Genomic DNA, 72,089 nt, shown 5'->3' on the forward strand with positions numbered 1-72,089 from the left:
ATAAATTCTTTTATATTCTTTCAGAAAACACAATAAAAATGGTTGGAAAATATAAAAAAAGGTCGTCTAAGGGTACATATGTGTTTAACCCATGGTACCCCGGGCATGGATTATTTCTAAAAATTTCTTTTTCAATTTTTATTTAAAAAAATAAATCAATATTTATGAAAAATACTCAATAAATCTTAAAGTATACATTATCTCTTAATTATATAAAAAAAATTGAGATTAAAAATCTTACATTTTAATGTATTTTTTACCATTTGAATTTTTGTGACTCATGGTGCTTCGGTCTCTTCTACACACATGCTAGATTTCAAAGGAATAATGGTAACCCAATTCCTTAAATAACATTATACTATTTTTAACTGTTATATGTGTTAAAATTTCATTTTTGGTTAATGTTAAAATAAACAACGTATGCACTTAGTAAATAGTCAACTAAATTTGATTCAAATTTAATTCATTTTTTGTTAAATTATTTAACTGTATATTACTTTAGTTAAATTAATGATATTGAGTAGGAATAATGATGACTTATATAGAAATGAATAAAAATACACATTATTATTATCTTATCTCATCTCTGATTGGAAAGACAGTTTGAAGAATCCATTTACCCAAATTCTGAAAAAGAATTAAATTTTCATTTAAATTTTTAACATTGATGTAAAGATTTAAATAAGTTAGTCTTTATATATCTTTAATTATTGATATTTTGGGGCGCTGTGCGTCTTTAAAATTGAATATATTGAGCAAATGAACAGCAAATAAGCAGCGAACATACAAAGTTATTTAAAACTCTTTCTTATGTATTCCGAATAACAACTGATTGTGAGTAACATCGAACGTAAACCGAATACTAAAAATCTATTTGCACTTGTTACGATTTTTAACTCTTTCAAAATTTATCGAAGAAGATCTGCGTTCGTTTATTGTTCATTTTCTCGAAAAAGACAGGGTGCGTCGATCGTTCTTCTCGTATATACATATATACATAAATCTTCGCAATGGGTATAGGGTAAATCATGAATTTATCGTAAATTGAGCTCAATTTGTAAGGTTGCGACATCACTAAAAGCAATATGTATAATTCGAAATACATTTTAGATGTGTAGCGCAAAAGAATGACTAATCGCGTCGCGACGGTTCAGTGTTAAAACTTTACTGTCGCGTATGTCACTTCCAAGTAAAATTCGTGAATCACCAGGTGAAATTACAGTAAACGTATATTGAAAAAAAATATCAAAGAGAATAGAATTCTGGCTTTTAGTGTATCGCGTGATATGGAGACGATCGGACATGGAATCCTTGGTTTCGTCCGTGTCAATTCGATTTTAATTAAGTACGATTTCTTTTATAGATCACTAGTTTAATCTACAAAGAATGGAAGACGGAGAGATTAGACAATAAAATTCAACGTAGTGGAATGGTTAGATCAACATAGCCGATTTGTTTATTGCTTTCTATATGATCCCGGTGTAATGTGTACTTTCGATTCCTCCGAGGTTCTACCTTACGCATGTCATGGCAGTCCAGAATTGATCGATCTTGCTTCCAAAAATATTCTATAAAGAATAGATATCAGATACTAAACGAATTAATTGTTTTCATTAATTTCCTACTTTTAGAAGATAAGAGAGAGATAATATGTTAATCTATATTTATATTGTATTATAAGCCTATTTATGAGTGTTATGATATATGCTTAAGTTTAAACAAAATAAACCTTTTATACGTATGTACAATAATATAATATATTATAGTATATTATATATTAATATATTATAATGTATATTTTATAAAAATATATATTATGTACATATTTTTCTCACATAATTGATTTTAAAAATTGATTACTTTAGTATCTCATAATAAGAAATAAAAAGGAAATACGGTCGATCAAATCTGCATTATCTACAATGATACGTTCGGTATTTAGTTCGATTTAATTTGCATAAATTATCTTTTTAATTGGTAAATGTTAAAACTATGTTATTCAAAGAGGTAATTACTGTAATTCCAAAATTGTTGTTAAAATTATTTTTTTATGTCTACACACAAATATGTGTCATTATAGTTAATTATATAAATGTGAGAAACAACAGCGATTAAATTTTTGTACTGCTAATTTCGATAAGATTATTGGTGCAGGATATTATATAGGTAGGTTATATGACTTGGCATTGTGCGTGTTGCATCAGATACATTATATCTCGCGCTCATTAAAAATGCACACGGAAGCCTATAGCTATTGCAAGATCGACAGATTTTTTTTCGGGAAGTAGCTCCTCGCGCGCGCTGGGCGCTTAGCATCGTTTGGCTGGTCCAGCTATTTTGGGTACGAAAATATATGTCGATTCCATGCTTTGACGGATGATCAACGTGTGGTCGTATATGCCAAGCTCCATCCCTTAAGTTCTTGCCCGTGAGACATAATAATTATATATTGATGTGAAAACGTCAGTCGAATACCGTAATGTCAATAATAAGGAAAAAAATTACGATCTGGAAAATCACGTTCGCCGTGCGAAAGTATTTTTTAACCTAATGCATAATTGAAAAACGCAGATAATAGATACAAGGAATAACAAACTTCGACTTATTAGAAATCGCGTATATCTAAATACTGTTTTTGATAAGTTCAAATGTTTTGTTGCTATTACCTGTACTTTCCAGTTGTATTTTAGGCTTTTCGTTCGCGCAAAGATGCAATCTGAGCATCATATCTCATTTATATTGTATATATTTCAAACTGCGATTGACTAATCGCACGCATCAACGAGAACGTACGTTGCAGTATTGGAATTAATCTAACAGAAGGTCGAATTAGTGATCGGTACCGTACAAGTAGGCGCGTCAAGCTCGCGCTGAGATTGTAACGGAGTTGATATACTACGGAGTTGAATATAAAATAATCGGGAGATCATTATATTAATGACATTACGAATTCAATGAAACGAATGCGTAACGCGTGTGTGCCATTGTAAATAATAATTCGTGGCGTTACGTCACAAATAGCATCTAAATTGATACTTCGTGAGATACCTATTTTTTGAATCGCTTAGAATAGTGACGACATACATCTGCGTATCTATTTAATTTTTTTTTCTCTATTTTCTATGAAAAATCGTATCGTTCTTTTACTTCAAAAGTGATACAACTAAAAAAGCTTGTTTTAAAAACAAGGAAAATTATATATAATTAAAAAAATTACTGATTAATTATATAATATCAGCAAAAAGAATTAAAAACTTATTTTAGAAACATGATCAAATGTCATTTTTGTTATTTTTATTTCGTAATCCTTAAAAAAATCACCTTTTTTGAATTGTAATCATTTTGATTAATTATAAAATTATAACAAGTCCGGAATAATGCATAAAAAAATTATATATAACTCGAAAATTTATATTTAGTTTTATCAGCTGAAATGGCTAAATTCAAAATATAATATACATTTTCTTAAAATTTCGATCATCAAAACTGTCTTAACTTTAAATGATTTCTATAAAAGACTCTTCTATTTATTTAAAACGATGTAAATTAAAACGTATCTCACACACACACACACACACACACACACACACACACACACTCTTGTAGAAGGTATTATAATTTCTTTGAAAACCTTGAGGAAATGACACATTAGCGGACGGACTGTGAAATTAATTTAATTTACTTTCGATTGATAGAGTAAACTTTATCTTATTCGGCAATAACTCGAAAATCATATTTTTTATGTTGTGTTACGTTTGAAGTAAGGAAACAATACTGTCCTTCTTATCATATACGAGGAACGTAAATTTAGAAATTATGTTAGACCATAACTAAGACCGTTGCGCAAATTATTCTTTTTCTATAAATATGAGTTGTACGATAAGCGATAGTTAGTCATTGTTTCAGAACAAGATAACATTGATAAAATGTAAAACACAGAACAAATAGTAAAAACCGGTTTTCTCTAAACGCCATTATTTACACTTGTTTAAATTTTAAGGTCATACCGTCCGAGGTCGTCCTGCATCCCAAATGTAAAAAGATTGTATTGTTTATGTATATTATTAATTTAATTTTAATCATAACTTTATACAGAGCGCCTTACATAGTAATAATATATTTATAGTAACAATGTATTTATTATTCCGAAGATTGAATCAAATTTACTTTTTTTAATGTACTCCGTTTCTTTAGTATTATTAGACAGATAAGTAATTGATACCAGTAAAATGACAATGATTAATGACGTGATTAATTACTATTTAAATTTATCTAAGTTGTAATTAATTATCGGAAGTGCGATAATTAACTTTATGACTCATCGTAATCATGATATTACAAGAAAATTAGCAAATGCAGAAAAGGCGTTACTTTTCCTCATTATGAAAGAATACATTAACCTATTTTCATTTCGTTAAATTTAGTTACAAGTTTTCGTTTAGGAGTAGAGATAATATATTTGTTTTTGTTGCTTGTAAAAATTCACAGAATATAAAGACGTCAATAGAATATATAGGGCACTTTTCAAATTCCATAACTTAAATTATTTAACTCTTAGCCCTCGTTTATATTATTCAGTATAATACATATATTGAATGCATAACTAAATACAAATGAAATTAACGTCAATACTATTTTAGCTCATACAGTTTTATGTTCCTAAATGTCTCAGAAAACTATAAAAATAATTAAACTTAACATTAAATCCAAAAGAGAATCACTCGAAAAAGTTGTAATAAAAAAATAAGAAATCTGTACATATAGTGAGTGCAAAAAGTACAGGGGAAACATCTTTAAAAAAATTGTTACTTTTATGAAGTGGACATTAATTAACAAAGAATAGAACTATACTTTTCAAAACTATTTTATCTAAAAAGATATATGTATAATTAAATAATATTTAACAAAAACATTTATTGGATCATACGTGTGAACACACAACCAATAGAAAATAAAGGTCTTTAATGATTGGATCTTAAGTGCTTAAATAATTCGATACTTATGTTATCATGAAAATTGTGCGCCGAATTAAGTTTTTGAATTTTGAAATGCAATCCCGATAGAATTATAATAGTCATATAATAATTTTGATGTTTATAAGCATTTGGAAAGATTTTAATAATACTGATAAATCTATTATAAAATCTGTGATTAATTTTATTGCAAAAAATATTACCTTGATCAGGAATCTCCCGCTTGTCGGGCGAGTGTTTTCACAAGCTAAAAATAATTTTGCTAATATATATCCACACTGTAAAAAATAAAATGTTAATTTTAACTCAAAGAGTGAATTTTCTGAAACATGCAAAAATGTTAAAATTAACACTTAACGTCTTTGAGTTAAAATTAATATTTTATTGTTTACAGTACAAATATGATGGTACAATAAAATTTTTGTGCCGGATACAGACCTTTAAGAATTTTATTGAGCTTTCATATATACATATAGATTTATAATAAGCGAATATATTAATAAGAAAGTCGAAAAATTCCTTTGCAGTTGTGGATTACTACATTTTTAATTCTGAAATCATAAAGTATCGTAAATTTAATGCGCTTCGTTTATGATTTTAGGTTAAAAATTCTTCCTAACAGAGTTAGGCAAATATTTTAGCGATTCACAGTTGTAAGACACTCTTCGACTTCCTTATCGATATATTTGTTCACCATGAATCACTGTGACACTTCAACAAAACTCTCTATGCGATTAAATATGTGTGAACACGTTCAAGAAAGAAGATTAGCGTGACTAGAGTATTGCTGCATCAACAGTTACAGAAAGAATTTTAACAGTATTTTAAATGTTTCATTGAAGAATTAAAATTAAAATAATACTGATAATATGTGTATAATTTTTTAAACGATTTGTTGCGATCAATTCGTTTTGTTTCAAATAATTTTTGATAACATTTAAACACAATTTATATATGAGAAATGTCCTGAAGCATCTTTAGGGTTTGAGAACGTCCTTTGGATGTCTCTTGGAGATACGCTATATGAGTTATCTTATTTGATTGAAGGGATAATTATTAAGCTAGCAAAATTTCTTTGTGGTCATCTAGCAAAAGTGTTTTTCCATACAAATAAGATATTTTTTTTTATATAAAAATGTCCCCTATACGAATATTTTTTGCATTCACTCTGTGTGTGCGTATGTATGCGAGAGAGAGAGAGAGAGAGAGAGAGAGAGAGAGAGAGAGAGGGATGGGGGGGAGTGTGTGTGTGTATGAGAGAGAGAGAAATTCTTCATTACTATTGGTCAACTATTTCCATGTCATTTGTTAAGGATTAAAAAGTCTCTACAACCGTCATACGTAACATTCCTTCTTCTTGAATCAAACTTTTCATATATACGTTTGTAAACAAATTCGTCCTCAACGATTGAACATTTCATGAATACAACGTTTTTTGGCCTACATTCTTATCGGGCAAAAAATTATAATGGCACCGTGAATACAGAGAAACACGCTTGTCCTGTACATTTCAGTATTCGTTTGACTTTCGCTTGAACCGTTTGTATCTGACGCGCTCGGTAATTCCTCGCAGTAATATGTACATATAGTTATAAATGACATAATTAGTGTTGAATAGTTCTGTCTTGGGCTGTTAAAGTTCAGTTACAAGCACTTCTCATCACAGAAAAAGAAAATTCCCTCTAACCTGCGAAATTTTCTTAAGTTATGTAAGTATTAATAAGAGAACGCGCGAGTATTTATATACTTTCGTTCGTTTAGATCATTCATTAGATTTATACGTATTGATAACTACTTTAGTGCGATGAGATCGATTTTAACAGTAAACGAGTACTTCCGTATTATATTTAATTGCTCGACACACTATGTACGTTTTTGATAGCGCGGACGCTCAAACTGTAATTTGTCCTCGAACTTGAGCATTGTCGTAATATTTTTAGCAATTAATACTTTAGACGTTTTACTAGGACACAGTGTACACAAGATTCAAAGCGTTTAAATAAAAGCTTATTTATTGCCGAAAAAATGCGTTCTCTTTTATTATCTTTAATATTTCTCTAGAAATGTATACTGTAGGAGTGTTATATAAAATTCATGATAAAGTTTTAATATGTATTTCTCAAAGAATTTGCAATTCTATAAAGATCTCCTTTGAGAAGCAATTATAAATTTATAACAGAACGATTACTCAAAATTATGAACTTTTTAAAGATTTATTAGACTAACAACATAATTTATATATATATATATATATATATATATATATAACAAAACTTAACGTTCCTTTTTTGATCTTGAAATTTCTATGCTTAATTCATCACTATATGTAAACGTATACGTTTATACTTTATCGCCCATATTATCAGTTAAAAAATGGATTAGATATATTGGTTTCAATGTCGATAGACGTACAGATATTTCGTATACTTTTATTATATACATACGTGAAAATAATCTTGATTATCACTGCGATACCACATTCGGTATGATAGCTGTTTATGAGGAATAATGCGATCATCGAGCCCTCCCACGTAAAGTACAGTAAAATCTTATCTGTTCTAGTGAATTACCGAGTCACATAACGTCAGCTCTTTAGTAGAATGCACTGAAGTGTACAGTGCGCACTGAGTCTTACATCACGCGCGTAACTCGCTTTTTTTATACCTTCTGATATGGCTGCTCATCGAGGTAAAAAATTCGATACTGCACGTCATTTAGAGAACATAAATGAGAATGTTTTGACAATGAAAAACTCTGACATGGTTTGTGTAAACGAAACGAAAAATCATAACATTGACGACACGCCGCGAGAAGAAATGACTGAGTTTCTCGTTAAATATCGCGATCGTATTTATAATATTTACAATTTCTTGAATAATCATCCTGGAGGAAAAAACACGCTTATGCGTCTCAAGGATCGAGACTTGGATAAAGAATTAGCAAAAAATCCTCACTCGAAGTCTGCTTACTATCTTCTCGAAGAATTCGCTGTACAACATCAAGTGAGATACAATGAATACGAAGTAAGTGATTTATAAATGAGAAATAACAAATGACATTTATATTATAGAAAAAAAAATGAGCCATCAGATTAATCATTTATATTTCCCGTAAGATTTCAATAGATACTTTATTTTTAATTTTATGTGTGCCATGTGATTTTTAAATGTGTATATATAATATATAATATATGTGTGTGTGTTTGACACATGTATATTTCAATCCTTTAAATATACTTTTGCTATATATATATATCAAATTATAAATCAAATTCTATCTAAAAATCATCAGTTACAATGAAAAATATCAAGTTATGACGAAAATATATTTCTAATTATAAAAAATAAAACTATAATGTTATATACAAGTAACATATCAAATTTTAACATGTCATATTGCACGTAACATATCAAATTTATCTAGTAGGATTGGTTTATCTCCAAGTTTATCTCAATTCTATGAAACATTCACTACATACAGATAAAAAAAGTGTTAAGATAATAAGTCTGTATAAAATCGCAGTATGGTTTTGCGATATTATGCAGTTGCTTTTAAATCAATGAAAAAATGTACGCATAGATGCTCAAAAGGCAAAGCTGGTTGCGTGCTAAAGTAAATTAGTAATGTGCTTTTAGTAAATTATCGCTCAAGAAAATTATGCTTTATTTTAGAATTTAATAAACTGGGACAAGCCTATGTTATGGCAAGTAGGTTTTATGGGTGAACAATATTGGGAATGGGTAAATCTGCCAGTAAACCGGCCTATTCGATTTTTCCAATCCGACATTTTAGAGAAATTATCGATTTCACCATGGTATATTCTACCAATTATCTGGCTACCCATAATTACATATTTCTTTTACATGGGCTGTGCCTCGAATGATTTGACAAATATTGGTAATTCATATGGCGTTTACAATAAAAAAAATTAGTAAAAATAGTAAATAATAAAAAAATAATAAATATATGTATGAAAATCATTATACGCATATTCCACCATATAAAATGTGTATATTTTCTCTGTATAGTACAAAATATTCTACCATCTCTCGTTCTGGGGCTATTCATATGGACCATTTTAGAATATTTCTTTCATCGAAAAATATTTCACTTTAGGCCACCACATAACTCGAAAGTACTGATTACTCTACATTTCTTGTTACATGGAAATCATCACAAGGTAAGACCCACAAATTTTTGATATATTTTAAACTAAATATTAATTTTCGATTATATATAAGTTGTGCCAATAGGCACCATTGGATAATCGAAGACAAGTATTCCCACCGACATTCGCTTTATTTTTGGCAGCAATTGCTTGGGAAATTTATAAGGCTATATTTCCCGTGACAATAGTTTATTTTATCGCTGCTGGTAGTACTATAGGTAAAAATACTTTATATATTTAAATATCCATATAAACTTTGTTAGAAAATACAAGTTATTTAAAACATCCGTAACCAAATGTATCTACTTTTACAGGCTACTTGAGTTATGATTTAATGCACTATTATTTGCATAATGGAGCACCATTGGCAGAATCATATCTATATACAATGAAAAGAAAACATAACTATCATCATTTTGTACATCATGACCAAGGTAATTAATTACTGCAAATTACAATTAGTATACAGAGAATTAATCGTTATTATATCATCTCTTACAGGATTTGGAATCACTAATGGATTGTGGGATCAAATACTTAATACAGATTTAACTTTGAGAGAATTAAAGGAACCTTTAAAATGGTGAAATAGCTCAAAGAAAAAATACGATATTTCCATTTATTAATAATATTAATTTTTTAATATTTTTTCATTGTACAAATAATCATTTATTATTGATACAATCACAACTATAATTATAAGTATAGTATATTATTTTTGTAATATTTAAACTTAACCACAGAGTTAATTTAAGTACATATATTCTCTTGAGATTCATTAATCTTTTATAAATATATTTACGTGATCAAAGTCTTTCAAATAACAATGTATAACGTCACAAAATAATGACAAATTTGTATTTTAATAGCTTTGCATTTATTTGATTAAGTAAATGTAATATTAAATAAGACTTTGAACTAGAAAAGTTGTTGGTATCTTAAGTACATAATTCATGATATCTTAAGTACAAAACTTTATTACAAGTCCATTTATCCCGTTTCAAGCCTAATATCACAAAATATCCAAAATTAACAGAAAAGTATATATTAATATTGAGATCCAAAGCATCTTCGCATTGTGGTTTTTAGCCACGTATTAAATACATTATACCTGAGTACAAAATTCACAAGGGACTCATATTGCCACTATCTAGATCGACGCTAATTAAATTTCTAAGCAAGCGCGTCACTGTGTTTCGGCCTTGACAGTCTTTCTACCCATACTTAATTGCGGAAATGTACTTTTATTAGTGGGAGGATTTAGCTTGGATGACAAATGCACAAATGCCTCAAATAGAGTAGATCTATCCATGACGTTTATCTCATAATGTTTAACCTTTTCTCTGGTGCACCAGTTAGTTGCCTTGCTCACGGTATTCTCTAAGTTATTCAATACAACATTAGTTTTAGTTGTTCGATTACCAATTACGATCACAGTTATCTCTTTCTTGTCCTTATTCTTGTCAATGTCTTTCTTTAAAGGAAAGAGCACATCTAGAGATTCAGGTTTGCCAGTATCATATACTAAGACATAACCATCGGCGAAACCAAGGTAATGTCGTGGAAGCTGCTGATTATTTACATTACTTTGTAAAGATTCAAGCCCGGCCGTATCATAGAACCTGACCTTCTCTTTTGTGCCCCGATCAGTCTCAATGTTGGCGACATAAATGTCTTCGATTGTAGGATGAATTTCCTGCAATTAATTATTACTTCAGTGTTAGGGTATAAACACATTTATAACTACATTTATATACATTATAGACAATAGGTACAGGAAATAACATACACGCAATAGACTTAAATCTATCAGAAATTTCTATGTATTGAAGGGTATAAACACATTTATAACTACATTTATATACATTATAGGCAATAGGTACAGGAAATAACATACACGCAATAGACTTAAATCTATCAGAAATTTCTATGTATTGATATACTGATATTGCTGTGTATTATTTCTGGTTCCTATTGCCTATACTTTCTATCTGTTATAGACTGATTCAGATCCTTCCATAAAGTCCCATAAGCACAAAAGCCCTCAGGATGATATAACCTAAAATAAATACCGTCTTTGTGTCGATATTTCCATATACGAGCTGCTCTAACAGAGCGGTTTTGCCAACTCCTTTCATCCCGCAAACAACTACCCTCGTAGTTTTTCCCATATCTCAATTTTCGTTAAGTACCAACTACTTCGCGTAGCGATGACATTACATAGAATGTAATGAAATGACAGCAGACAGAATCGTTTGACACATACAGTGCAACTCATTAATTCGCTGGGTCATAGTAGCGGCTTGACTTATCGACGCTGACAAAATTTTATTGTGAGTCGGTAACGCTCAACGCTTCACTCGAATAGGCGTTTTTTCGTTATCCAACCAAAAGGGATCAGAAGACAAAGATAGCCTAGTCGCGATTGCTTCTGGTTGCATAACGAAAAAACGCCTCAGAATGACAAACTGTGTTACATCCCTAGTTATAGGAGTCAGTTTATTTTATGTATTTACGAGTTGCAATAGATACAAGATTCAAGAGAATAAGAATATATTTTATTTTTTTTTTATTTTATATAATTATAATTAATGTATTTTGTATTTTATTTGATTATTTAATTTAAAATAAATAAGTCGTTCATATGCATGTTACACATTTGCATTCATCTCTTTCAATCCATCATTCAATAATTTGAATAGGAATTAGCAATATTTTTTAAATATTAGATATATATTATTTTTCGTGACTGTAAGTAATTGTGGCTGATTTAATCATTCAGCAGAAAAAAAAGATCATTTGCATTCGCAAAAAATTTTTTTTCTTTCGTTTTCGCATTCGCTTTCGCTATAACTTGCACTTTCGTTACATCCCTAGAAAATAGTAAAATGTGGTGTATATTATACGAGTATATTACAACATTGGGAAATAATTTGTTACTCTTGTAGCAAAGTTTTAGTTACAGTTACTTTTTTCAGTAATTGTAATTTAATTATATTTTTTTTGTTACAAATAACTAATTTTATAGTTACTTTTATGATTACTTTACATATATGTCAACTTAATTATTATATATCTATTATTTATAAATGTAAAAGTCGAATGATCAACAGAATAAACAATATTCAGTCAACAGTAATTATTTCTTGTGATTGGAATATGCCTTTATTTTTGACAATCACCATATTTCGTAAAAAATATGTTTATATTAAGTTTTAATCTAAGATCTCCGATTGTGAGAGTATGTTTTAATCAATACTTATCTCATTATTTTTGATTGGTTATATATTATTATAATTTAATTAATATATATATAGGATTTATTTTTGATTTTTAAAAATAGAATAAAAATAATATATAGTACTTATTACGTTATAAATATATTGTTACAAATATATTTATATATATTTGTAATATTGTTAAATGGTTATTTATTTGGTTTGTAAAAGAACTTCTGAAATACTCAAAGTATCTGTCAATTTCATACTTTATTCTTTTCATATTAACGTACAAATTTGATTCTAAAAAAAATTTTTTTCAACGAAATCGCTCATATAAAATAGTTAATAATGATATTTAATTGTATAACAATAGTTATATACATATACACCATATATAACATAAATAAATATAATTGTACATATAATATTATTATTATAAATATTAATTCTGTTTTATATCTTTAAAACTTTCTGGAAGTATCCAATGTGATTCTCTATTTGTAACGATCGTAATTTTATTTTTTTCTCGATGTACGAATGAACAAGAGTAGAATTTACTTTTTTTAAGAGTTTATCTTTCACCTGAAATAGAAAATATCGATCATTCATTAATACCATGGTTTATTCTTTTTAAGGCATTATATGCTTCACAGCACATCAGATACATTATTTGATATCATTCAAGAGTCAAAAGAAAAATCATAGATAGAAGATCGATAATAATAATTGTTAAAAAAAAACTAGCTAGAGTTTACCAATAAAAAATAGACAAAATTATTTATAGTCGCAATTGTTTGTACCAGCAATAATTTTGAAAAAAACTTTAAATCAATTAAATTGGGACACCCAGTATATACGTATAAATTTACCTTGTCAATTTGTTCAGTAGAATATATATAATTAATAATGTTTGTTAACGCTACAATCATCTTAACCTTGCTGTAAAAATAAAAGTCAGATATAATTAATTAGTACATCTAACAAACTTTCATAATTTTAATTAATATGTACTTATAAAAAATATTGTTACCTGGGTATTATGCTTGTCAAATTGTCTAATATGTAATTGAGTATTAAATTATTCTTCGCATGTCTTGCAATAATAGAATGAAAAATTGTAATGGGATATTGTAATTTAGTAAAATATATCGACTTTAATTGTTTGATATAAAAAATGATGTTATCACTATTTTCAGAGCATGCTAGATATTCTAAGCGTTTATTGTCAAAATCTAATGTATATTCAGTTAACATTTCCTTCCAAGTAATATTGTGCGCTACCATCATTCCTTTACAATATGTCCATTTCTTCCATTCCGGCCAAATTCTAGAATGTTTGTTAAGTTGTTCTTTATAGAATCTAGATGATTATGAATCATTTTTGCTAACGCTATAATTGAATTGGTCTTGTTATAAAATAAAATTAATCATCTGTTACATCAATTAATTTCTTGTAATTTTATATTTTAATAAACAATAACAAATTCAAAGGTCCTTGATTTAAAAAAGAACGAAATTAAGCGGACGAGTGACAGATTAATTGTCACGCACTGCAGTTATTGAAGTGCAAGTAACAAATACATATTAAGTAATTACATCTTTATATGACCAACATTTCGGTTCTATTTGGACTATCAGCAGTGTGACGTTAAAAAATTTTTAAGTATTCTGAACTCTCCCCAAGTCGGAATACTTCATTTTTATATGTCGCAATTTTTAAATGTGATCAATTTGGCCAATAAGAAACAATATTTACTTTAACAGTCTAGCTGGATCTTAGATAGTATAATAACTTAGGTTGTATAATTCCATATGAATAAGTAAATTTATATATTATGTATGTAGTCTTGTAAACTGCGCGCCAAACAATTTTTCGGTCTTGAAACACAAACTCTATTAAACTACTATAGTAATATTACGAGTTAAACGACTAGCAATTTAACAATTTTTGATGTTTTTTTACGCATCTTAGATCTTAATAATGCTGAAGACATTGTTTCTTAGACTAGAAATAGATTACTCATTGAAAATTAAGATTGAAGATTGAAATTTAACCAATAAGGACAAAGGAATATCAGCTCCTATGATTTGATCAAATTCGAATCTTTCAATTTTCAATCTGAATCTTTAATGCGTAGTCTGATTCCAACCTTGATTGTGTTTCTCACATGTAAGATTCTATAAGATTTAGTAATTAAATCAATTAAATTAAAATCGGCTCAAATCTGTTAATGGTTAATGCAAACCCTGTCCGCTTAATTTCTGTTTTTTTAATATGTTGATAACTTGTTCCACATTGAGATTTATTTTAAAAAAACTGAATTAAAAAGAAGTATCATTCATACAGATTTGGTTTTTTATAAAGCTGTATTAATTCAGATGAGGCAGTCGTAGTACATTTCTGAGAACCTAGAGTGCATGCCCATTTAGCGGCTTCTAATCTTAAACACTTAGTAAAATTATTCTCCTCCATAATGTCTGTATATCCAATTTTTTCCAAAACGTTATCTAAGATTTTCCGGAAGTGTTCCTAAACATTGATAAATAACTTAAGTTTTATATTGATTTTTTAATTACAGTTACATATACAGTTACATTACATATACAGAAAATTTTTACTTATATTTCTCTATAATTTAAATATAACATTTTAATCTCATGAGAGAGAAATGGGTAAAAAAGTTTTTTAAATATAAAACTGATATTTCTTTTTATATGTATCAATAAAATTAAGATCTTTTGTTGATAAAATTTATTATTATACTATTTACCTTAACTTCGGAACTTTGTAGAAATGGGAAAAAACCCGATATCTGTTCTAAAATTTTGAACATAGGATACCACGCTATATAATTTGTCTCTTTTGATAAATAATATGTGAGTGCTTTGAAGATATTGAAATTGAGTTTGTTATTTGTTGACATAAAATAATATGCATCATCTATGATTTGAGCACGATTGAGAACATGTATATTAGTATATTCCCGTGAATTTAGATAGTTTCCAAGTTTTTCCCAATTATTGTTGTTGTAATTAACACGATAATATCCTGTTGTATGATGAACAACTTTTATTATTGAATATGCAATAGTATGTAAAATCCTATTTACATGTGATAGACATAAAAACATAACATATTTATTAATTTATATTCACCAGCTTGTTCTACATTGATAATGATCCAGTCGCTATTGTTAACAGGCAAATATAAATCTGTATGTGGCTCTTTTAGCCATACTTTATGGCCAATATTGGGATTCTTTTGTGTAATATAAGTTACATATATCGACCACTTTTTAGGGTATGGTTCAGCTATATATACTTTAACCTCGTTTGGGGAAGACATTCGCTGCGACACCTGCAGCACAGGATAGCGTTCTTGTTTCGCCCACTGAGTGAATATCTCTATTATGTTCGTATATTCCTTATATTCTTCAGGTACTTCGGTAATTATGTTATTTTGTATGACATTCAAAAAGTATTCGAGAGTTGAAGTCGAAGTATTGACAGATTTAAATTTGCTAAATTTATAAAATTTGATATTAAAGGCTATAACAGATGGCATTACAAATATGTATATATACGAATACTATTTAATTTATTTATATATTATTTATATGCAACTTTTAATTATAATATCTATTATAACATTCGACTTTTGTAGGTAATAAATACTAATAATATATTATGTTATAGTTATTATACTTACTTATTCTCTTGAATATTATACTTACTATTTTGATATATAATCGTTGATACTTATGTCAAGTATTTCTTCAGGTAGCGCTTTATCCAATGAGCGTATAAAAATAGGTGCTACAACAATTATAATCTCTATTACAAAATGAGTTAAAGTATATTTAAAATAGTTTAAATACGGCTTTAAATTCTGATATGCAATTAATTTGATAGAAATGTATAAAATTTAAATTTTTAACACACATATGTATTTAATACACATTTTTTAATACACATATGTATTTTTTGTCTTACTAAAATATGTACCATAGTAAAACTGATGAAGATTTCTAATAGATTTACATAAAAACATACATTGAAAACATAGAATAACATTTTTTCACATAAAATATGTATTTCCTATGGACAATTTTTTAACTATATTTTCTTTTTCTTACCTCTAACATAATAAGTTAAAGGAAAAAGTGAAGCAATGTCAGATGATGTATCAACTTCGTCTATGAGAGACATATTATAGTAATCATTCAAACGGAGAGACTCATGTTGAAATTTTACAACAAATAAATCCATCAATTGGGGATGTTCGTGCTAGAAATGAAAAATTGAATGTAATTAAATTGTTGTTCAACCGCAGCATATAGTAATGCACATTATTCACAATTATTAAGTAAAAATGTTTACTATTGTTAATACTAATTTAAAAATTTATTAATAATTTTAAAAATAAGTTCCAGTTTATAATAAAAATTATATATGCATTCAAATTATTTGTCGCAAATTTTTATATCTCAGCCACAAATTACGTCAATTTAAGAATGCGTTTTATTTTATATAGCAATATATTTTTATATTTTAGATTATAATATTAATCAGTATTTGTAATTATATAGAATTTTTAATGATATATAGGATATTTATAGAACAACCTGTTTAACTATTTTCATTGCCAAAAATGTAGCAATACCCTCGTTTAACCAAAGATAAGACCATGAAGATTGAGCCAAGAGATTACCAATGTATTGATGTGCCATTTTACGTGCTATCATGAATGCCATTTCAAATTTCTTGGCAATAAAATCTAATTTTTTGTCGTAGAGAACATCTGTCTCTCTAAAAAATAATAAAACGACTTAGTTAAAAGTCTTGTTATTATATTATGTATAAGTAGCAAATTTAATTTTTATCTAATATATAAATGATATCTTTTTAATATATAATACAAGTAATATGAGTTGTAAATATACATTTACAGATTTATTATAAAACGTTGTATCAAGTTATGTTTTTCCGTTATTTAATATTTAATATTAGAACCAATTTGAGTTGTAAGTTATCAATAACATTAAACGCATTTCTTTAAATAAAGATTTAAATTTCTTTTCTTTATATGAAAGCATTACCTATGAAGGACAATTCCCCAACTTGACATGCCAGTGTCTTGGAAACCAGGAATTATAACATGAGTCACTGTTAATGGATATATTATGTCGTCATATTTGAGTTTTAAATGAAGTGTGGCAATTTTAGCGATTGTGTGTATCCATTTTACTTGTTGTTCTACGTTTTTTCTACACCACACGTTTGAATCATTAAGGCGTTTAAATTTGTGTAATATAATCATTATATGGTAAGGAGATATTTTAACGGTTGTTTCGAAACGTGACCAATTTTTTCCCAACCTAACTTTAAAATTGTCAATAGCTTCTGTATTCGATAAAACACTGTAATATTGATCATGCTTTACGGAAATAGTAAAATTGGTTCTAATATTCGGCTCATCCCAGCACGGAAATAGTTGTCGAGCCCCAGCTCCTTGCAAGTCAGCTGCAAATAACCACCTTTAACACATTAACAATAAATATTTTTTAATTTTTAATTATTATCGGCATGTAAGTATTAAGAAATTAATTACTTGGAGCGAGATAGAGTAACGATGAGTAATTAAATGCGCAATAAGATTTTCAGTAAAAATTGTATTTATTTTATACCATTTGATTTTCAGAGTATGAAGTAAATAAATTTTTACTGAAAATTTTATTGCTCATTTAATTACCACGTGCAGTTACTCTCATTAGTTTACATATTTGTTACTTTAGATTTGTTTTTCAAATATCGAGAGACCATTGATTAAATCATGGTATTATTAAGAAAATGTTAAAATACGATAAGAAACATTTTGAAAATAATATGTGTTACCATTTTTCACTAAGCTTACTCATTATATTCTCTATGTGCAATCTATTTATATAATATAAATCAAATAGATATGTTCTATTATGTAATATTTATATTACAAAATGTTAATGATATAGATTTATATTGTATTATTTAAATTTTAAATATATATATATATATAATATTTATACAAATTTAAAAGTAGAACTACTAGCGTTTTTAAAATAACTTTTAGTAGATGTACTTAAATTTACTAGATTTATGCTACTCACGTCTTTTTATTATTAAAGTCTTTGTCATTTTTTCCAGTAATCCCTCCTGTATTGTCAGGTATACTCCCAAGAAATTTCACGATTACTCGGTAAGTATCTATGCCTTGCAGGAAAGGATAATCAAAAATAATATCGATAGTTTGCTGTTTTTTGTGCACTATGTGCTCCTTAGGAGCAATCTCATTATTCATGCCATTAGCAAAATAACGAATTTTTGTTGCCACTGTATTTATTACCAGATTGCGTGCATGTAAACGTAATACACGTTTTTTATTAATATCTTGAAATAATAGAATAGATTCACCATAGAAAACAAATTCGTTTTCTTTTCGTCGCTTAGAAATAAATTTTATAAACGTTCTATGAACTGGTCTCCTACGAAACAGTGTTTCACGAATATATTCTTGTTGGTAGTCAACTTCGTCCTTAAATAATATTAAAGTGACGTTGTAGGCTATTGGTTTTATTGATAATTGATGTTTATCTGACTCAATATTGTCAGTAGCAGACGTTGAGATAAATATTAGATTAATGCTTAACAATATTTTTAATAATTCCATCATTGTCATTTCTGGTACCTGTGTAACAACATTTTTTTGTCATAAAGAAGGAAAGCAAGAATAGCAAAACAAAGTTTCCGGAATTACAAGTTATACATATATCGATACAATGGAAAGTAATGAAAAATACAAAACCAATTCCCATAATTTTGTTAAAAATAATCTGGATGAAGTAACTAATTATTTGTTTATACATATACTCGTGTGTGTATACAAACTGTATTGTTTTATTTTTACTAACATAATATGATGGAATTTTACCACATCAACACTAATTTGTTCAAGATTTATAATTTATAATGTAGCTGTAATATTACGACATTCTTTCAATTACTTATACATTATTGATTTATATCTTATTAATCTGTATTGATTTTAATTAATAATTCGTAGAAAAGTTTTTAATCAACAAAGTATAATTCTTGTTTAAATTATATCAACTTATTAGATAAATCTTTGATAAATAATTTTTATTAATAAAACATTTGTATTTTTAATAAATATAATAAAATATTTTCAGAATTTTATAATTAAAAGTTTATGGTACTTATCATAATATATGATATTTTAATAATAATTTATTAATATTGTATTATATAATATTCTATTATAAATAATGAAAATTTAAATACATTCTTTTAAAATTATTACAATATTATTTTCTTAAATAACATTACATATTTTTTGTATTTTATGAACTGTAACCATTGTATTAGATCTGTTTTTTGTTTCTGCACTGTCTGAACTAGTGCACACAGTGAATTTCTATTTTATTTAAAAAAAAAGTATATAATTTCTTTTCAAGATAATTAATAATCTTGAATTAATTCTTCCAGAATTGAAAAAAGTTTTAGAAATTGAAAGAAATAGTGCTGCATTCATATTTTTGCATTATTTAAAATATATATTTTGTTATACATTTATCTCTTTATAAAAAAGAGTTAAAATATTTCTTATCAATTACCTTTTATTTAAAAATTGTATAACTAACTGGTTGAAATTTACCATTAATAGTTGGTCGCTATTAATAAAAGGCACATGTTTCTATAATCACCTTGTTGTTATGAGAGTTTTCCGAATACTGACGGTGACATCAATAACTCATAATAAATATATGATGTCGTAAGAACAAACTACAAGGTTATATGTATTTTCAATAACATAATAACTAAAATTGTATATGTCGGGTAATAGATATTTTAGTTATTAGTACAGTCAAATTAATATTGGTTTTATATTTTTAATTTATGTTATTATTTTTTCTAAAAAATATGTATATACTCGATTAAAAAATCGAAGTTGTAGATTTAACACTAATATTCTTTATATCTTATAATAAATAATTTCCTTGTAAAATATATGTATATATCTACATAATAAATGTATTAAGCTTTTTTTCTCTTTTTTTTAATGTGATGTGACAGAAAATGCTTGTTGAAAAAGGAAACTGTAAGCTGTTCGACGAAGTACTATAGTAATAAAATTCTATACATTTTATATGATAAATAATATTCAGTTTACATAGTACAACGATACATAAGATAATGATGAAATATGTATTACAGAAAGTATTTATAAAATCACTGTATATCATTGTATAAATAATATGTATAAGTTTGACATCTGTTATAATGGATTTCCGTCAATAAATGTGCATAAGATCAACATATTTATTATTGATAAAAAGCTAATTAAAATCAATCGATAAACTGCAAGTGCTATTAGATTTATATTAGAAATTTAAAACGTATATTTTCAAATTTCACATACACACACACACGCACGGACACACAAAACGTATGTACATACGAGATCATAATCGATTGATATCGATGAAAACAAAAGAACAGACTTTTAAATCATTTTTATCTTGACGGACGTAAGAGTCGCCCATCCTTTTTTGACAAACTGCTAACAGCAATAATGGATCGTAAGGAGGTACGAAAAAGTTATTTTACGCAGGATACACGTTCACTATTCAAAAGCGAGGAAGGTATATGTACATGTAATAAATTAAATTCTCACAACAAAATATTTCTGGTTATGTGAATTGTATATTTTTTCCGCGTAATATTTACAATAATATTTATTAATTAATTTGACAATAATGAGATAATATATTCTAAGAAGTATTACTTTTTTGTCAAAGTGTATATATGTGTATATGTAAATATATGTATATGTACATATATACATATATATATTTGTTAAAGATAATAAAAGAACTTCTTGACTCTAATATATTCAGTTATTATACATGACAGGTATACTTATTAAGTTATTACATAAAATTTAATATTTATGAAAATATAAATTCTCAATTAATTAATATAGAAGTGTACAGTCGTATTAAAATTTAATGTCACTTTTAAGTAACATTAATTTTATTAGTATATAATTTTGTTGTTTTAGAATATCAAATTTCGTAATAAGGCTTATCTTTTTATTGTTACATTTTACTCATTTACCTAGCATCTTAAATAACTCAACAACATCACCGTAATCAAAATTTATTGAAAACTTTAGTGATTGTGAATTTGTCTGAAAACATTCTAATATATATTTTGTTTCAGAAATGTGATTTTCTATCTCGCGTTTGACATCCAAAAATATATATCCGTGTCTACTTTTCACATAATCGTTTATCTAAAACAAATTATATTAACTAATAATTTTACATTCTATACGATAAAATAAAGTAACGTGCATTTACAGTTTTTATATATTATCACTTAGAATAAGGAAGCATATAAAAGATGTATAAGTAGAGATAAAGATAAATTAATAGTAAAAAGCTAAAAAATGAACGTAATGCATAAATTATTTTACCATTTTAAATTGTCTTTCGGTGTACATATATTTAATAATACGCTTTATTATATCCAAGAAGTTGAGATTTCTAGAAGAAATTTATAATCAATATCGTATGTAATGGATTTTTATTTTGTACACTGTAGTATACGTTTATATAAGTAATATTATTACCTAGGTTTTACTGCTTCAACATTCATAAGTATGGTAGAAAGCATTATGTCATCGTTTGCATGATATGCAATAGCAGAAAAAAATATATTATTGTAATCATTGTCTAATATTTTGACATTTGATCTTATTATTTTCAAATATTCGATGATTACATTTGGTTCCTTAACGCACGGCAAATATTCTAGCAATACATTATCAGTTTCTTTAGTATACAAATTGTATATTTGATACCAAGTATTAGTACTGTTTGTTATCATTAAAGCTCCACAGGCTACCCATTTTTGCAATGGAATTCTGCAATATAATAAAAAGAATAAATATTTGTTATAAAAATTTTATTTTGTTTAATTTAGTGTCTTGTATCTTGACTGAATAACAAATAGAGCGTCATGTAAAGTACAAAATGTAACAATCAAAATCATGTTTAAAAAATAAATTACTTGTGCATAACAGCAAGCTTCATGTAGGTTTGTAATTCTTTGTAAGCCGTTTCTCTACAAATTTTATCACCAAAGAAACATGCCCATTCCGCAGCTTCTTCCCTTATAGATATAGCATGAATATGATCGTAAACTTGATTGTAGTATCCAATCTCTTCAAAAAGATTGTGTACAATACTTAGCATATGTGCCTAAAAATATTTAAATAACAATGAATTTATTGTATCAATTGTTTGTTGTTTATATTAAGATGATCAATTCCTAAAGAAAGTACAGAGGAACATATAAAAACAATTTAATATTAATTATTGTAATTAAATTTTAATAAACTAACATTTTTTAAATAATTATTAATGAAATATATAAAAAATATAATATTGTTATATTTTTAAACATACTAATATACTTGATGTATTATATAATATCACATGATGAACTCACTACAAAAATTACGTCAAGTTACGAGATCACATTTTATTTTTTTAAATTGTAATTTTTTAAAATTGTTTTTTAAATTTTCTACTGAATGTACTATTTTATGATTAACATATATTTGAGTTTTTTAATATAAAAAATTATAAAATTTTTTATATAATAGTTGAAAATTATTTATATACAGGGTGTCACGTAATTTTTTTTCATCGCTTGTGATAGAAAAGAACTTACGTGACACCCTGTATATATCTTAGTTACGCTCGTAAACAATATTAATATGAAAAGAGTAAATGTGTCAATATATGTACAAATTTTGTTTTACAAAATATAAAATTAAAAATTTTTTCTCATCTGCTATTAAATTTCTAGTTTTTATCCAAATAGGATTTAAAAAAATGTAATAAAATTTTTCCAATTGTAATATTTTATATTTTTGAAGTGTGTAATTTACCTCACAGAATATCATTAATGTATAAGCTCTATAGTAGAGCCTATATGTTTCTTGTGTGTAACAATTTAATATTTGATATATTTTTATAAAAATCTGTTACCTTCATAGGTTCAGCTTCTGGATGAGAGAATATATTTGAATGAATAAACATGTGTCTAAGAATTTTAAACATAGGATACCATGCTACATAATTTTTTTCTCGCCATAGGTATGATGTAAGATTTTTAAACATCTCAAAATCAAGTTGTTTCATCATAAAAAAGTGATATGCATCATCAATGATTTGCGCACGATTTAAAACATGTATCTTGTAATATCTATACGAGTTTAGATGTTTTGCAAGTCTTAGCCAATTTTCCTTATCATACATGACACGATAATATCCTATAAAATAAATAAATACATTCTAATGATTATTTAATTTTTTTGATTTATTTAAAAATGTGTATTTAAAAATTATGAATTTCTTTCTTTATCTACAAATATATGTAAATATAATAATACAAAAATTGCATATTTTATTATTTAAAAAATGCAAAGTACATATTCATATAATATTTTATTAATGAGTGCAGTTTTTAGAAAGTAAATGTATACATTAACTGTGTAAGTTTATATGGAGCTAAAAAATGATTGAATTGTATATAAAATTTAACGTATTTCAACTTTGCTTACAACTAAAATTATACATCAATTTCATATGTTACCTATATATAATATTTCGAGCATTAAGAAATAAAAAATACAAATGGAAGGAAGGAATAATTTAACTTAAATTTTTAGTTAAACTTAAATGTAACATAAGAGCGAAATAAATTCATCAAATATTCACCAAGTTGTTGTAAATTGACTATTATCCAATCATTCATATTAAGTGATAAATTTATAAAAAACTTTTCAGAGGTTATCCATTCTTGAAAGAAAGGCCAAGTAATGCTAAAATTAAGATTCGTTTGTGTAGTGTAAGTTACAGGTATCCACCATTCGTGTTGTTCAGACGTATTACGCATTTCTGACCATATTATTGTGCGACCATTATTATAATTTCGTATCACTTTTAATACAGGATATTGATTTTTCGTGATCCAAAAGTTCATTACTTCCTTTATATCAAACATGTTTTCGTGATCAGATTTATCTAAAGCAGTTTGCATAACGTCCCACAAATTGTTGACGGATGCTATTTTAACAGGCTTATTACCCATACAGCATAGTAAGTTGCAGCAACATTGATGTAATGTTTCCAATGTTACCTCAATATTGTTGGAATGTTGCGGTTCGTCGAAAGTATCAACATGATCTGTCCTATATATGGATTAAATTTATAAAATTTAACACTGTTGATAATAAACACATTTTTCGCAATGGATTTTATTACATCAAACAACTTATACTTATGTAATAATTTGAAATAAATTTTAAATATAACGGACAGACAAAACGCTACCTCGATAAATTTAAGATACTGTACGTATTTTACTGTATTTATGATACTGTACGTAACTCGAATAACACAAAATCTTGTACAGATAAAATATAATATCTCAAAAATAAGACATTTGAGAAAAAAATTTTTATTAGTTAAAGTTTCATTAGTAAAAGTTAAAGTGTTACAAAAATAGGATTTTAACAAATGCATATTAAATGACGATACTTAATTGATCTTGAGTGCAAGTATGAAGAAACTTTCGAAGTCAAATTTAAAATTTACATATGTGAAGTTGGCACCTAACTTAAAAAAAATTTTTATTATTCAATAGAGCTAGATTTGTATTCGTTTGTACCTTCTTTTTCGTTTGTATCTATGGGATTGAAAGAAAAACGAAACAAACTGCGGTACAAACGTCTACAAGCGATCCCGAAACAGCACCTGCATTCAGATTTAAAATACCTTCAAAAACGGCGAAGTTAGCTCTCTCCTATTTTGAAAATTCAATACAATCTTCGCCTGAGAAATACAAACGAAACGATTGCAGTACAAACGGGTACAAATGATGCTGACTCAGATGGTACTCTGAAAATTACTGTATCTTAAAGTGGGGTGTTAACATTTTTTTAAATTTTATATTTCTTTCAATTTCTTAAGGTACAAACGAAAAGGAAAATGGTACAAACGGATACAAACCTAGCTCTATTGAATGTGTATAATAAAAAAATTCTTTCTTCAAGTCGGGTGCCAATTTCATATAGGTAGATTCAAAATTTACGGAAATTCTCACTTTTTATTCAACGCTTTTAAAACATAGACGTACGCTACAAGAATTTGTTTTTTTAATGTTTTCTTACACTTTATTACATTTTATGATATAAAATTGCGAAATATTTTAATGTAAAAGTAAAAATAAGAGAAACAACCAATGATCTTAAAATTTGACAAATATTATCAAGGTGATCATATAATAACTCTGACCAACATTCAAAAGATTTTAGCCGTCAGTCGGACATTTCGAATAATGCTAATGCAAATGCTCTGAAAGAATCTTATTAATGCTACAATAATATTAAAAAGTGAGAATTTCTATTAAAAATTTGAAGTTTAAGAGAACTCTTCCATTATTACATATACATACGCTTAAATTAGTATCATCGTGTGTTTGATACATTTGTTGAAACTCTACAACTTTCATTTCACTATGAATCTTTTATTCAAATGTCTTATTTCGAAATATTTTACCGAAAAGAGTCTTTTTTAGCATCTAGTATACTTTTAAATAATACTTACTGATTTTTTAAATAATTGTAGATACCCTTTTTAAATACCTTATCGGAAAGTAGATGATATAACATGCGTATGATAAGAAACGCTACAATGATTAAAATATATAATAAATTATTTAAATGTTTATAATAAATTTGTTTTATTGTCCATATGTTTTCGTGAACGTGCGTAATTAGATTTTAAGGACGTTCTCCGAAAAATACATTTTCTTTAGATTTTTCTAAAACTTACAGAAAAAGCTTATTTCAATGTCTTGAACATGTGCTTTAAAACTTAATATTCGGAACGGGATTAAAAAAATCAAGATATTCCACTTGAAAGTTAAAGCGTTTAACATAGGATTCCTATCTAAAGTTTATTCAAAAGTGTTCTTTTTATTCACTATTAAAAAATTTTTCTTGACAATTTTTTGAAACAATGAGACAAATTTGATATCACAAGGAATAATATGAAATTTATCTGAATATGGCTTCCGGGGTAAATGATTAGGGAACCTCCCCAATGACCTTGACCTTGACATATGTTGTCAAGGAAGTGACCCTGAAACCTCCAATAGGTTTTAGCCGTCGCTCGCCCTTCGTTAAAAAGTTATGAACAAAAGAAAAGTTTCAAAAATAACTTAATTATTTCTGCTGTATATACAATATTAACTATTTTGCACATGTTTTGATTTTCTACGCGAAGCGATTCTAACTCCCTCCTCTAGTCTCCATTGTCCGTTTATATAGAGACAGTTTTTAGAGATACACGTTTTTAGAGAACGTGCAAATATTTGCAAAGTAATGGTTCTATTCTGCCTTCTATGTCAGTATATATATTATAAATTCTAAATTTATATACTGTGACTATTTTTTATTTCAACCCCATTTCTATCTTACGAAGGAGCTCACACTGCCATATCGTTTTATGTTGTAAACTATATGCATGAACGCTATTATCCAAAACTTTTCCTTTAAAAATTATGAAAATATATTTTAACTTTTTTTAGTGAAAAAACTTATCAATTTGATGACAAGATTTGACTTGAATTAGGACATTACCATCACGTTATTTCGTACTTTATCTTTACATGTTTGATTTTTATATTTAATTTATTTTCATTTGTACTGAAGAGGACCCGAATGAGGGTCGAAATGTATACGTTTTTATTGTTCATTATTGAATAAAATTTTATATATAAAGAATACACACTGACAAGTGGTGTCGGCTCACATTGGCATTTTATCGTTTTTTTAAAATTTATTTATATGAGCCTTGTAATAATTTTATTATTTAATTTCTATTGTATAAATGTGGACAGTTATTTTTATTTGTTTATGACATTGACATTCAGGTCGTTATAATTATTTAATTATTTATTTTTACCTTTATTATAACGGAAAGAAGAATATGATTTGATCCCATAGGGTTCCTCAATTTGTAATACAATAGGTGGCGTATTAATGATAGATTCCAAATGAAGAGTTTCAAATCGATTTCGAACTATAATTAAATTCATCATTTGAAGATCTGTGAAATTCTAGAGATAAATATTTTAATGTAATGAAATGAATGTTGGATTGAAAGAAATTCGATATTTATATTAGCAATATACATTAGAGCGTTGCTAAAAAGTTTCGAAATTTTAACTCCCTTAAACAAGATATTTACTAAAAGTTTTTAGCGTTTAAAGAACGCTTCGAAAATTAAACACGAACATGATGTATTTATCTAAATTTCAATATATTCGTTTAATTTTCGTAATGTACCCCAAACAAATTTTTTAATAACTTTTTATATCCAGAAAATTAAAATTATAAAAAATACTATTCTTTTACTTATATTTATTTAAAGGAAAAGTCAACTCTTTTTTAACATTCTTTTTAATAAAATACAATAGAAAATATTTTTAATTATTATAAATTTTAGAATTTATAATAATTAAAAATAATAATATTTTATATAATATTTTATTTAGAAAGATATTGAGAAGCAGACGATTTATAAAATAATATGCTACATAATATTGATATTTGGTTAAAGCAATTTGGAAAAACTTATTTTAAACTTTTATACCATTATTTTATATTATTATAATTTGTTAAAACATCGAGATTCAGTGTGTGTTGGCTGATTATTTATTTATAATTTAAATTCTATAATATAAGAATAGTTGCACAATATGTTCAATTTTTAATAATAAATAAGCATAAACATGTAAAAGTTTTCCATATTGTGATTAAGATATCAAAAAGAATTTTTCTTTAACTGTGTAAACAAAGCTAATGTTTGATAACGCGAATAATATACATATATAAAGAAGATAACCTTGTCTAGAACATGCATTCCCAAAAACATAGCAATACCCTCATTTAACCATATGTCAGTCCAACTAGATAAAGTGATTTTATTTAAAAATTGATGCGTCACTTTACGTGCTACTAAAGATGCAATTTCTGTCTTGCGCTCAATAGAATTCCATTCTTCATTATAGACAACATCTTTTTCACTAAAAAAATTAATATAGTGAATATATTTTGCTTATATTAATATTTATATATAAAAATCTCTTCTTTAACATATTATTTTTTCTTAAAGCAAAAAACAAATTATAAAAAAATACAATAATGCTTATAAGATTTTCGCAGGTATTTACTTCAAAGATACCAAAGAATTTGCGGATTATTACCGTGTCGTAATCTGTATTATGGTGTTACACCCATGACGAGCGGGTTCACAAATTCTCACTCGCGCCTTTATCAGTATGGATATACTGATAAAGTGATTATCAGTGCGCTCCTCACCCTGATGAAGTGAAGAGCAAGGTTTGCGAAACGTTGACATTAGCAATAGATCACTACACGGAGATAACCAAATCCTCTGGTATTTTAAAAAAGTACAATTCATTCTTGTATATGTAAAATATATTACCTATAAAATATGATTCCCCAGTTTGGCAAGCCATCATCTCGATGATATGGAATTACGACATGATTCGTTGTTGATATATCATTCAACTTATCATCCTGGAAATATTTGTCTCTCAAGTATGTCGTAGAAGCTACAATAACTTGTAAAGTAAAATGCATCAGTTCTACTACTGATATGTCTCTGACCCATAGTGCAATGTTTCCATTATCAGAATAAAGCGCGTCCAATTCGCTTACTGCAATTGCGACAAGATGAGGATGCATTGCAGGAGTAGTTTGAAAATTTACTCTCACCGTATTCATATTAATATTCTTTCTTGTTGCTGCTGGCATATTTGATATAGCAACGAAATGTTTAGGATGAAAAACGGTGATATTAAATGTGGCCTTAAACATTAATTCATTTAGAGACGGAAATACATATTGCCCTCCGATAGTATTCTGAAAGCCACCTGCTGAGTAGATCCACCTATCACATTTTTTAACAACATATATTAGATAATAATAAATTTGACATAAAAATATTTAAACAAAGTAATAATATTAAAACGACTATACAGCCAAGCTAGATTTTAGTACTATGTATAACTGTGCGTATTAATTGTTCTAAAATAAAATAAAATACAAACGTTTTGATCTCTATCAGATTATCCTCAGTGTATGCATTAGGTACATATGAAAGTAATTTCGAATTATTAAACGTATAACAGAAATCGGATTATTACATATCGGTTATATTAAATTTCAAAAATGCTCGCAAATTTTACGATAGCTATGTATACATGCAACTATATACATAATATGTTTCTGCTTATTATTCAAAAATAATGCAGCTCAAATTATCGTATGCAAATCAAGAGTAATATATAACCTAATTATTAAGAATATAATATCTGATAAAAAAAACTAGTAAAATATATTCCCAATTTTTTACATTATACTGTGTAGATAAATTTACAGGAAAGTAATTGTAAAATTGGTTACATAAAGTATAATGAAAAAATTATGGATTATGCTAGTCATTCTTCAGTTTTTGTACTCTTGACATATACTTGGATTATAGATTACTTATATGGTTTGCATAGCATAGAATAATTTAACTACGTTAAATTTTTAAATAGAAAAACTGAATCTACACTGACATAAGTAAGTTGAATGCATACATAGCTGTATCGTTGCTATATATGATTTGCGAGCATTTTAAAAAATGTAATGTAATAATTGATGTATAATAATATAATGCAAATTTTCTGTTTAATCATTTGAAATTATTTTTGTGTGTATTAAGAATAAAGTTTGAAATGTTTATATTTTATTTTATTTTGAACGGTTGGTGCACAATTATATATACCACTAAAACCTAACTTGGCGTAACCTTTTATTGTTACAATCTTAACTATATATATAATGTGTATTATTGCATCATAAATATAAATAACGTTTACAATATTAGAACAAGAAATAATGGAAAATAAATGGAATAATTACATCATATAATATTTCAAATTTATATGTAATTTATTTAAAATAAAAAAATTTTCTGGTAAGAAAGATATAAACAAATTTTCTTTAAATTTTGTATTAGCTAAAAATCTTTAGGTACTATTTTTTATATAGTAATATTTGTTATATAATATTTATCGTAAAAGAATTTATATTGAATATTATATATTAAATTAAACAATATGTTTTGAATCTCTGATATAAAAAATATTTTAATGGTATAATTTTATTGAACGATGTTTAATTATACACATAACGTGTATACTCACTTAAGTTTCCTTTCATCATCTAAATATGAAGTTATGACAAAGCCATCCGCATTTTCGCGATCAGTTATAGTACCATGGTATTTCATTTTGAAAATGTAGGACCCAATCGTTATCAAATCATGAAAATGAAAGGTACAAACAAACAATTTATATTGACAAGTATAATTCGATGCTTTATAGACCCTCCTCGATATTTCATGAAATAATGAAGCCGATTTATCCATGTCTACAAACACTGAATGCAAATTTATTCGTTGCGTAGGGTGACGTACGATAATGTTAACGTTGGATTCGCCATAGAAAGTATAATTTGTAACAGAGTGAGGAAGTGATATTTTGATATCATAATGCAATGCTATTATATATGATGGATGTAAAAAAATCAGATTATTTTCTGAATTTTTTCCGGCAACAATAGTTATTGTAACAAAGAATATTAAATTGATATTTAATAACAGCTTTAAGAATGTCATGCCGTTTATCATTGTAGATATCTGTAAGTACAAATTCTTTCTGTTAAAAAAAAAACGAAATACTCAATACAAGGTTACTTTAATGTGATCTTAATTTTGATGATTAAAAAAGAGGAAAAGAAAATAATTCAAATAAATTTTGTTTTAAATGCATTTTCATTTTATCAATTTAAATCATAAATAACGCGATATTAAGGGTTATATATGAAATGTCTAATGAAAATCATATATATTCTCTCTTTATATATATTTCTTCTATGTAAAATTCTTTCTATATTCAAAAAGATTTATTTAAATATTATTTTTCGATAACTCTCTCACCTTATATATTAAACTTACATACGATAAGAATCAATTCTAAATATCAAGACAAACGAGTTTTATCCAATGTGGCTGATCTTGAAATATGTCAACCTAACTATTCTTACTGTTTTGAAAGAATACAAAACATTAAACAATATATGTCATCACCTGATATCATAAGGAGTTATATGTGATGATATGTATTCTTTAACCTAAGGGTAACCAAGTTTTTATGTAAAAATTGTCTGCGTTGTTTTTACTGTACTTTAATTAAATTAAATCATTATTATATAACAATATATTGTATATTGCTCATTGTTCCCCGATTATTGGTATTTGAGAATGTCATGAATATAGATTTAGACATTTTCTAAAAAAAATAACAGAAACTAAACAAATATTAAACGAAATAAGCAAGTAGCTTATTATAACACAGTATTATTAAAAAATAAAAATTTTATATTTATAAAATATATATATATATCACGCTTTTTATTGTATATTTTGTTATCAATAAATAGTAACAATATTTGGATGATATAAATTTTTTCATAAAATAGAAGTAACAAATTTATAACATTTGAGAACTGTAATCATAAAGTTGGGCGATTCGGAAATTGTTATGTTTTAAAACTAAGCAATATACCAAATCTTAAATGTTAATGAATACATTCTTTCTATTTTTTATAAAGAAACTTTTATTAAATAACATCAATAATTCGTATAATTAACATTCTATATACACTTTTATTTATTAATCCATGACAATCTAGTATAAATTAACACCAACGAACAAATAAATAAATAAATAATTAACAAGATTAATAATAATTATCACAATTAATGTTCTTTTATTGAAATTCTTTAGCGCAGAGTAATGAAAATTAACGAAACAAATGTATATAGTATAATGAGGCACAAAAGTTTCTCTCTTCTAGAATTATCATGGATGTTTATTAGAATATAGGTATATTCTCTTTAGTTTGCTTTTCTGCAGCTTCCTACAATTTTCTATAAAGATCTGCGTCATTTATTTTATGTCAAATGCAAACAATGTAAGAAAATGCAGCTAAAAAGAACAAACCTTGTTTATGGCCTTTTTTTACTGAACATTGTTTTCCGATACGCTTGCTAAATTGCTCGAAACAATATAGAAATTGGAATGTGTTCATAAGTACAATAATACCCGTAAGTTGTCGTCAGATTATCAATACTTATAAGAAATATCAATATTTTTTTGAATATGATATTAATAATGAATAAATTTCACGAACATGTCTATTTAAGTATACATTGTCGTTTTAGTGCATTGTTAACATTTCAGTCTGTAACAATTATATTCGCATATAACATAGAATTCTTATCGATTGGATATTTAAAGCCCGTGTCACACTGAAGAATGAGGGTTGCAAACTGAAGAATTTAACCATTCAAAACAGATTAAAATTACTTATCTGACAGGTTCTAATCTCTATTTTGCAATTCTCAATCTCTATAATGCGTAGTGTGACACGAACTTAAGAATATTTCATGATCGGCATATTATACTTGAAAACCGATCACATTTCGTTGCATTAATTTCAAGTGTCTTTAATATTTTTTAATAATAACTAATATTGAAATTGTAAAATGTAAATTTAGAATTATATTTATTATTTTTGAGCGATACGAAATTTTCCTCAAAAGCCGTTTTTCATAATAAATGATTTTATAAATGCAAAATTTGTAATATAAGTTTTTATAAACAGAGCAAATAAATAAATTTTTCAAATTCTATATAATAATAATAATAATAGCCGTCGCACAAAACAACCTGTTTGTTTTTGAAACTAAAAATTTTTTTCAGAATATCATTATATTCAACTTGAAAATAATAAATAAATATATAAATTAGAAATTATGATACAATTAAATTCTTTGCAAATTCCAGAATATTAAAAAAATTATTCATGAAATTCAAAATTCAACGAATATGATTATACATTATATTCGTATAAACTGTTCATCCTAATTCAAATCATTATTAATTAATGGACATTTCGACGAGACTACCTTTGAGTCTGCTTCTTGTGTGTAAGTTTTTGTAGTTTTGCTTTCAATCCGTGCGGATTTAATTTTACTCTTACAACTTCGGGTTTGGTTTCGAACTTTTTTCGAATTACTTCCAGTCGTTCTTTTCGTATTCGTTGCTGTTCTCTCTTCCAGATATCCTGCAAAGTATAATCCGTTGTAATTTGCTCGATAATTTCAGGCGTTATAAATTATACCTTAAAGTCACGACAGAAACTAAGCCACAGATTAAAGAAGTCGTAAGGTTCTGCAGTATCCAGAGTAGAGCCTTTAGGAATAAACTGATAGAACTTCATCACAGCTTTGAATTTGTTTTTAGCCTCTAATAAATATTCTTTTTCGCTCGCCAATTCGGTATTTGCCCTCGACAGAAATGAATCTACTTTCTTTTTAAATATTTTGGACGTAGATGGATCTGCTTCCACGATTGTACTACACATTTGTGTACACGCTAAAACAAATTAATTTCATTTAACGTATGTATGTGTGTAAATAATACATAAAGATGATTCAAACAAAGCAAATAACATGTGCGAATAAATACGAAAAAGTATAATAATTATTTTAATGCGACAATTTCATCATATTATTCGTACCTGCTTTTTTAATTTAAATTCAGATTAATACTGAAATAGTGATAAAACTGTACTCTATTATTGAAAAATTTAATTTTTTAAAGTATATATTAGAAGAGCCATTTAAAGTATGTATTAAAAAATAACTTACAAAATGTGTATGCAACTTGTATGTATCTATTTATATAATATTAATATTACTATTATATATGGATTAGAAAAAAATGTAAATTTTATAAAATATTTTAATAAGAAATTTAACATACACACACGGATGTAATTACATATAATATTCGTTCTTTTATATATTTTATGTTTACCAAATCCTTTTAAATAAAAACAGTAGAACCTTTTAAGTAAGATAATATTTTATAAACAGAAAAATGAATGTAGAAAATAAATATAAAAATTTTTGATTGAGACATAATATTGGTAATATTGTATTATATATAACACTCACATTGTAATTCTTTATCCAATCTATCCAGTTCTTTAGCGATTTCATCGAATTTGATTGTGGATGCGGCTTCTACGTCAGCCGATTCAGGCACAGGTAAAGGCAATAGCTCTTCGAAATTATGCTCCTTTTCTTGGGACAATTTCGCATTGACGACGTAGTGCAACAAAGTGACGCCAGGTACGTTGGACTTCACGTCTTTCAGTTTGCCGAGGATTTCTAGGCCGAAACCATCAGCCTGGCCGCGCATCATATTTCCGCCGTTCATATAATTTCCCAAGGTCAGTATAATGGCCATTACTTTTTTTAGAGGCTCGGAATTGATCAGAAAATCACAGGTAGTTCGTACATTGTTTAATTTATACGATACTGACGATATCGCATCCTGAAATTCAGATTGCAGCATCAGGCAAGCTATCCTTTCGGAGAAGTGCTTTATACCGGACAATCGTTTGAGAAATAATTCCGGTTGATCGAGAGGTACGTCCGGAAAAGTTGCTTCATGAGATGCAATTTCTTCTATTTCTTTTTGCGTCGGTTTCTACAAATCAAAAAACATCAAAGTGACTCGGAATTTACGGAAATCGATATATTAAAAGACAAATAAAAAGTGCATTTGCGAATATAGATATACGTATATCTCGTATTTTGCATTTTAATTATATTTTTATCTTACGGTTTACTCACAATTTCGTAGATTTGTTGCAACGCTTCTAAACTAATCACGCTTGTGTCTAAATTATAAGCCGCGTTCTCGATCTCACTAAAATCAATGTGTAGACTCTTTTCAAGAATTCCGACCATCTTTGAACGTTTCGAGTCCAATATTTTCGCAGGTTGGATCTTAGAACTTTTGAGAGGTGTCCCCTCATTTTTCATGGTCGGATTCCTTTCTCTCACCTGCCTTGAAAATAAATTAGCGAACTCTTTCATGTTTAAATTCTCCTCCTCCGCAAGTTCTAACCACAGAGGTATCTAAATAAGACATCACAAAAATAGTCACTCTTGAAGAAATCACCATTTTATGTCAATAGCGAATTTTATCATATTACAGTATTTGTTTTCTGCTAACCTGTGGTGATAAATCTGAAGTACCTGATGAAGTTTGGCTGGCCGCAGTGACTGGTACCAAAATTCTCGTCCAATATAATGGCTTCATAGGTACATCAGGATTTAAAGGTTGCTTCCTCATAACTACAAAAAGGAGGAACTTGTGTGCGGTGCAAATATTGAAATTCTGAAGCCGAAAAGAATGTACAGCGTACTCTCGATTAATAAAAAGAATTACCGAGAGTACCCTGTACTTTTGAAATCATGATACCTACTAGCTCTGTTCGGCAGGTTCCATCCTCCAATCGGTGGAGCGGGTAAAGGGCAAGGTCCTATTGCTCCCAGGGGTGGTGGTGGTGCCATAGGCGGTGGTGGAGGACCTGCACCTGAACCTCCAATAGGAGGTGGTAGAGGTATACCACCCTGCATAGCCATACCTGGAGGTGGTGGCGGTGGTGGTGGACCAGTCATAGAACTCTGCTCCATTCCAAGTAACGGTGGTGGCGGTGGAGGCATCGCACCAGTAATGCCCGCAAGTGGCGGAGGAGGCGGCGGTGGAATCCCGCACGTATTTAACATCGGTGAAGACGGCGGTGGTGGCGGAGGTGGTATGGTAATTTTCATAGAAGACATCTCGCACGTTGTACTTTGAGGAAGCATAGGTGGTGGCGGTGGAGGAGGAGGAGGTATGCCAATCTCATCGCTTTGCATCGGTTTGAACGGAAACGGGGGCGGAGGTGGTGGCGGAGGTGGCGGTGGCGGTATCGTGTTTTGTAGAGGAGACGGTGGAGATATCGCGCTTATGATGACTTGCATAGGCGGAGGTGGAGGAATAGGTATTACACTACTGAAGATCGGCGTGGGTGGTGGTGGAGATGGAGCAGGCGGTGGGGATGGAAATGTACTTATGGTACTTTGCGCCGACATGGGGGGAGGCGGCGGCGGTGGAGTCGGTATCCTAGGAGAAACGTCTATCAATTTTGTCGATGATGATGAAACTGTCCTTTCGCCGTTACGCACCGATTCGGTGGTAAGCGTAAACGGAGATGATGGTGGCGGAGGCGGTGGGATAAATGACGTCGTTATCGAAATAGACCTGTTTTTCGAGAATGCGTCCGGTGGTAATGGAGGTGGTAACGGCGTTGGATATGACGCTGGATTTTCACTAGGCGCGTTTGCTTGACTGCTATGCGGTAAGCATGACCGATCGACCTTGTCGATCGATGTAGAGGAAAAAGTAAGAGTCATCTTGACTTGGTTGAGATCCGCGCTGTCACTTCTGATCGTTGATAATCCAGTATCTAAGTTGCTTGTTTCATTGACGTTTCCATCAACCGGTGATGTGCTTCTTGGTGATGTCTGAGTGAACTGGCCTTTGGTGCTTATTTGCCGTTCTGCAGATATCTCGCGCAGCCGTTTGATTTCATCTCTCAGCTTCTTCACCTCTTCTTCATATGAATAAGTATCCTTAAGCATGGAGTGTTCACAGCACACTTGGCTCGATTTTCGAGCTGAATGAAGTTCATCTGGCAACGCGCAGATGTCTGTCCGGTCTATCTGATTAAAACAAGACATCCCAAAAGTGAATAATTGCGATAGACATGTCGATTGTTATCAAACTAATAGATATCAGGATCTTACCAGGGACGTAAAATTATTCTTCGCACCTTTCTCTAGTAGTGCGGAGGTCAGACAGATTGGCAGTTCTTGTTCTGAAAATTCCATTAATACACAAAATATAAGATTAGTATTTTTATTCAGACTACGATAAAGATCGGCGAATATTTTTTCCAATCAAACTACAAAATATTTCTGCTTTCTTAGCTATCACTTGATAAACCCTTCACGAGTATTAATTAAATTTCTAGACGAACAATTGTTTTATCTCAACTTTAAACTTTATATGAGCAGAGCATTAGCAATACTTATGAGCTTGCGATCCGTCCTAATTAATAATGCATGTATGAAAGCAACACGCGACTCTTTATCAACGTGTAGTTCTTATCTCGTTTTATATTCAAGATGAACGATTCCTTTATATACCTTATCTTTTAATCGCTTTATCATTAATGTAATTTTTGAAAAGAATGTTAGTGAAAATGCCAATAAACAACGTATAAATTTTAACAGAAAACTTCTAATTACGTGGATTGCAAAAGAACCTTTTTGAAGCTCCTGATTGAGAAGTCATCGATTCATTTATATTAAATTACAATTTAAAAAATTGCGCTATGTTAGACATCTTTTTGTATTCAATCGCGCGATACTAACACACATAAGTACACATACACGCATCGTACACGTGCGAATGCAAACGCGCTCTCGTCTCTTTCTCGCGATTACTCTTCGAGTCCGTTCGATTTTATCAGATTTTATTTCTACTCCGGATATTTTGCCGCGTCGCTCCATAAAGAACTGTCGCATTTCGACGCTCGCAGACAGGCATGAGAGAACACGAGAATCTGAACCGAACTTTGCGAACCGCCCCTTCGATAAGATATCGACAAACAAGCATGTTTGATTCGCGCGTATCACTCGCTATAACCTCGGCCACGAATGATACAGATTGTTTAATGGCCGTTTAAAAACATCTAATCGACATGCCACCAATGATGAAAGAACCCGATCATTCTTATCATCGAATTCTGCTTTATCGTTCCACACCTCGTAATTTTTCGCAAAGTCTCTCGTGCATTATGTCATTGTGAGCAAAAGATTTTCCTTTTCACAGCGATATACATTCCGCTCTGTTTACCATTCGCAACGTTATCGCGCGCGTTCTCTTCCGTCACGAGATAAGATTCGCGTTAGGTTCGCAATCGCCCGTGTGTGACGACTTCTCTAGGTCGTACGCTGACCTATAAAGAGCTATAAGAGTGTTCTATCTTGGAAGTGCTTCATTATTTTTATGTCCCAGTTTTTCGATACGAGATCTGAAACCTTAGAAAGTTCACATCTTTGAAAAATTCTCTCCTCTTAATATAAGATTAATAATCGTTAAATCATAAAACATATGTATCTCTTTTCAACAATCCCTATTTCGATCGCTCATTTCTCTCACCTTTGGATTGCTTGTAGCGATCCGTCTTTTGGCAGGTGATACCTTTGGAGCTTCTTCTTTTCTTGGCGCTATTTCGATCCAGGGTCAAACTGGCTACTCTTCTTAACACTTTGTTTTCGCTTGCGGGAGAATCGTAGACGCTGTGTCGCCTTTGTAGAGTACGCGGACTCGGTTCTGATATCGCATTCTTTTCACCCGCAGTTTTACCTACAAATGAAACATTTTTGTTTCAGACGTCAATGAAACCGAACGCAAGTGAGTCATACCGACTTATTATAGGTTCCGATATTCACTACTAAAAAATAGTGCTGAAAATCTACTCTTTAGATTCTTTGGAGTAGAATCTCATTCTAAAGAGTGAAAAGTGAGCCAGTCCTGAAAAAAGGCTCAATTTTCAATGTTTTAAATGGAATTTCACTCTTTAGAGCGAGATTGCCTCTAAAAGTTTTAAAGAGTCCATGTTAAGTGCATTATAACTAGATATATATTTTCAGTACTAGTGAATATCGGAACGTAGCTTTAGTTAGATAGTTACATCCATACACACCTAACACATTTTAATGCACACACTAGACTCATTTTACACATTTTACAGTATCATCTTCGTATCATATACAAGATACAATGGTTTATACCGATAATATCATAAATCTATGTTTTAACACCTACTTATCCATTACATAGACTATTACACGCGGTTTTATAAGTTATCGTCGATTTTTTTAATCTCTTAATAGCATGTTCTGCAAAATTATGTAAAAAGATAGAAAAGGTAAGAATAGAGACTATTATTTAGCCAGACCTGAAAATAATTTTATTTGAACTATCAAAAATTATTTTAAAGCATATAAATTATATTAGAGCATATAAATTATTTTCTACAATAAACTTATTTTCAGATCTATATCCAATTAATTTTCCAGATATTTTAGCAAAACCGTTATTTTTTTGTATTATTTCAAAGAAAAGCAATGTACAGGATACGAATAATCTACCATGTGATTAAATATTAATAAAAAATCATTCTCACTTATTCGGGGACTCATTACTGAAAGATGGATCTTCTTATGCTTCGAGATCACGAATGGAGCTTTTTCTTCCTTACTGTCGAGCGTCCCTAAGATTGGTTTACGTTTCATCACTTCCGCTCTAGTGGTTGCCGTGACTGGACTCATAGTAAGCTCTCCGGGATCAGTAAAGACACTATCGCTTGAGGATTCTTGACTGGGAGGCGTCGGCATTTCCGTAACAACCAAGCTCTTATTTGCCAAACGCCATGAATCAGTCACCAACAGTGGTGGCAGCTGGTTCGTCTGAAGTGTCGTCGGCGTCTGAACCGATGTCGTCGTCGATGTCGTGGGACTCGAGCGGAAAGACTCCGTCGTTACGCATGGCTTCGCTGTTATTACAGTATCCTTACGACATTCAGGCTCTACACTCTCCTGCGTGTCCTAATTATAAAATAATTTTACACGATGACTATTACTCAAGACAGAGACACTCAGAAAGCATAACATTCTTTTCCCTATGTAGCATTTAATCGGTAGACATTTCAATTTTTCATTGCGTTTCTCGTAAGAAATTAGAAACGAATTATATATCTTTGTCTTACTTTAATAATAGATATATATTTCAGTATGTTAAATTATACAGAACATCTCACAAAAGTCTGCCTTCAAAAAAACTCATCCAATCGATAATTTACTAATCCATCCTGAGAAAAAAAAAAGGTGGTACCAAATACGTACTTTGGATAACACCACCATCGGTGGCGGCGGTGCCTGTCTTTTGACATGCCCCGGCGTATGCACTCTCTCGAAGCTGATCTTGATCGACTCATGACTCTCATGTGGTTCATCACGTCTTTCCGGAACCTTGGGCGTTTGGTCCCGCTTCTCCTTCCTTTGGTCCTCGGTCGTCTCGGGTTCGACATCCGTGGATGTGGACGTCGGCACCGGTGGCGCAGTCTCCTTCTTCTTCTGCTTCTTCTTACTGTCACTCTGTAGATTACCCATCGGACTAGGTAGCTGTGGTGTCAGGTTTTCTAGGCTACCCCAGGAATAAAGCAGTCGGATGTTGTTGACCCAGAGATGTAAGAAATCCGACAGCTTTGATCGCGGCGGCCGCGCCTGGGCCGCGGCTGCGCCTTGACCATAGTGGGACTGCATCCGTGGTCGATAATCGGGAGTTGCGGCACCCGCGATCACGGCGTCGTCGTTCATACGCTCTCGCCGCGTGTCGACCGCTACGAAAGTAAACACGAATATTTGTCACTGCCTCACTAATTTCTTGACCTCCGATCTAGCTGCTCGATGCTTTGAATTCAATAATATAATTATATGTCTATAAGATCACTTATATTAACTATGTTAGTTTAACAATATAGTTCTCCAGTTAACTAACTTTTTTGTTAACTATAGCCTTAGCCCTAAATTTAAAGTGCCCCCAATTTGTTGCATTTTCTTGGAAAATGACGATAATAAGAATTAAAGGAAAACTAACAGAGTTAACAAAATATTGAAATTATTATAAAAATAAATATTATTTTTCAATAAAACTGTTTTTTAAATTTATTTTTCGTTTGATATAAAAAGTTCACAATAACTTGTGGGGATTAGTGACTAAGACTGAAATATTTTTTACAAATAGAATCGTTTATCAAAATCTTATATTAGGATAAAGTAATAAAGCTTAATTAATAAAAGAAAAAGAGAAAGATTAATTTAAATTAAACGATTCATCGTATATACTCCGCAGTTTATTCAGAATGCTCGACATCTTAAAGAATTAAAGATAAATATGCACATAAATAGCTACTTATTGTACATAAATGAAACACACGCACAAATTGCTTAAATAATCAATACATAAATAATAAATCTATTCTTACCGTAATCTTCTATGTTTAATATAAAGTGTAATCTTCGTATTACTTAAGTATTATGTCAAAATTATAGATTAACATTAAAACAATACACGGAAAGACAATTTAAGAAGGAAAACGTGAATTGATGTTGTTTGAGTTAGGTTGATCTTGAATTACCTCAATAACTGGATACTGTTGAGTAATCGGATATATTGACAATGCCAATATTAATAACCTTATGGCTTATGTCACACGCGGTAACCGAGCGATACGGCGCAACGACACGCAGCGTATACTATCCTCTGAACACTGGCTGTGAATATGCCCGTATAACAGGACATCGATCTGTTTTACTGAGTCATATTGCTGTCATTGGCAACTATTATTATCTTGAACTTTTGAGATTAATCACGTAATCTTACCACGGATGGGAAAAAAATGAAAGCGAAAACTCGTACACATATTTGCGCTGTGATCATTAATCACAAAATAAGGCGATAATTTCTTTCTCAATAGGATATAAGATACGAGGAAGCATGAAATTTTCGCGTGGTATTATATAATTAAAAATAAAGGATCGTAGACATTCCTACCGGCGATTAAGTGATACATTCTTCTTCAACGATCAGATCAAATATATTTAGCGGAATATTATTATATATGGAATTGGTTGGATTGGGTATATATATACATCCTCTACGTCTAGTAAAATAAACTTTTGTCGATATCTTATACATATCTATACGTACGAATAGAACGATGCATAGTCAAAGTTTGGACTATAGGATACAATTGAAATCCGGACATTTGTTGACGATAACTTCTCCGGCGGAACGAGACTTCCCATGGATATTCACAAGATTTTTCATACACCGTCTTGATTTATAAAAGAGATGTCACAAAACTGGATGTACGATTTAACTTGAATTATAACCAGTATAATGCTCCAATATTTTCCTCGCTACAACACACATAATTTACTTTTGTGGTCAATAAATAACTATTGCATCGTCTTGCTTATCTCGTTGTTATTAGCATTCCTTCTTGAAGAAATCTTCTATTCCTCATGTCGCGTATTAATACTATCAATAGACAGTAATGCACAGAATATTAATAAATAAAATTTTCATTCTATCTCATATACACAAAAGATACACGTAATATTCTTGTAGCACTAAAAAAACGACGACTTCGGAGTAGCAATTCGATATACCACGTGGTGACGTCTAGTTATGCTACTAGAATGCCGTACCATCGATGCCTTTGTACTGTTTAGTTCTTATTATGCCTCGGGAAATCAATTTCGAGGAATACCTCAAGGACGAGAAATAATAGAGAAGCATTCTTCGGTACTATTTGGCATTATACGATAAACTGAGGACAGCTCTCGTTACGTCAGAAGTTACGTACCGCGGTCTTTACAATTAGACAAATTAATCAGTTTAAAAATTACAAATTAATTTTGTTATAAATTAACTTTTTAATTAATTATTAATTTAAAAAATACATGCAGTAAGCTTTTTCACCGTCAATCTCGTGTACTTATTTTTGTAATAAATCACTGGAATATTTATATATTTTATAAATTAATACAAAAATATTTCGATTTTTATTTTATCCTACATTTGTCGAAACAAAGGATAAAGATTTAGTTACTGCGTGTTTATATAAATAATGTATAGGAATAATGAATACTTACAGTAGATAATTAATTCAGCAAATTAATATGAACCGACTCAGAAACAATAATAAATTGTAACATTGTGAATGTCGCATTAACATTGCAAAATTGACAAAATATTTGCACTTTAACATTTAAATTTAACAATTACAACAACGATCCTTCAACATTCTATGCTGTATGAAATGCTATTGTTTAAATGTTGCAGTAACAATCAATCATGTAGAAAAATTAACATAAATGTTGAAAAAAACATTTATTTAATATCTCAGTAACATTCTTTCAGCATTCTGCGTGTTGCATGGTTAATAAGAATATTTCATTAAAAAAAGATTTAACAAGAGGATTCTTATATAAGAATTATATAAAGAATATTATAAAGAATATTCACCGATATTATTTTACAATAGATACCCGGTGTTTACGATTTAACGCGGAAAAGCTCGATGATTTTGCTATTCGTAGCATTATTATTAGCTTCGTAACATTATTACACTATCATAACGAATTAAAATCACTGTCGGGTTTTCGAAGCACGGATTACCGAGCATGCTCGGTAGAGCCTCGTGCGTCAGAGCGACTATTATTGTAACGCTAGGTGTGTACCGTGTAATTCGACGCGACGGTGGAGAGGAGCATTGTGTTACACTTCTCTTACCCTCTTACCTGATTTTCTCGCGTTTTGACAGCATCATCAGCATATAATACGTTGCACCGTGCAGTTCGCGCGTGCCGCTGGAACAAGCGGAAACTTGCATATTGTCTTTTATCGATTGTTCCCGACGACGTGTTACCGCCCCACGTATTTTTTTCACCGACCGTTCGCGTCACGACTGTAAAATATCGCCTTCGGTTTCCGAAGCAGGGGAAACAAGGGATATCGCACAGGGTGAAAAGCCTTTAGAGGGTTTCATCTAGCACAAAGTGGGAGAAAGTCACGAACGGCGCAAACTCGCGCCAATCGAGTACACGAGGTCGATGTCTCGATGCAGAGGTCGATGAAGGTAACGGCTATCTTTCGATAGTTCGTATTCTTCGTGATATAAATAGCACGCGGAAATCTGGGACTCGACTTTCCATAAATTCCCACTGTTTGGCGCCGAACTTTTGCCTAAAATGCATCGACTTTCAAAATACCCATGCAGTACAGAACTTACAACAACATTGCAACGTTTGTAATATAAGCTGTATTACAAATTTTATTGAAAAATAATATATTAATTTTTATAACAATCTTAATATTTTGTTAGTTAGTTTTCCTTTAGCTTCTATTACGACCTTTAAAAAAATGCAATAAGTCGAGGATGCGATGCTTTATACTTGTGGTCAAGAATGTTATTGCAGTATTATAATGGTACTAGAGTTTGCTGGAATATGTGCTGTATAAGTTAAATTAAAAAATATATTTAATTATAAGCACCGGTTGGCGCTATTTAATTAATTCAGAAAAAAAAGTGCATCCTCGTATTTGCAGCTAGTTTAGCGAGCGACGTAATTAGAGGGAAACTCTACAACTTAGCTGCTCGTCTTCATTATAATAATCTTCTTATAACAGTATAACATTTCCTTTTATTCCGTTTTCTCTTTAATTTAACAAGACACTATAAAATGTTATAATTAAAAAACATAGATTGAAGAAATTTATTTAAAGACCCTCTCTCTCTCTCTCTCTCTCTCTCTGCAGCTTTCGCAAGCAACAATAAAACGATTGCAGTTCTTGACTTGACAAGGGAGAGTGAAATGACAGGGGAGGAAAATCGAAGACGCTGGTGATCGTCGCTTCATCGTTTATTTTATATTGCAACATAAAATTTGTACAAATAATAATTCATTATAATATCATAACTATGATGGGTATTAATTAATATACGGATCTCTCGTGGATGCAACGCGTGCACGCACGTGCGCGCGACGCAACATGCGTGCGATGTACGCGCGCTATTAATTAATATTGCGAGCAGCCGTGCGCAGGCACGTGACACACGGTACGTATCAGATCGTCACGAAGACCTCGATGATCTTCGCGTACCGATCCCACCGGCGAGAGCCGACGGAACCTCTCCGTGAGGATCCGACGTCGTCCTAATACCGGCATCCGGCACTCGTAGGCATTTTTTTTTTTTCCCGTTTTTCCGCTCGAGGCGGCTCGTATCCGACTCGAGCACGTGGACGACTTCGAACGAGACAAATCAATCATCTCTCTCGTTTTACATCGGGGGTGGGGGGGGGGGGGGATATCCGACTCGAGCACGTGGACGACTTCGAACGAGACAAATCAATCATCTCTCTCGTTTTACATCGGGGGTGGGGGGGGGGAGTTATTTTAATTAGTTCAGAGAAACGTACGTCCTCGTACTTATTTACAGCTACTTCGGCGAGCGACGTTATTCGAGGGGAATATTCTACAACTCTTAGCTGCTCGTCTTCGTTACAATCGTCTTCTTATATAACGTAACATTTTATTTTTTCCTTTTCTCTTTTCGTATTTTTTTTATCATAACACGCATACCCCGCGCACGTTCACATATACACACATATTCCTCTCTCTATCACACTCTATTTTCTCCTCGCTATATATTATGTACAAAATCTCAGGGTAATTCTCGTTCTCCTCGCGCGTAAGGTATAGCGAAAATCGATCGAAACACGGTCTTGTTGGCGTTCCTGAAATTTATTAACCCTACATACGCGTGTTTAACGTATACGTATACCCTCTACGATTTTTCGTTGTGCAAAAATATGTCGACTACTTTTTCTTCCATTCCTTTTTCCGTTCGCCTGTCCCGCATCGCGCGTCTGCCATTTCGTAGCCCGCCTCTTTCGCCTCGTATATCGCAGCTAGAGAATTTACGTGGCATCCGAACCGAGGGGGCATAGTCGTGGGATGCATCCGTGTCCCTTGAGTAATTGTGCCGAAACGAATAGATTCCATTTATCTTGAATAGTACCGGCGGCGTCTCACGACGCAGCCATGTGCGTTAACGTCTAATGTTAACGCGTAACTTTCGCTCTATGAAAGACATGGAAGTAGGAGATTTCCAGCGTGGTTTTTTTATATGTATATCGGTTATTGGTGAACTACTAAAGAGCGATCGATAAAAAATATAATATAGTGTGAGAAAATAAAAGGAATGTATACAAATCTAATAATGAACGCTAATTAACGTGATTGAATTAGATAAATTGAGATGAAAAGGGACAAAGAGAAAAAGATAGAGCGTAAATAATCAGTAAAATGCAGTTGCAAAAACTGAACGAAAAAGAGAAAGAAAGAGAGAGAGAGAGAGAGAGAGAGAGAGATTCAAAAATTTTTTTTCATACATAAAAACGGAGTATTTCAATATTGGATAGCGTATTAGCGTCGGTAAAGCGAATTCTCTCGCAGAGAGAAGATACGTCAAAGAGGGAAATCGGTACGAATAGTAAAAGGAAATGTAAAAATATTACTGCCGAGAGGACAGTAATGGCTTGACCGAGCCCCACGCTTGATAAATACCGTCGTATTTCATTAGCGAAGTAATCAGCGAAGAAGATTACGTCCAACAAGACTCGTTACGATCGCGTTGCACGTGCAGCACGACATCGTTTTCGGTAGAATGTACTTAAAGTATTTGTGTGTTCTCCCTCACCTAATTGCGCCTACGTCGTGGTACACGGGGCTAATGGCCACGCAGAGCCGACAGTGTTAGTACGTCGATCCGCAATAGCGGACGCGCAATCGCAACGGTCGAGATGCAATCGTCCGACCGCTATGTCTCCAAGATTGCATTACGAGCAAATGAGATCACAAAACGATATGCGAACGAACGCGCGGTCAAGTCACTGCGTTTACCGTCCCTCGCAGAACCGCAGAAGGTATGACAAAACGAGGAAGGATCGGATACGCGGCCGACGAAGAAGAGTTAACGTGGCCCTGGACCGGATAGCGTTCGTTTTGACTAACAGAGCCCGGCCACGAGCGATTTTGTCAAAATCCCACGGCAGATGAAGGTATACTTCTTCCCTATACATATTATCATTTTAATTTATACTGTCTCACTTCATAATTTTAATTATGATTACACTGTTAAATTCATACCTGTCAAATTATACTCAATTTAAGTTATTTTAAGTCATTTCTGTAGTTTCTCACTGCACTAACACAATATGTTGTTAATTTAACTGTAAAACCATGCAGTTTAGTTTCAAAGTAAATCAGATTAACTGTAATAATTTGAGACAAATTTAATACATTCTTAGATTGAACAATTTAATTCAAGGGGAATGTGTTAAATTTGTCTCAAATTTAATTCACGTCATTTACTTTGAAACTAAACAATTCAACAGAAATGATTCACATTTTTGACATACATAGAAGCTAAAAATAGTAAAATGTTTAATTTAACTCAAGAGATTGAGTTACCATTGCTGTTTTGATATTTATGTAGTGGAAAGTATGCCTCGGAAATGCCAGTCTATTATAGACATAGCTGGTGACTGAACTCCTTATTAATATAATTGTATTTTGGCCATAATCCTACTGAATACAATCAATATATATTTAAGGCTAATAAGCCATTTTTCTTTGAGATAGGCCTGCCACGCTCTTACTAGACAGACTGTAACAGTATAAAGTAAAACAGTATAAATTCGAATAAGACAGTGTATATATAAAAAGAGAAAGTACATAATACCTTTTTCTCTCATAGGATTTTGATAAAATTACACATAAAAATTAAAATTTTTTAAATTTTATTTGATTCAAGGGTTTGAGTTACATTACTCCTTTGATATTTAACAGTATATAAAGGCAGTGTAAGTTAGAGTGAGATATATATACAAGGAGAAGGTATACATATGTATATACTTTTCTTTAAGATTGAGAAATAACATCGTTACTGTTTCGTTATTTTTTTCTGTCTATAATAGTAACGGTAATATCGTTATATTTTTATAGTAAGGGTAACGAATTTAGCCGTCATCTTTATTGTTAATTTAATCTCTTATTAACTTTTATAACTATTTAATAAATCGCATTTGTGTTAATTGGCTAGAGATATTTTATAAATAGAAATTTAAATATCGAAAAATGTTTGTACTTCATTTCTTAAACTGCATTCTGATAATCACTGCCAATATTAAAAAACTGAAATATATGTATTGTATATATAACGTGAACCATACATTTTCAGTATTGGCAGTGAATATTGGAATGCACTCCTAATAACAACATTAATGTTTAAAAATGTTTAATAAAAATTTTAATAAAAATGTACGCTTGTAAATTACAGTCTAATTTCCTACAGATAAGCATAAAAAATAAAGCATTATTGAAAATTTATTAAGTATAAATTTAATATAAAGAAAAGTTTGTTATAGAGACTAGCTTAGAATTTTTTAAGTTTTAATTAATTTCACATAATTAATATTAAAATTATTAAATAATGTAATTTTTAAATCTAATATCTTACTCTTTTACAAAAAAAATGACGAAAAAAGTAAGAATCGTTATGTTTTCAATAACGGTAACGATAACGCGTTATTTTCATGAAGTAATGTTCCCAACCCCGCCTTTCTCTCTTTTTTTAACAATATCTTTAACAGAAGAAAATCTTTTAACAAAATCGCTCCTGGCTAGACTCTGTTATAGTGTCTTTAATTTTATCCAAGGATGGAAACGCGTGACCAAGACGGTCGTTTTATAATACAATCTATCACGCTACAGAGTGTTTTGTAAAAATGTACGACAGAAAGTGGAACATATACTGACACGTAATACGATGTCACAATCGATCATCCTAATACGGTTGTCAGTAAAATGCGTTGTGCTCCGTTCTGTTATATTTTCACGTGTGTTGCGCGAGCGAAGGAAAACGAAACTTTGCCGGCACGTTCGATCGACGATACAAAAATAAAAAAGATATATGTATGTATATATAAATGAAAGGAAAAAAGAGGGGAAAAAAAGGGATAAAAATTCAACAAAAGACGCTGCGCACATAACATCTACACGTCGCGTACAACTATAAAACGAAGTGACGCGTAGAATATGCACGAACGTAAAAAACGTATGTGTACATTTAGTGTCTATCGTTAGTCCGAAGTGTCGCGGGCTGAAACAGCGAAATTCGTTGTCGTTGAGATTTCGTTCCGGCTTCTCGTCTGAATTCGTCGTGTCCAACACGTGACTCATGGAGCAGCACGAATACAATTATTATAGAGCATTACTGGCTCTTTTACATTTGTTTGTGTTAAATACCTCAGGGAACTCGCTCGATTGCTTAAAATGATAAACACTCAATACGCCGTCACCTTCACTAATTCTAAGAAAAAATTTTTTGGTACTTATGAGTTTATGATTATAATTATATGGTAAAATATTAAAATTAAAAGCACCTCTTTATAATTATTATTACTGTTACAATGTTAGTAATTATAATATTTATAATCCTCTATATATATTAAAAAAATATAATAGTGCTAATATATATTATAATTTATAAATTATAATCAGCACTATTGTTTTTGGAGATGTATATTCTTTCTAATATATAAAGAATTATAAATTAATTATATTCTATTATATATTATAAACATAATAAGAACATTATACAGTAGTAATAACTACAAAATTCGTTTCTAATTATAATTATTTTACTATACGATTATAGTCACAAATATCAAATTTTTCTCTCAGCAAACAATGTGACAGTCCGAAGTATCCCTCGGATGTTCGGTTCAGACCGTTCGAGTTGTTCAGATTGTTCCGTCATAAGGTAGATAACGTCAAAATGATCGTCTCACCGATTTCAGCCCGATGGCCCTGCATGACGCGGCCGATCTCGATGAAAAGAAAAACTGTCTTTCGCAAAAGAATACATCTCTTACTTATAAATGTTACGCCTAATACTTACAAAACCGGCAGCGTTAATCGCCCCGCGAATGACATATATATATATATATATGTATAATAAAACCGATCGGTGCGGATACGGTAAACCGCAATCTCTTGTCGTTCGAAAAGACAGCGCGTCACCCTCTCACACTTGTGTATATAAAAGTATAAAATGCATCGAACGCCGCATCGAGTCTTTACTGATAGGCGGTAGTCAGACAGCTTCTGCGCGTCATTGAAGATTGAACTTGCGAGATTCTCCGTCCGACCTGCCCTCATTCTTGAAATATATCTTCCCGTTTATACTTACGACGTCTTTTCTCGCGTGAGCGGCCGGAAATTGATGTGTCCCGATACTTTAACATCGTATTCGGAGAACGTTCGTGGACGCAGTCTCACGAGAAGTGCCACGCGTCTTTTATAAAAATACAGAAAGAAATATTCGCAATCAACGCAGAAAACAAATATAAATGCAATAAAATAACGAGCGTAGTGATAATCGAACATTTAACAAAATAACGTTCTGTGATAATGTTCTCGTGGACCGCGTCGAGATTGACTAATTAAACGGACAACGATTAACGCATTGAATTCGGGATGGCAGTTAATTGTCGATCAATAACATTGTAAAATATTGATAAAATTGTCGAATTCAAAGCGTTAGCGAGAAAATAATCAATCTCGAACAGTTTAAATAGACGAGCCTAGTCATAAATTTTAAATGACAAAATTCGACTTTTCGTAAAATGTTTGAAATAGCGATTAATGTTTAACAAAAATATAAAATTTAAACAATAAATTTCTTAGACAGTCTTAATTGTTTAGAGTCAGATGTTAGCAAAAGTTGGTAAAATAAATGAACGAGGAAAGACGGCGAATCACGCAGAGGATACACTGTCCTCCTTGTCGATGGTTGGTAAATTCTTTCGTGGAGACCATATCCCGGTGTCTTCCGATACTCTTGGCTCATTCACTAGCACTCGCGCATATAATGATATCACTGTAATCATTGCACTCGAGTACGGTCACTTTCACAATTGTTCCGACAGAATGATCACTCTGAGCGTCTGGACATTGTCATTGTCGAGAAGTTTGTTGGACCCTTTGAACGATACTTCGTCCTTTTCGAGACTCTCGACGGTCGTGTGCTCACATCCTTCCGCCTCGGCTCTCTCCTCTCCTGGCGGATCGTCCTTTTGTACCGCGCTTCCTCTCGCGAGCAACGATTCGCGAGATGTTTTGATCGTGTCGACCGCCGGAACGCCCGAGTCGATTGATGCTGAATCAACGTTATTCTTTGTACATCCTATCTGCGATCCTTCTCGTGTAATTGGACTCTGCGATGGATCGGTAGGTTTTCTGGAAGCGGAACCGGCGACAGTTTGTGTCGCGACAAAATCCGGAGATCTTTCATTTCGTAGTTCGTGAGCCGAATCCGCATCACAGATCGTTAATGGAGATCTTTTCGAAGGATCGTTTCGGATACGACGTAAGGAAGGACCAGGCGAAAACGGTAAGTGCGGTAGCCTCTCCGTGGCTTTGGAAACATCGAGTTGAGCTCGTGGGCTTCCACCTAGCACCTTGAAATCCGCAGAACAGGCTCTTGTGTCGACCTCATCCGGGCAGGCTTGCCCCTCCAAGGACGATGGCCGTTCCAACAGACAACCATCCTCGAACACACAAGGATTCACATCGGCATCCACCTTTAATGTTTCTCCTCGCGACACTCCCGCGGCCTCGTCGAGCAGCTTTGTCGTCATGTCGCCGTTGTGTTCCTCCGGCTGATCAGCAGCTTCGGGAACAGCCTCCAAAAGCCCCGAGCGATCGACCCTTAACGATAGGCCGCGCGCTGTCACGTCCTCCGCACCAGTGAGCACGCAAGGACGTGGATACGTGACGGGATCCATCTCCGCGATCTCCAGCAATCCGGACTTATCGATTCGACGGACTGTCATTGGAGCTGGCGCGCCGTCTAGGCCGCTATACGGTGTTAACGCGTGACGATTCCTCACGTAATAGTCCTCTGCGGGTAACGACGGGCTACGTCCTAAACCTACGTCATACGCCGCGCGATGCGGAAAGTGATGCGGTGGATGCGTCGGAAGACCCAGTTGCGAAGTCGCCGTCGCGGCCGACGCGATCGGCGGCACGGAAGGATTTTCAAGGACGATCTCCATACGATGACGATGGCGGTGATAGAGATGATGCGGACGATGCTGCGTCACCGTATGGCAAACGGGGGCCTGCTGCTATAGCCAGGTGGTACGCGTGTTTCCGGCTCGTGAGCCGGTAGGCAGGTCTCAAACAATTATCTCTCGGATGATCCTACGCCTGTTCGGCGTTGAATAGCCGGATTCGAGGCTTTCATCGTACGAGAGGCTGGGCTGTTGTGGCGGCTTCGTGTCCTCGTCGTAATTCTCCTGGTACGGCAAACCCGACACGTCGTAAGGCGAATCTGTACGAATGATATAGCAAACGATTAATACGAAGGCAGAATTACGAGATTGCGGAAGAAGAGGAGGAAGAAGGTAACGGGGAAGGAGGAAGGATGAAACGAGGCCTCTCTGAATGTGGAGGAGGCACCGCGAAACAATGTAGTGTAGCCGCAGAAGATCGATGTAACGTACGATATAATCTATAACGCTGCAACCTAGCACGCACACCGGCAATATAGGGACTGTCATTAGAAGCTAGGCGAACTGGACGAAGGAGTCACGTGAAACGATCGTAAGGCTAATACCGACCGACGTGTTTCTGAGACTTGACGACGGTGGCGAAGGGCTCCGTGCAGAACTGCTGTCGGCTCAGATTATGGCTCTCCCTGTAATCCTCTCGTTGCGGGAGATAATGAGGGTGCGTGGGATAATCGGACTCCGTGGTACCGTATCCAGCGAGGTCGTACGGCTGGTTAACGCCGTTCGCAGCGGCGGATTTCATCTGCCATATAGAGTCCTGCGAATTGACGGAACCGCCGTTGTTGGAATTCGAGTAACTGTTGTCCATGTAGCCCATGTTCACACCTGAGGAAAATCGAAGAAAAACACATGTAATGTCTTTTTATACAATTTGGGAACTTTCCATTTGGTGACATAAGTCAAAAAAGTCAAAACAAACATCGTTTTGTGTTTTTTGGTATTCCATAAGTAACAATGGCAGAATACTTATGGAAAGCACTCTTTAACAGGTTTTTATAAACGTATGCGAGAGAATTGGAAGGGAAAAATTTTTTGCGGGAAAACTATTTTCTGCAACATTTACCGTTGATATTGTGATTGGGTTGATGATAACCGTATCCAGACTGTGAATAAGCGGGCGTCTTTGAATCTTCCAAAGCTAAGGCGTGATCCAGGCTATGCTCCAATGCTTTGTTCTCGGCATAATACGGTGGCGGTGGTTGGCTTTGTTGGCCGTTACCTGCTACGAGGCTCGGCCGGACGCTACAAAATAAAGAAAAGAATTCAATGTGAGCCGTGCCTTTCTCCACACTCAAGCCACGCGATGCGACATACTGTTTAGCCTGTTATTTTTCATTTACATTTACGAGCATTAGTTTCGAATACTTACGCATTCGTGTCCATTTCGTAATCTTTCGCCTTCGTCGCGTGTTTCCGCCGGCATCGGCAAAACAGTAACAACAAAGCCGCGAACAGTAGAAAAACTGCTCCGCTCACTATCAGGGCGATTAAAGTTGGCGTTCCGAGAGAACCAGCTTGCGCAATGTAGGATGGTCCAACTGCGGGAAAAAGAATGTTTGAATTGATGAAAATTTTCGACAAAGATACAATTTCTAAAATAAATCCGTTCTAAATATCTAACGATCCAACATTTTTCTAGTTTTATACAATATAAATAACTATTGAACGGAAATTGTTTAAGTTATTATTGTTTTAAAACATGTAGCTTATAAACTTTTAAAAAATTTTTGTATTATTAATAAGCTAGAGAAAATATAACTGTTAACTGGCACACACGTCCATTAAATTGAAAAATATAACTGCTTTCAAAATTTATTATTTAAAAAGTTTATATTTATAAAATTAATAATATTGAGAAAAGGTTCGAATAATATATAAAAATTAATATAATGTAACGGGCAACGAGCCAAATAAAAACAATAAAATTCGGAAAGAAACAAAGATAATATATTAAATGTACAATAATTTATATTTATAAACTACAAGAAAAAATATTTTTCGTCTGATGGAAACTTCCATTAGTAGAAACTATTCAACGTAATTTAAATGAGCATTAGTACAATTCTCAAAATATTTTTATTTATTATAAGACAATTTTTTTCAAGAAATTTTATAAAACTTTAACTCTCTCTATTAAGTTTATTAATATTATTGTTTTAATTGATCGACATATAGTATTGACATAAATCAATTATTACACCTTAAAACAACTTATCGACAATGCAATTTTCTAATAATTAAGAAACTGTACAAGTTTAAAAATAAATTTATAAATTTTGATTCTTTTCTCTCTCTCTCTCTCTCTCTCTTTCTTATAGTAATAATAATAATAATAATAACAAACACTTACTTTCGGCTTCTGTATATTCTCCGCATTTTTGCCGGTCGGCTTTGAGGCATAATCGAACTCTCAATCGGGGTTCCGAATCGGCCGCTTCGGGATCGTCCAATACTCCTTCTCTTTGAGTAGGCGCACTTCCGAGAACTTCGAGAGGCCACTCGTCGACGATACGCCATGAACTATCCGAGCCTCCGTCAAATTTCTCGATAGATGCCACCAACGTCAGGCATGTGGCACCCACGTTGATAGCGAGCGTGCTACTTTCCGGATCGAAGCTAACTCTAAGCGGTGTGGGTATTTTGGCTACTGCTGTGGTGGCGGTTACTTCGTCGGAATAATCGGAATGGTTCTTAGTGTTATAGACCTTCACCTTGAAGGTATAAGTCTGATGTTGCTCCAGATTGGTGACGTTGCACGGGTTCGATCGCCGACAATCAAGCTCGAGCCATTGACCTATTGGTCCTCGAGGAGGCGCACAATCTGGCGCGACTATTTCGTCACCACCGGCCACCCTTCTATATGAAACAAAGTACTTTGTGATGGGCAGGCCACCGTCGAAACCCAACTGCCACAAAAGAGTGACGTATGTGGGTCCGATCTCCATGGCGGTGATGTTGATTGGTTTCTCTGGTGCTCCCTTAGGCTGCAATCTGATAGTGGACGTGACACTACCTTGAGCATTGGCGGCGCGGCAAGTATAGTCACCGTAATCGGAATCGCGGATGTTGGTCATTCTTAGGACGGACGTATACGCGTCGTAATTATCGCTAGTGGTGGTAATTTCGTAGTGACCATCGCTGGAGGAGCCCTGAAGAGTCGCGGCGTTATTAGCGAAACTCCATTGGAATTCGGGCTTTGGCCATGCTTGAACCTTACAGGCAACCTCGGCGGTCTCTCGGAGATTGTAAGCCACTTTACCGTGCTGATGGAGAACTATGGGCTCGTGCTCTACCTTGAGCATCATCGTAGACTCGACTTTCTTCACTTCGTTCACGAAGACACAGGTGTATTTGCCGCGATCGCCCGCCACGATTTCATCGGTCTGCGGACGAGCATGACCCAGAAAACTCAGCGTGGAATTTACGGTTATTACGTTACCATGGCCCTCCGACGCCGTCGTAATTACTTTGTAGAGCCTCTCGTCGGCCGTTAATTCTTGATCGTCCTTCAGCCAGCGCACGCTAGGCCGCGGTTTGCCTTGCGCTACGCAGGATACTTGGAACGACGATTCGCCGACTCTGCGATAAGCAAGAAGACGTTGGATTATTAGAACGGAAGATATATTTTGTTCTACTCGCGAAGCGACTTTACTGTACTTATACTGCCGAGCAGCGCACAGTTCATGGAAGAAATATGTAGAAGAAAACGTAAGTAGAAGAAACGTAAAGTCCACAGACTTTCTACAATTACATCGACGACATTTATAGTACGACTTGAAGATTAAAGGACAAAGTGGATAAAGAAATACGTCACAGCATTGTAAAAAGCAAATTGTGCTCAGGGAAATAAATTGTTATTTCTCGTTGCATGTAAAATTAAACATCCAAAATGCGGAACATGTCTTTAAAAATGTTTATTTCAGAGAATAATCTTTTAAAGTTTTTTAAAAGCTTAAGAGTCGCAATATATTTTAAAATCAAACAATAATTATTCGTATTGCAATTTGCAAAAAATATTCTATTCAATAAAAATTAAATTTTTTACTGATTCAAAAAAGTGAGATTTTTTTTGAGAAAAATTCTATGGTAGTTCGTATTTCCACATTGACTCAAATTCAAAGTCAAAACGTTTATTTTAACTTCGTTTAAGTAAAACTTAATTAATTGCGAATTGTATATTTTCATATCTACGAAGACTCACATATATATTTTATTTGAAATTTTCCCTATAGGAAAAAAAAATGTCTATGCATGATTGTTTTTACTTACTTCCTCGTGACATGAGGCTGCAACTTAGTAAGTATCTTCGGCGGCTGGTGAACAGTAAGGTTTACCGACGCAGCCTCACCGATGCCGATCTCGTTGATGGCGTAGCATTTGTAGGTGCCCTCGCTACCGAGGTGCACCGAGTCGATCTCGTATTTCGGGCCGGATGGTGCTGGCACCTGAATCGAGCCACCTTCGCCTACCTTCCACCATTTGTACTGTGGCTCGGGGTAACCAGCTGGACTGGCCATACACGTGAGTATCACCCGCGAACCCTCGACGGCGACTGGTGAATCCGGAGTTACTCTAGCCGGGCCGGGTTTGTGCCGCACTCGGATCGTCACGGTGGAAAAGGCTGAATGATTCCTGCGTTCGCCGCCAGTAGGAAAAATCGTGTTCACCGCGCGACAGGTGTAGTTACCGGCGTGTTCCGAAGTGACACGAGTCAGTCGCAAGATTGAACCAGGTTGTCTAAATTCTGGTCGGCCTTCCCGCAGCCATTCAACCACAGACGGCTTCGGGTTGGCGGACACGTTGCAGTGAACGGTTATGCTGTCCTCCACATCAGCTACTCTGACAATGTCGCCCTCGATGGACACTGTGGGTGGATAGAGCACGTCCAGGGTCAATGGGGCCTCGACGAATTTACCGAGCCCATTGTCTGCCTGGCAGCTGTACGTGCCAAAATCCTGTAATGTCACCTTAGGTATCACATGCTCGAAGTTGGTGGCGACGTAAGCACCGCCACGCCACCAGCGTATCATGCTGACCCTCGGCTTTGAATCTACGTGGCATTTGAGAATCGCGGTGCCATTCACCTCGACCTTGAGCGGATTTTCCGGACCAACAGACACGCGTGGGAAGTAGTTGACGTCGAGTGTCACCGAGGCGTTCAGAGTCTCACCCTCGCGCATCGCTCGGTTTCTTACGACGCACCGGAAAACTGCTCGATCGTCCTCCCGCGTGGGCTGGATTATCAGAGTCTTGCCGGTATGCAGTAGGGTGGTATTGTTGCCACGGTACCATCTCACTTCTGGCTCGGGACTGCCACCGGTGGTGTTGCACGCCAGCTCCAGTGTCTTGCCTTCTGTGGCCAATGCGGAGACCGGCGATATCGTCGGCTGACCCGGCGCTCTCAACACCGTCAGGGTAATATACTTCCTGTAAAGGTCGACGCCGATGGTTGCGATCTTCACTCTGCACTCATACTTGCCGTTGTCGCGTTCGTAAGACACGTTCCTGATCTGCAGATCGTAACGGCCCTCTTGCAAGTTCAAGTAAACCTTGTAGTTCGGCGACATCGAGTTATTCTCGATCGCCGCATTGTCGAGATTGTTATTCGTGTGGGTCAGCCAAAACATTGTGACGTTTTTTTCCCGCGGTGGTGGGAAACGGCACTGTAACTGCACCGTCGAGCCCTCATGCGTGTCCATCTGTATTTCATCGGTGTGCGCTCCGATATGTGCTGAAACAAAAAGAGCTTGTTAAAACAACAACGAACATACCGAAACCGACGAGTATTTCAAAATCAACCCCCAATGAGGGAAAGATCAATATATGTACATCTTTCTTGAATGTACGCGTTTTAATATATAATATATTTTATGCATTATAACTGTAAGCGGTGTGACAGCATTAACGGACGATCGATCCGCGTCGTGGTAACCCGATAACCCGGTGACCCGATGAGAAAATCGACCGCAAGAGAGACGCTCGATGTGTAAGAATCGATCGGCCTCTCCATCGTCGTGCTTTACAGCCTCGCTCGTACACACATTTTCCATTAAGATGGAATAAATTCGCGAGCGCGAACAGCAGCGTTCAAACGCTACTGCGTGGGACTGTGATAATGGCGATACAAATTGCCTGTCAGGAATCAACCTAGTTTTTGGATTCGCACCGACTCTCCGCCGAGAGTTCACCTTTTACGCAATTAATGCCAAGCTGCGTGCCGTTTCGCCAGCGTTGACAATGCTGATTGTTGACGAATCCGTGCGTACCGAACATGATTAAAGCAAGTGAGAGAATAATACGCTGGCATTTAGCGACGCGAAAGACGTCAGATATTCGCGTCATGTCGCATTTACGAAATAATGAACTAGCGAAAACGGTTCGTCGCCAGCTACGGTTAGTCGCATTGCAAGCTGCGTGAATTCCTGTCTTTACGATGACTACGACGACGGCAGCAGCAACAGTATACCGTTAGAGAATATCCGGGACGTTGACATTCTCCAGAGAAATTGGTTTACCCTCGCTCGTGTTTTCGCCGTAAACTACCTAATTAAAATACGAAGAATGACGATCATAAAGATTAATTTCGGGGAAGAGAGAAACGCGGAAAGGTTGAGATAATTTTTTATTCAAAATACTTCAAATACTTTATATTAACGTTTATTACAATAGTTCAACTTTAATCCCTGTGTGTGCATGTCTATAGAGAGACATCATTGTAACGTGTGCTTCGACAACGAGCATTGAACAAGCTCGTTTCTGTGCTTCTCTCTCTCTCTCTCTCTCTCTCGCTCCATTTCTCTCTCTTTCTCTCTAAAATTTCACGCACTAAAATACATTTCATAAAAAATCTATTACGTATGAAGCTTTTATACACGAATAACCAATATGCGTTGCATTTGCAATGTCGTAATAAAGGATGAAAAATATCATAATACGGAAGCAATGACCATACAAAAAAAAATTTTTTATATTTACAAACGTATATTTAACAGTGCAAATAGTTATTAAACGTTTCCTATTTTGAAATAACGTTTATTTCGTGCGTGTGTGTGTAAGTATTTGCAAGTTGAAGTTTGATTGTTATATCTTTACAGAAGAAATTTAAAAAAAAATATCAGCATTCCAACGCTGTTTGTGTGTTTTCCAAGCGGTGGAAACAACACGTCATTCCCATCCACTTCTCCATCGCATCGTTACGTTTATTCAGTGGATGTAAATGGCAAAAATTACCGAATATGAATTTTCGGTAATATTTTATATAAATTAAAAAGAAAGCATATGTAGAATTCCGTTTTAATTAAAAAATTTAATCATAATCGAGGGTGAGAACAATGACATAAAATAAAAAGTATATTGTTTCAAAAATGTCATTGATGATTTCATTCGTAATTATTTAAACGACTCGAAAGGTCGTTTCAAATGTTTTCATAAATATTTAATGGTACAATTAACCAATTTAAATAAAATTATGCATTTTTTTTTATATGCGTTATCAATTTGTTCGTGGAAATATAGTCTCTGAATCAGTCGACGAAAAAATTAATCGAGAAAGAATGCGTATTATTTAAAATATTTCTGATATATCAATAATTTTTCGTACGTTATACAGACGGTTTTATCATTATAAAAATCGATTTTCACACATGACACAGCATCATAGCGGTTCTCTATCGTAACGTAACATCGAATGTCGACACAAATCATTGCGAAAATCGAATACCACAGCGCGGTGACGTTGAAAACTAATAGTACCGCACTGTCGCAACCACCAAATATCGCGATATTTATGGTGAACTTCTGATGTCGGTTGCCGTTAACCACAAAATTAACTAAACACCTTTTCTAAATCGACGTTTTTACAATAGACATTTAAACCTATGACACACGTAAAAAAGACGCAAGGCAGCAAGACATACAGAAAAAGAACGGTTTTGCTGAATAGATATACAGATTTAAAAATAATTTTGTTTTACTCATTAAAATAATTAGGTATTATATAATGTATATTATTATATAAATATATAATTATATATAATATAATTATTAATTATTATATAATTATTGATCTAAACAAAATTATTTTTAAATTTGTATGTAGCTAAATTTGCAGATAAATACTTTAGCAAAACCGTTCCGTATAAGTAATAAGCGAATCAATAAATAGAGAATGTAAGGAAATAACGTAAGCAATACTAAATTCAAATGTTGATTTATTTATCTACAGGAGACACGGTAGTAACTCGGCACTGAGACAAGTTAATTGTTTAAGACCCAATTTCACGATTCACAATTCATTAATTCTTAACCGAGGTTCAGTTAATTTTTCTTTTTCAAATTCTAGAGTTGGAAAAAAATGAGGAATAAATTGAACTTCGGTTTCTTAACTCTTATTAATTCTTATTAATGAATTGTGAAAGTGGACCTATATCTTGCCGTTTCAGTTATTCTGTATGCCACACAACCTTTATACGACGAAAAAAAGAACATACGGCGAAGTTTCAGTGAATGTGACGAATGTTGTTTTTTTCGACTGCTCCTATAGAGGAAACTCACGATATTCAACAATGAAGCTTATGACGTATGTTGCGGCGTATGTCTTGTTTCGTATATTCACGGTTTCGTATATTCAAAGGTAACCCTATGAGCCAGTTGGGTTGGTCTGTACATCTGCCTGTCGCGGACTTACCCTGCCTCGTCACCCACGAACTTAACCATTCACAAGCTAGAATTTTTGGCTTCACCCTTGAATAAAAATACAGAATACTCAATATATCGGTGCTGATAAAAGAACGAAATGCTTCAGAATTACACAAAGTAACGTAAGATCGAGAAGTAAAAATTTCTCCAAGTAGTTTCAAAGTAAAAAGAGAAGATATATCTAATAGACTCAATCTTATTTTATCATTTTATTGTCGAGAGAACGAAAGAGAGCGGAGATTTAAATTCTCTTCCACGAATCTTTGGGAAAATTTTTATATCGGAAATTTCTGAACGAAATTCGCCGTACAGTGAAATAAATCTTTTGACCTTTTACGACTTCTCAGGTGCGAAGTGGAACGTACTTCGTGCGGCAATATTCGTGGAGCACACGTCCGCATTATACCGTACTGTCGGCCACGAGGCACCATCGAATGGTGGAAGCAGCCGCACGTTTCTCGCCGGCGAACGTATCTCTCGTCATTGGGTCGCGTAACGGTAAAACCGCCGGTCGACTCGACTCGTCAACGCTATTGAGGATCGTCCTCTTCCGCCACGCGCCATTTTGTGTTTGGAAATGCTGGAGCATCCTGCCTCCTCTCTCTTTCCCTCTCTCCTGCTCGTATTTCGCGCAGCGACATTTATCTTTCCACTTTTTCGATTTATTTGTCTACGAGCCATTTGATCCCGCGTTCATTCGTTCATTTACCTGTCCTCCTATCCGTTCGTTTCCCGGCGAATTCGTTCATATATCCTTCGTCGCGGAGTGCGTTGTCCTATTATTTTACCTCGATCCCCTTCGCACCTCGTTTTCACAAAACTTTTCTTCCTTCTCACCACCCCTTGCTAATGTTCACTCCGGAATTCTGACTCGTGGCTGATGTTCGTTCTGGAATTCTGACTCGTGGTTTACCCGAAAACGCGCCATTACGATATTACATTTTAACACGTGAATAAATTCTAACAGTTGGCGATATTTAATCGAGCATAAAGGGAGATCTTCACAAATTTATCGCGGACGAATTACCGAAGCGATTCTCAAGCCATCAAAACACTCCTTTCAAATCTTTATGGCTCATGATAAAAAAAAAAACATAAAAAAAATAGTCATTATTATCTGTACGGTAGTCAATAATATATGACACTAAAAGTAACAAATCATGTTCAATTTTTTTGCACTTTACATAAAAATACACAGCATTACATCACTGTCGTATCAATATTGCGGCTTGAAATAACACCACTCTATTTTCGAAATAGAACATCGCAGTTTCGATTATTAGGCAGTAATGGATTATTATTGGAACAGCATTGATCACTGAGGCAACATTAAACCCGTTTAACGGTATCGGCAGTTTTTCCTTGGGTTTTTAAAAGTTGTGAAGGCTGAGGAAGAAAAATGAAGGAAGTTGGATAGGATATGAAAGATCAAGAGAGGAAGTTCTGCAAAATTTAATCATCTTTCGGATTTAACATTGTTCTTGGAAAGATCAATATGATTTAGAATATCGAGGCAAAAACGTTCCGAACTGACTGATATAAATGTCTAATGGCTCGTGTTTGCGAAAAAATGAGACTTTTTCGCGTGGCGGCCCAGATGGCATAACTGGTTTTTCGTTTCCTTCCATATCGATGCTTTGCCAAGCTTTTCAGGAAATTATGCCTTTATATATGATTTCTATATATCTCGCTGCTCCTCCCTTACTCTCTTTCTCTCTCGCAAATGTCGCGTCGATATGTCACAAGTGTTGCTATGATTTGTCGTCGTAAGACGCTTTCAGAACGATTTTACCGTTACGTTGTGTGCTCCGCGAACGAGTGAGTTATGTTGCCTGACAAAATCAACTTTCCTCGCCAGGTTATTCCGCTCTGTTCTACATTTCTTTCAAAGAGACTCTTACTTTTGCTTAAATCCATTTCTAACCAAGTTTCATCGAGAGAACCCGCTTAGGTTCTTTGCGTGCTCTACGCGTTGCGTGCACTGATTTCCTCGCGACAAGATATAGCCATTTAAAAATGGCGCATTAATCTTTTTTACCGTACTAGGATCGATCTAAGAAGTAGAGCAAAAAGTTACAAAGAATATCGGCGCTTTTACCATTCGTCATTTCATTCTCGTAGTCGCAGTTATATCGGCTCTTTTAATCGTTTATTCCCACAGCAGAACTTGTGTCATCAATATTAAACATCAGCGCGGTTTGAAGCTCGCAATTGAATATCTATCGGTGCATTTGACGTCATTACAAACAGAAATCCCGCAAATTTTATATTTTTATGAAAACTGTCCTCTGGTTGTTTAAAATTCAGTATCATTACTGATGTCTGCGACTGAAACTGGAGATATGTCCCAAATATCCCGTATATTTGCCGAGGTTTCTGCTTATGCTTGCGATTATGCGTGTTACGAGAAACGGGGGTGAGTAGAACCCCGGCGCCAACCCCTATAATATATCTCGTGCGCTTCTTTCGCCTTCCCTTCCGCTCTGCCCCTCGATTCCGTCGCGGTCCTTTCTTCGTTTTGTCTCCCCGGAATCGCCCTTCTCGTTATCATCCCTTTGTAGTCTTACTCCGCGGCTTTCCGCCTTTTTGTCAATTGCGCGACGGCGGATCTAAATTAAGGTTTTGCCCCCTACTGCAGGCGTCTTCTTTACTAAAACTTTCTCCCATAATGAATGCTTAACCACGAGGAACGATCGCATGTTGCTCCTCAATTCACCTAACGACGCGTTTGTCTTGCTACTCTCGTCGAAAGTATGACGAACTACGTGTATTGTTCATGCAACTCCTGCAAGAGTATCCTCTACTATAGTAAGTACTTCTATACATAGCAATATTATTAGCGTTCTGCACGTAAACGTAAAAGAATTGTCTTTTACCGTGCGTCAGATGTCAAGTAATAGGTCCCGTCTTTTATAGCTGAACCAGTGCACACTTTTATATTGAAGTGCGCTCTTTATATTTAAAGTAAAATACATAAAAGGAACAATTTTTTTGAAGTATCTAAAAATTTAGTTTATAGATACAGGTCGAAAATAATTTTGTTGGACTATCAAAGTAATTTATACACGTATATATAAGATGCTTAAGTTGATTGCTAGGATATAAATAATTTTTGCAATATATTGTCCATCACACGATTGAGTTTTCTACATAATTATTTCAACAAAATTATTTTCCGATCATCTGTATCTAGTTAGATTTTTTAATATTTCGCTGGAGTATCCAAAAATTTAGCTAGATGCAAATCTGAAAATAATTTCGTATAGACCTTTAAAATATAATTATATAGGACGCATCAATTAATTGCTAGATTGTTAAAACCTTTTGCAGCATTGTCATCAATGTTATTTTTGCAATCTAACCAAATTTTTTTTCAAATCTGAATGCAGCTTTAGACACTTCAGCAAAATCGTTTTTCTGTGAAAATAAAATAACAGTCCGTATACGTTCTCTATTACTATCCTACATCGTCAGATGGTATAAAGGACACGTTTAAATTTTATCAATTCGGCCGTGGCGACCGCGTTATAACGAGTCGTTCTATTAGTTCAGTTGTTATAGCAGCCGCACTTGTTGTGATGCGTCATATCGCGGCACGACCGCGGCGCAGATTCTGCGCGACACAGAATTCGAGGAGTATTGCAAACAATTTGCGCGGCGCGTGACGCTCGGTGGCGGTGGAACAACAAACTTTCGACAAATTAATGGCCCGATAGACGCAAAGCTATATCCCGGTAATCGATATTTATGGCTGCGTGCGCCGGCACAAATGAACAAAGCTGGCCGCGTATATCACCTGAGGGACGGGAGTAATTAAGACAGCGCGTAATGCATAACGGATAATTCGCGCGACGTTTGGACGGCTTCGCCGTCTCTCGTCCCGGAATGAATGCCGAGTGTCCCTATTCGATGGAAACTTTACGCACATGTGTTGGTATACACAGCGTGATCCACAATTATCGCACACAGTTCTTGAACTGGATATGAGAAAACAAGAGAGGAAAAAACGGCATTATATTATTTTCATTCTCACGATATCTTTTTAATTGATCGCTCGTTGCTTAAGTTATTATCACGAAACATTATCTCGGAAATCTACCGTTAATCCTCTGCTGACTGACGATGGATTTATTGAACCTACTCAATTATAAATCACTTTGTTAATAGTATCGAACAATTCAAATATCTTTATGTTACACATCTGCAAATTGAAATTATTTTTATTACACATACTAAGAAAAAAATTATTTGTTTTTCTAAATTATTTATTCTAAATTAGAAGTACATTTTCTTTTATTGGAGAATGTACTCAAGTCAAACATATTATATTTGACTTAAGTACGTATATTTTCCAACAAAAGAAATAAAGTCTACTAAATTAATTTAGTCAAATAAATCCTTCTTTTTCTCAGTGTATTTATTCTTTTTAAACAAGTTTACATCATTTTGCTTCCTTGAAATTAACCCTTCGTCAGTAAACTTGGCTTTGAATGCACAGTTTAGAAAAAAGTGAAATATAATCTAATTTCTATAATAGTAAAAACTCGTTGTAAAGCTTTTACAAATATGCAGAATTTTTTTCAAATTTCTATACGGTTTGCAATAGTATAAAAATTTGTACTGAAACTCAAAGATTTAAATTGCTGATGGCAAGTGCAAAATTCCATGATCAACGAAAGATTAATTAATGCCTTTTAATTAACATAAATTAAAGGCCCATCAATAAGACTTGACGTCACAGTTCCGTAGGATTAAAAAGATAAATATATTCTGCTTCTCTTCTTCTATAAATCTGAGACACCCTGTACACGTTATATAGTGTGGCATAACGAGGTTACGCGCAATACGGACTTGCGTAAATACAGCTTAGTCATGCAGGTAACACCAACAATCGTACCGATCTCTCGTAGGTGTTCGATCATATGCATACACAGCGCACACCTTTACTCACCGGTGTGCCAATTGTGAAACTGTTAATACTGCATAATGCAAGATGTGGCGACACACAATGTGCCGTGTACGTAATAGGTTTTTTCGGAAGTCTCGTCCAATCCTCTGTAAGAAAATTGCTGCCGCGTCCCTGGAGAGAATGATAATGAGACAGAAAAGAATTACGGTACCGATAAAAATTTTAAATTACGATACAGTTACGGGAATTAATGTAAAAATGCGATAGGGGAATGTATTCGAATTGTATTATTGTTCGACTTCGCATTTGCATTCATACATTCGGAATTTATTTAAAGCCCTGAAAATTTGCCCAAAAATGGAGCCAGGCAAATTTCGAACGTTAAATTTCGAAATTAATCTCCGAAGGAACATGCGGCATATTAGTTTGACATCAGACCGCACGAAGTTCAAGTGACTCGATAGTAGTCTACGAGTAATATGAACATCTCGCTAGTTTCGCTGAGAGAGAGTATGAATTTCCAAGACGCGCGTTGCATCATTTTAAGACAACCGCTCGATATTCCAAGACACTTTGTGCAATATTAAGAGGACACTGGATTAGTCAATTGGCGTAAGTAAAAGCGGTCGTGAGCATCGATCGTTTATCGTGGCAGCCTCTGGGCAAGAACAATTTCGATGTGAAGGCAATTTCTGCGACGTGTTACTCGGGCGAACTGCGAAAAAGTTGTAGAAATCATTATCTCGTGGCAGGCGATAAAGGAAGCGATCTACAAGAACGCGCAGATAGAACTTCGGATAACGGACGTTTACGTGACTTACAGCGATCTTACGAGCGTTATCCGCCAACCAGCGTGGAAAAGGAAGAAGAAGAGTTTAATATCTTTCGTATTTAGCTTAAAGCACAATACGAGGAAAGCTTGCGCCGTTAACGCTTTGTATTTTTCTCAGTCGGGTTTGCGCTTTTGTGCACCTTGTAAGAATGAAATTACATTATAAGTTATTTGCTTCACACTTATCTTATTATTGGTTTCTCGCGATATTGATAATTCCAATTGCAATTGCCTTCTTAAATATACCACTACCACTGAGAAGATGATGCATTAAGCAACAGCAGTCTGAATACAAGAGTAACCTTGTTTATTTTTAATAACAATATTAACAAAATAATTAATGTTTTCAAAGAACATTAATGCATTTTATTAATGCAGTTACATAGAATTAATAAGATTATTTTCAATTAAACTGCTAATATTGTTAATGCATTATTTTTTTCTTCGTAACATTATTTTTCCGTGTATATAGTTACATCTCACAGTAATATTAATTTGCGTTAAATTCCCCGTAAAAATTAGTCAGGAATCTGCGAATGATTTTACGTTTGAAATTTCGTTCGGTTTGCGTAGAACGTATTCTACTTGTTAACGGAAACTGTTTCACGTTCAAAATTTGCCTGTCTCGCGTAGGAAGTGAAATTCAACACGTTGTCGAAGGAATGCCACGTGGTGTCGTGTTCCGAACGCAATCCTACTGTGATTTACTGTCGCACAGTTAAAACCGTGGCGAATGTTGAAACGTTTCCTGCATTGAGAGTTGCCGCACTAAATTGGCTGTAGAAAATCACGAGAAAGATGCAAAAAAAAAAATTTCAATGAGAATGACGGACTGTTATTCAATAAAATCAGCGCTGCATTGAAAACTCGACGTGTGTTTTCACAATTCTCTATATCGTAACATATACCTTTATTTTTTTCTATACACATAATACATTATATTTAATAATTAATTGCATTTTCAAATATCCGATAATTAAGTAAACGTCGACGCGAATGAAATAAATACATTTCCCCGAGGCGCTTACTAGATCTATGAAATATGACGGAATTAAGTTCCTTTCCTCCGCATTTTGATTCCCAGTGCCGAGTGAATGTAACTATCGAGTTTTAATATACTCTGGAACCCTCTCTAAATTTATCTTCTCAATGCCGCCCGGGAGCTCGCGAAAACGGCGTCAGCCTCCAGCGCGCGACCCGCAGGTTTGGTTGCACTAAATCACGCGAAAAACAGACGGAGGGAGAGGCGAAAACCGTCTTTCAGCGTTGGTGAGAGAGCCGCGCGAAAACCGCGACGCTCGGAGGAGAGAAAACCGACGTGTCGCAACGTCGTTGCCGACGTCGGTCGCGTTGCACCGGTGCTCTCGGCATGCGCCAATTAAGTCTCGCAACGTGAGAGGAAAGAAAAGACGCGCTCTCGAACGACGAAGGTATATGAAGACGTTCGCGACTTCGGCAATGTCGCAGTGCATTGCGCTAATAAGGAAGCGCGGTGATGATGTACGCTCGGCGTACTGTTTTCCCGGATAGATTTACGGCCTGGCGGACAAAAGATCGCGACGAGGATGCGCAAGACGAGAGAGCCCGTGAGGAGCAAAAAGGGGAGTATGCTTCAGGACGTAAACTCGCCTGGTGTTAGGCGAGTGTATAGTATAGTTATACTCGCGACCGAGACAAAGCGAAGGTGAGTCGCGAGGACGCCAGATGTCGAGACGGTACTGTCAACGTTTCCCTCGGTCGCGTCGCGCGATCGACGTAATCTATATACGTGTCTCTCCTCTAAAGTGAGAAAAGATGTTTCGTCACTTTGCGACTTTACACCTGAGCTTACATTACGAGCAAGAACTGACGCGCAAAAAGATGCTCGAGCAGTCGAGAAATATTTTCGTCCGTCTTTTAAATTTGTCTTTACGTCGCGAAAAAAATGTATACAAATCAGTTGTATACGCGCGTGGTTTTTGTGTCAGACGTTAGTGATGTTACGGTGACGATGAAAGGCGTGTATTTTTGCGGAAAAAAGTTAAAGTGCATAAAATCGTTCAGATAAAAGTAAACAGTTTTTGACACGTTCTGCTAACGTGACTCGTCATCACCTCTTTCAATACCTAGTCTTCCATCTATTTGTTTATCTACGAATTTGTGTGAATATTATAGATTTTATAAGATTACTTTATCATAAGAGTATTTTAAACACTTGACTGGTATTTGAATTGTAATGAATAAAAGATTCGATCTAAACTTAATTTTCATTCCACATTATCGATAATCTCTGGCGAAGGAAAAAGATAAATACATAAAATCGTTGAGATAAAAGTAAATAGTTTTAACGCATTTTGTTAACATGGTTCGTCATCGCCTCTTTCTTGTCGTCCGTTAATTTGTCTAAGAACTTGAACATTATAGATTCTACAAAATTACTTTATCGTTATGACCTTAATTATTTTAAATACTCGACTAGTATTGTAATGGATGGAAGATCTAAGATAAAGTTAATTTCCATCTCACGTTACCATAATAAGAGCAGAAGAAAACCAAGGTCGAAATGTATTCGACTTTGTATACACTCGTTACTATGTAATTATTAATACATATACACAATAATATTCACGCAACCATTAACTGTCTGCGTTGACTCATATAAGCTTTCTCTTACCTATTATATGATTCTCAAAGTCTTAATATAATTGTTATCTCAATTTAAATAAATAGTTTTTAACCGCGCGTATGGATATGAATAGAATATGAAAGAGAAAGGGACAAAGAAATAACGTGAAAATTACTTTGCGCTTCATCTATATGAGAATTTCCTTAATGAAAATCGTATATCTGCGCTGAAAATTTCGAGCGCACGCTCGTCGAACGGCGAAGTTGTTCGAAATTCTCACAGTCATTTCTCGCACCGATGGAAACCGCCCCGCACCATCGTGCGGGCGCTATAGGGATCACGATGAATTTTCCGCTAGGAATATTATTCTCGCCTGCAGGCGGACTGGCGCAGCAGCAGCACGATACTACGGAGGAGTACAAACACAATGAATGATCGACGACGACAATTCGGGGATTTTCGAACACACTTGTGAATCTATCTGGAATACTCATCTAGCGTCAGGCACACGCTGGAATGTATTTGAATAAGCGACGGAAAGAAGTATAATGAGCCAGGGAAAACAAATTAGCGTTATCGGCTGCGATCGGGATGACGAATTACACGGTTTGGGCGAAAGGGTGCGAGCCTTTTGCTCACGCTACCGTCTAGAAAATTATCGCCAACGGATCTGTCACACAAAACGGCAATCGTGTTGTACAGTTTGCTCATTGCCGTTAATTGCATTAAATCATTATCCGATATTTGGGCGGAAAGGCGAGGGGTGTGTAAACCACAAACCAAAAATATGTACACTAATTCGGTAATGCCTGGGTTATTAGATAATAATTCCCAATAGTAATATGCAGTAATACAAATTAACAGCGGCGATTATATAGTTTTCAAGCAATTTCTATGACACGGATAGCTAACGGTATGAATATTATTTGATATCGATCTTCGAGCTATTTGTGAAACCGTGATATAAAATTGTGATATGTGATTATCCTATACGATAGGTATCTTGTGAAATTTTAAAATAAACGTCTGGTGATTCAATTACGTCGTCTTAGAACATTTTATTTTTAATCGTTTGTAGTTTCGCAACTACTATTATCTCGGTCAAGGATACATTGAACGTACGTATCTTTTTTAATTAAAGGAATTATTGAACGAATTGTAGATTTTTATATATTGTATTCAAATGTAATGTAAAAGGTCGGTCATTCGAAAACTAGATCAAAAATTGTTTTCATGAGAAATAAATTTGATATAGAAAAAAAATAATTAAGGTAAAATAAAACATTTAAATTTTATAAAATGGTAAATATAAATATTGACCTTATTTCGAACTGTATACATACATCTATTTTTAATTATGAAAAGTATGAATTTCCCGTCACTTTTCGCAAAGATTGCATACATCCTTGTGAGGAAAAGTTCGAAGATCCAACTGTTAATATTAAAGTTGAGGGAAGTCTCTTACGCGACACCGTAAATTCTGTAAACCTCATTAACGCGCGACGGTTTTTGTCGGAGCTGATACACTCGCGATAAATCGCGGCAAGTCTGGCAACAACGAGCATAATCGCGAAGCGAGGAAAGTCGAGCGGTCGTGCGATCTCGATCGGCGATTACGCCGGTTTAAGCTCGTTTACGTACGCAGGGGGCGATAAGCGATTGCCCGGGCGGGCACGGCAATTTTTTCGCATTAATATGCCCGCTAATGAATGCACGCGATATATATACCCTTTTCTTTTTTTATCCAAGACGTCGTCTCGCATGCGGCACGCGACGGATTAATGTCGTTGCCTCGCATACGCGCGTCTGTGTGTGCTCCCGATTAATACTGCACTCTCGTCGACGTTCCTGAATCCTTACGTTTCGGCGGTTTATACGACCCTCCATAAATCAATTCACCATGGCAATTCAGACCGCAGCCCGACATGGGGATCGTTAACGATTAGGATAAATCTTGCGAGCACCCCCCTTAGATGGGCGCGCTGATATATCTATTTATATGTATTACATAAAAACTTTAACATTTTAATGGAATTTCTTGCTTCTTCTCTCTGAATATTATGAGTCGGTGGAAATAAAGTTTAGCATAAAAGTTTTAATTTTCTCCATCATAGAAGTACAAGGAAGACTAGGGCATAAAATAATTGGATTTTAAGCCGGACTTCTTGCGCGAACTCTTCCCGTGTGTATTTTAAAGCGGGGGAAAAATAACTTGTACCAATATATTCTTCTCACAATACGACCTACATAATGTCCTTTACTCGTATAATGTGTTGTTTATCAGAATTATGCTTTCTGTGTGCGTGCGGCGTATCAAACCGTGTAAACGAATTCTCAATCGATTTTCATTCACTCTTGTGCAAATATATGAAATTATTTTGTTACAATTAATACATCCTTTCCAGCCAAACATTATACAATAATAAAATGAGTATAGCCAACTGTCGCGCTACGATCGTGGCATCGAATTCAGTGCGTGATACTCAATGCAGGACGCGTGTGTTGTAACATCCTGCAGTATTAATCGTGAAACGTGCCGATCGGCCTCTAACGCGAGGCCAAACAGCCGCGAAACGAGCACGAACGAACAAACGTCGGCACTGCGCGTAGTAAATACAGTCGACAGATATGTTGTTATTCATCGGTATTATTAACGTGACCG

The 72,089-nt window shown here is 33.2% G+C and overlaps 5 protein-coding genes across 5 annotated transcripts in view; 1 reads left to right on the forward strand and 4 right to left on the reverse strand.

The window, feature by feature from the left end:
• The first annotated feature begins 6,207 nt into the window (after positions 1–6,207).
• On the forward strand, positions 6,208–9,728 carry Fa2h (Fatty acid 2-hydroxylase). Its single transcript, XM_018543456.1, has 7 exons — positions 6,208–6,682; positions 7,536–7,996; positions 8,645–8,870; positions 9,002–9,153; positions 9,227–9,359; positions 9,456–9,575; positions 9,643–9,728. The coding sequence occupies exons 2-7, from the start codon at positions 7,646–7,648 to the stop codon at positions 9,726–9,728; spliced, it is 1,068 nt and encodes a 355-aa protein (XP_018398958.1). The 5' UTR covers positions 6,208–6,682; positions 7,536–7,645.
• A 379-nt stretch (positions 9,729–10,107) lies between these two features.
• kappaB-Ras (NFKB inhibitor interacting Ras like 1) lies at positions 10,108–11,392 on the reverse strand. The gene is made up of 2 exons (XM_018543545.1): positions 11,214–11,392; positions 10,108–10,837 (listed from the first exon to the last, which is right to left on the reverse strand). Exons 1-2 carry the CDS (start codon positions 11,310–11,312, stop codon positions 10,328–10,330), a joined length of 609 nt encoding a protein of 202 aa, XP_018399047.1. The 5' UTR covers positions 11,313–11,392; the 3' UTR covers positions 10,108–10,327.
• Positions 11,393–13,388: 1,996 nt separating this feature from the next.
• On the reverse strand, positions 13,389–31,252 carry LOC108776913 (aminopeptidase N). Its single transcript, XM_018543665.1, has 16 exons — positions 30,780–31,252; positions 29,009–29,476; positions 28,406–28,586; positions 27,464–27,617; positions 26,102–26,222; positions 24,212–24,684; positions 23,480–23,763; positions 22,494–22,684; positions 17,462–17,899; positions 16,988–17,171; positions 16,499–16,649; positions 16,097–16,178; positions 15,519–15,883; positions 15,134–15,411; positions 14,717–14,892; positions 13,389–13,704 (listed from the first exon to the last, which is right to left on the reverse strand). The coding sequence occupies exons 1-16, from the start codon at positions 31,250–31,252 to the stop codon at positions 13,389–13,391; spliced, it is 4,335 nt and encodes a 1,444-aa protein (XP_018399167.1).
• Positions 31,253–32,428: 1,176 nt separating this feature from the next.
• Positions 32,429–40,854, reverse strand: LOC108777002 (formin-2). The gene is made up of 11 exons (XM_018543784.1): positions 40,517–40,854; positions 39,799–40,219; positions 38,769–38,975; positions 37,349–37,419; positions 35,983–37,264; positions 35,730–35,851; positions 35,345–35,632; positions 34,661–35,198; positions 33,823–34,076; positions 33,608–33,765; positions 32,429–32,880 (listed from the first exon to the last, which is right to left on the reverse strand). Exons 1-11 carry the CDS (start codon positions 40,781–40,783, stop codon positions 32,868–32,870), a joined length of 3,621 nt encoding a protein of 1,206 aa, XP_018399286.1. The 5' UTR covers positions 40,784–40,854; the 3' UTR covers positions 32,429–32,867.
• Positions 40,855–52,389: 11,535 nt separating this feature from the next.
• Positions 52,390–72,089, reverse strand: part of ed (hemicentin protein echinoid) — a 31,018-nt gene continuing 11,318 nt past the window's right edge. Inside the window, exons 2-7 of the mRNA XM_018543314.1 lie at positions 56,654–58,115; positions 54,735–55,963; positions 53,754–53,922; positions 53,448–53,626; positions 52,934–53,209; positions 52,390–52,644 (exon numbers count right to left, since the gene is read on the reverse strand). Coding sequence (XP_018398816.1) covers positions 52,490–52,644; positions 52,934–53,209; positions 53,448–53,626; positions 53,754–53,922; positions 54,735–55,963; positions 56,654–58,115 — 3,470 coding nt within the window. The 3' untranslated portion in view covers positions 52,390–52,489. The remainder of the gene's footprint in view (positions 52,645–52,933; positions 53,210–53,447; positions 53,627–53,753; positions 53,923–54,734; positions 55,964–56,653; positions 58,116–72,089) is intronic.

Source organism: Cyphomyrmex costatus, unplaced genomic scaffold, assembly GCF_001594065.2.
Source record: "Cyphomyrmex costatus isolate MS0001 unplaced genomic scaffold, Ccosl1.0 scaffold112, whole genome shotgun sequence".
NCBI lineage: Eukaryota > Metazoa > Arthropoda > Insecta > Hymenoptera > Formicidae > Cyphomyrmex > Cyphomyrmex costatus.

Excerpts from the sequence above, each read along its gene's own strand:
- Fa2h (XM_018543456.1), top strand. The coding sequence starts at position 7,646 with ATGGCTGCTCATCGAGGTAAAAAATTCGATACTGCACGTCATTTAGAG. Across the intron at positions 9,154-9,226 it reads TACATGGAAATCATCACAAG|GCACCATTGGATAATCGAAG; the intron begins GTAAGACCCACA and ends TTGTGCCAATAG. Across the intron at positions 9,360-9,455 it reads CGCTGCTGGTAGTACTATAG|GCTACTTGAGTTATGATTTA; the intron begins GTAAAAATACTT and ends CTACTTTTACAG.
- kappaB-Ras (XM_018543545.1), bottom strand. The coding sequence starts at position 11,312 with ATGGGAAAAACTACGAGGGTAGTTGTTTGCGGGATGAAAGGAGTTGGC. Across the intron at positions 10,838-11,213 it reads GAAATATCGACACAAAGACG|GAAATTCATCCTACAATCGA; the intron begins GTATTTATTTTA and ends AATTAATTGCAG.
- LOC108776913 (XM_018543665.1), bottom strand. The coding sequence starts at position 31,252 with ATGACATTCTTAAAGCTGTTATTAAATATCAATTTAATATTCTTTGTT. Across the intron at positions 17,172-17,461 it reads TGGGGAATTGTCCTTCATAG|AGAGACAGATGTTCTCTACG; the intron begins GTAATGCTTTCA and ends ATTATTTTTTAG. Across the intron at positions 16,179-16,498 it reads TTTAACTTATTATGTTAGAG|CACCTATTTTTATACGCTCA; the intron begins GTAAGAAAAAGA and ends TAATTGTTGTAG.
- LOC108777002 (XM_018543784.1), bottom strand. The coding sequence starts at position 40,783 with ATGGGTAATCTACAGAGTGACAGTAAGAAGAAGCAGAAGAAGAAGGAG. Across the intron at positions 40,220-40,516 it reads CGATGGTGGTGTTATCCAAA|GACACGCAGGAGAGTGTAGA; the intron begins GTACGTATTTGG and ends TTTTATAATTAG. Across the intron at positions 37,420-38,768 it reads TCGCTACAAGCAATCCAAAG|AACAAGAACTGCCAATCTGT; the intron begins GTGAGAGAAATG and ends TGGAATTTTCAG.